The sequence below is a fragment of the Aquila chrysaetos genome, chromosome 4 (genome assembly GCF_900496995.4).
Source record: "Aquila chrysaetos chrysaetos chromosome 4, bAquChr1.4, whole genome shotgun sequence".
Classification (NCBI taxonomy): Eukaryota; Metazoa; Chordata; class Aves; order Accipitriformes; family Accipitridae; genus Aquila; species Aquila chrysaetos.
The window spans coordinates 60643761-60715849 of record NC_044007.1 but is presented as its reverse complement, the minus strand read 5'-3'; the positions used below and the strand labels follow the sequence as shown (position 1 = coordinate 60715849).

At 37.0% G+C, this 72089-nt stretch overlaps 1 long non-coding RNA gene across 1 annotated transcript; it reads right to left on the bottom strand.

Moving 5' to 3' along the window:
• Positions 1–45709: 45709 nt before the first annotated feature.
• On the bottom strand, positions 45710–60086 carry LOC115340448. The gene is made up of 3 exons (XR_003923060.2): positions 59948–60086; positions 55348–55352; positions 45710–45721 (listed from the first exon to the last, which is right to left on the bottom strand). It is a non-coding gene; the product is annotated as an uncharacterized LOC115340448 (long non-coding RNA).
• Between the last annotated feature and the right edge of the window lie 12003 nt (positions 60087–72089).

Genomic DNA, 72089 nt, shown 5'->3' with positions numbered 1-72089 from the left:
GATCAAATCAATGATTTGAACGCTGTTACGCCTTAACCTGTCCTTGCCACATAATTTGTAAAATGTGCTGCTGCTTAACATGAGTTCCTGTCACATTACCTAGCTTGAGTTTCCAGACAAAGACTAATAGTAAAAGTATCAATATGGATGACAAGGAGCCATTTAATGATGAATATTCCATATCAGGCATGACATATAGTTCATCTTACCGAAATATTTCTAGAAGTATTAAAGCTGACATATCCATAGCTCATACTAGAGGATGCTAATTTAGAACAAAGCTATCTCCATCTGAACCATGGTTTTAAATAATATTAATTAAAATGCCTTAGGAAAGTTGTACAACCTAAACGTAAAAATGCAACCTTTGTTTTAAAAAAATCTGGCACAGCAGCCATCCAGAGGCTATACACATTAAAATAAAAAATAAAAATCTTGTATTTCTCACATCTGTTTGTAAAAGTTATTAAAAAAATAGTTTGGATTTATGTGACACATTTATTCAATGTACTTCAAAATAACATACTTGATGTAAGTAAATACAGCAAATTTACAGAGAATAATCAAAATGTAACAGCCTTGTCCAAACAAGTCAATAAAAAATTTAGAAGCAGGGTAAAAAATTCTGTCATACTAGCAATAATTTGTTAATTGGGTCAAATGTGCATTGGTCCCTGACTATAAAGGGACATGAAAAGTTAACTATAACTGCAGCAAGAAATTAATTCTTGCTGCTATAGACTATTAATGCCTTTTTGTGGTAAATATTTTTTTGTATTATACTAGACAAGGAAGTATGCAGAGATTGCAAAAAAAGTAATAGGTTTTAGTTTTTTATTAAAATATATTCAGAATACTAATGATAAAGCTAATTCTAAAAGGTCACAGACAAAAAAATGAAATGTGAATGGTTAATTTAAAAAGAGATTTAGAGGTTAAACTTTTCATTAAACTGTGATTTTAGACAATTCAAACATCATGACAGTGTCCACTGGACTTTCTATGTTATGCTGTTTCTGATTCTTTATCTGTATGTAATTGCTTTTCAAATTATCAACAGAATAAGCTATGTTCCCACTCAGAGTTGGTCCCCATCTAAACCAGGATGAAATGTCCCCATTTTCTAAAATATCATTCTGCCCATATGATATTCTGGTCTTGAGTTTTTAAATTGTGGTATGGAACTTAACTTATCCTTACTAGTGTTGTACTGATGAGCAGTAAATGCTAATTACTACCCTGTTTCAATATAAAGAACAAAAGAACATTACTGCTTTAGATTTAAAAATTATTAGTAGGCCAACTTGACAGGATTCTGCAAAGTAGACTTTCCATTGCTAGTGAGAAAAATCTTTGCTCATGGGCTGATTTTTTTTAAAATTATGATCAAAAATACCAAACAAATTAAATCAAGATATTTTGAAGAAAAATCCATGATCCAGTTGCATAATCTGAAAGAAGGTAGCTAATCAGTAGGACAACCCTGAGTTTTCTCATAGAATAAGATTTGACTATAATAACCTAATTGGACTTGAATTAAATTCTGCTTAATTTCAGATGGAAAAATAAACTCTTGTAGCCAATATGAAATAGAGTAGTAATGTAATGATAAAAACCCTGTTCCCTCCGAAATGCACCAACTTCATTGTAGGTGCCGACAGCAGCTTCACCTCATTCTTGGCGGATTTTTTTCTCTTAAAAGAATGTAAATAAAACCATATACATATTATATATGTGGAAAAATACTATCCAATTGCATGCCCTAGGGAGATGTGACTTTTCTCCTCCAGTGTACTTTTTAAAAAAGAAAATAGGATAGAGGACTGTTGATAGACGATAATGGATAAAAAGAGGAATGACCAAAGGTCAGTGGCAAAATGAAGAAACTATAAGCAAAATAGTTAAGGAAAAAAACAAAGCACCCCAGAAAACCTATGGAAAGAGAAAACTGAAATGAAGAAAGGGAAGAGCTAAATCAGACAAGAAGAATGCATCCTAGGGAAAAGTGAAAACAGAAAAAAAAGATTTTTTGAATTTTAAAAATGAAAGAAATTATGGAGTATTTATTTTAATAGGTGCTGAATTTCAACACTTGCACAATATATTTTTCATTGAAGCAAATATCAAGAAAAAAAAAAAATGTCTGAAAAGAGGCTCTGTTCTGAAAATCCATTGCTGTTCCCTGATAAGAAGTTGTTTTGAATTTCAGTCATCATAATTTTCTCCCAGGTATGTGTATTTTGATATAACACTGGGTGGACTTCACATGTTGCCAGAAAGTATAAACTTCCAGTTCAATTGTATTTTAGGTCAAAGGAAATTTCAGTTTCAGATGATGAATTTTCAACAAAAAAGTTAAAAAGAAATCAACAAAAACTTATATTTTTTCAATTAGGAAATGTTCCGTTACAGAACACATTTAAAAAACAAAAGTAAACTTTATGTTTAAAAATTGAAGAATTTTAGTGTTATACTCAAATACAGAAAGTAATCGCACACAAGGAAAACTGTGTTATTTTTAAAGCAAGCATTACAGATATTTTCCAGTGATTGGCACTAGGCAGAGTGCAATCCTGTCAAATGACTTGGACTGAAAAAGCAACCTCCCCTTGTAAAATCAATGCATATCTAAAACTCTTCTTAGGCATAAAGGTAAAATGCACGTGAAGCTACACTGCTAAATTTCATACTAGCTGGTGTGGAATTACATAGCTACTTTTAGAACAGCACAATGTCCGTGACCTGCAAATTCACAGCCTCACTAAGTAAAAAAACATTACATAGACATTTAGTGAAAAGGTTTCATATTCAAAAAGTACATTGTAACACTTTTTACTTGATCTCTTAACCTCACTGTCTGCTGTTGAAACTGTAGCAGAAAGAAAAGCTGCAGTTCTGAAAGATCGACACTTAATGAGTGAAAGCGGTGCTGACCTCGCTGTTGTGATTCCTGACATTCAAATGGCCTCATGTTTTGCTTAAACCAAAAACTATTCCTCCGAGACTGAATTTCCTAACAGCCAGCCTTATGTCTGAAAATGGGGAAAGCCTATCAATTTTCAGAGCTGTTTTGAAAGGTGTGCTTTGAGGACCTCAAAAGAGCTGCAGTCTGCTTTCGTTCCAGAGCTGGGAACAAGCTGATGGGGCGAGCCCTGCATCTCAGCACCTCATCCCACACGCAGAAGGAGGACATGAATGCTTTGACACAGAAAATCTATTCTAAATGACAGCAATGAGCAAGCTACCTGGGAAATGATCACCCCCAAACCTTCTTCATCAGTATCTTTTTTCCAGAGTAAAAAAAAGGGCTCAATACCTGTAGATCAGAGTAAACAGCACCTGGCACTTAAGCTGCCAGCAGCAGTACAGCAAGTCTTGAGCTGAAAGGAAGTCAATTCCAGAAGATTTCTCAGAGACAGACTAGTTTCTTGAAACCCAGAGGTATGTATGTAAAAGAAGATGCAATTATTCAACACTTCAGGAGAATGAAGGTCCCCATGGCATTTTTTAGGAAGTATTACTGCCTGATAACCAGTGCAGAGAGAGACATACACCATTATTTAATCGATCTTGACCTGGAAACATGCAACATCCAATCTGTGAGTTTTCCTCTAGACATGTAAATTCCTAATTTGGGGGGCATAAAGCTCACTGAGGTCTCAGATATGGAGTTGAAGTAGTAAATCTAATGAATTATCATACTTTAGCAAAACATAAAAAACAGTTTCTGTGTACATGTTTTTCAGCACATAACAGTTTTGCCCAACTTCACCTGCTTCATTGTGACTTAAAATAAATATGAGCCGGCATTTTTTTCAATGGTCTGGTACACAAATAGACAATTTTGATTTTGTGTTTGTTTTTGATGGATACATTAGAAAGGTTGACACATCTTTGTTTTTTATAAAAGCAGAAGTTAGAAAATATTAAATACATGGCCAAAGAGAAGATAATAGCAAGTGTGATAATAAAAAAAATAATATTTATTTTCAGATAACAAATCGAGATGTTACAAATTCATCTTGCTTATTTTTCTTTTATGCAATATGAAAAACTACAATGCTTACCCAAAGTTCCCTTACCTCTTGAAGAACTTATCAGGGCCAAACTAGTTTTAGTTTGCCCTATTCAGTATCTTCTCCCTTCCATTGAGAACATACGGAAACCCTTTTCTCCTAGTGAACACGTAAAAATGAGAAGATTTGATTTCATCATCTCCTGGTATATATATATCTTAAATAACTGGTTCCTCTTTTTTTTTTTTTTTTTTTTTTTTTTTTTTTTTTAAGAAACAGGGTACCTGTTTAGTTGAAACAAACACAGAGGGGTTGGCAAAGAACTACTAAAAATGCCAAAATAAATGTTCAACTTAACGTTAGCAGGAAAAGTAAACATAACAGATCAGGAGAATAATAAGGTTGAAGCCTACTGAGTTGTATAAGTTTTCAAGTAATGTAAAATTCTGAGTGCTAACAAAGAATTCCCACATATGGCTCAGAATCAAGTTAAGGAATCAGTAAAGAATACAAGAAAATAAAGGATCATTTTAAGGATTAATTTAATTCCTCACACAAAATTTTCTATAAATTCAAGCTCATGTTACATAATCTCTATCTAAAATGTACACAAATAATTATTGTATGTCATGTCCTTGCAATATCTATTTACCACTCTGGAGTCAATGAGGTTATGTTAGGGACAAACCAGGTCTTGAAAGTATATCCAATATGTCAGTGCTAGGGTAAATTCCTGGTTTAGAGTATTTATATTAAGCTAAAATGTGTTCCATCACTCATAAACCAGTCTTGACTACACACCCGATTTATCAGTGCTAGGGCAAGTTCTAGGATTACAGCATTAAACCTAAAATGTACCTCATCGCTCAGACTAGACATATTCTCAAGGCAGAATTCATACCTCATAGAGCTTCCTCAGCTTCAGTGGGTTTACTGACCGTGAATGAATTTGGCCCAGTGCTCTTACTAATGCAAATTTTAATAATCAATTGTCTTTTAAGAGGTACAGCTGAGAAAGTGACCTGTTATTCTCTCAGACTGATGTTGAATGATGTCACTTAGTCAGGCAGAATCAACTATAGTGCTCATCCAAAATCAGAGTAACTTCTTGGATTAAAATAACTCCAATAGCTCTAATCCAATAACTCTGATTTAAATAGTCTTTCAGATTATTTTCCAGTACTTCATGATGAACTCCAGCTTAAGACAGGAAAATAACATGTGATTATTACTTTTAATTCCAAATAAATGTAAACATTTATTTTATTGGTATGCCTCTCAAAAAGAACAGTAACAATGAAAAAGCAACCACAATTCAAGCCATGTTCACTTGGGCTCTGCTATTTTCTTAGCAAAGAGCAAGGCAAGCAAACTAATGAATGAATTACCCCTTAAATAACTGGATTTTCTCAGCTTAAGCAGTATAGCAGTTTTCTTAGTTTAGAAACACAAGTCACCTTCTTGATAGGCTTTATATAGCAGAACCAACCTCAACATGGCAGCACCTTTTTTTCTTGGTTTGTTTTTTTCTCTCCTTTTCAGAACTTTATCAGTGTGACCTAGTAAATTGCCCCCCAGCATAGCATGTAGCATGCAAGGTACTCCCTTACTTGGGTTGTGCTACTTTTTCCTCATGGGTGGGAAGTGTTATTCCAGGAAAAATTGCCTCCCATAACAGCAACCACCACCCTTGACTCATTGAAGATCAGCTCAGAACAGCTTCTTCCCCTTCCTTCCTCTTCTTTCCCTGACTCTAACTCCCAGGCCCCCTCACCCCAAAACCAGCTTTTCTGGTCCCATTCAGCCCAGCCCCAACTCCCATCTTTCCTTCTCCCCTTCCCTACTGTTACCTGCTCAGGAGTCCCGTACCATGCAATTCCCACTTGTGTCGTACCAGCCATGGTAGTGGTTATTTGGCAACAATAGTTGAAGCTGCAGAAATAAAAATAGAGAGGTTGTTGCTCATCTGGCAGAGAAGGTAAAAGACAAAAAGGTGGAGGATGATCCAGCTCTGTTCCAGGAAGCTGGAGAAGGTAGCATACATCTGGATCTAAACTCCCAGAGGTGCTGAAGTTGAATCACTCCAAGTCCACTGTGAATATTGACAGTATTTTACCTGACTTCCCAGGGAAATAAGAAATGTGATTATTCTGGATTACTCTGCTCATAATTTTTAAATCTATTTTCCAATTTTATCCAAACTTGGAAATGGGCTAAAAGGTCAGAAATGTTATTTATTTCTTGTAAGAATTGTCAAGGAGAATGGCCAGCTACATAAACTCAGCTCATTTCTTGGAGTGGCTAAAGTTTGCATGTTAGCACACTGTTAGATATTAGAGAATCTATTCATAGGAGAGGGATTACATATTCTGGCACTGTGAAAAACTTCAGTCTTATGGTTTGTTGAAGGTCTGTCTTTAATTCTAGTTCTCATGAAAAAAAACAAAAAACTTTTCCTTTGGATATATAGCTAGTGATTTTGCAAGCAGCAAATAGCTATAATACAGAAAAGATATACCAACAAAGGCATGTAAGAGCTCGTTCTAGAGCAGGAATTTGGAAGAACCATAGCTACTACATTCAGAGGCTGCTTCTCCTTCCTCAAAGTGGACAAGAAAAATTGTAAGTTAAATGGAGGCAAGACCATTTACTAAGAAAGACTGCACTACAAACCTAAACCAGTTATCAATACATTTTCTTTCCAACACCTTAAATTACTATTAGGGACCAATAGAGTCTGCAGTATAAACAATGCCATATACACGACAAGTAATGTGACACTGTTGCGGAGTGACGCACTTCACTTGTAAAAGAGAAACAGCAGGTTCAGAGCGGAGCCCGGCCTGCAGCCCACTGCCATGCAGGAGACCTCAACTGGCCCTGGGCTGTCCACTGTTTATAAAGTAGGATAATTGACTATAGCCATATTTGCATGCCAGTAAGATGTCTGGCTCACTGTTCTAGACAGCCCTTGGCTACCACGTTGCCATCCGTCCCCAAAGTCCAGAGTAAGCTTGGTGCAGCCATCCCAAGCCCCACTGGTGGTTATGGCGTTATGGCTTAAGCGGGGCGGGGAGGGCGAGCACACCGCCACAGACACAACACAACTTTCACGGATAGGTGTTTCATTTGATCCTTTCTGTAGTAAATGTTGAGATTAATGTCCTTGGTTCTGGAAATCTTGCTGCTTTCCCATTTTTTTGTCTAAACAGGATTTCCTGGATCAGTCCTAGCTGGCTGAGTTCAGTAGGAAAAAAAGGATATATAATAATAATTTCTCTTACTTTATATTAATCACTATTTGTTAGACATAACATTATTAAGACAGGCTGTTTTTTTTATTTATTCCACCCACCCACCTCCAAGGTGAATGGAAAGGTAAGTAAAGAACATGAGAGGAGCTAGAATGCACCATGATGACAGAGAAAGGAAAACCCAGTATATTTCTGGGAGAGTTCAGTGGGTGTGCAAAAACTATATGACAGGAGGCAAACCTTACATGTTCAGAACTTAGGGGCATAACTCAAGGATATTTTTTTCTTATAAACTATGATTATGTTTATTTAATTTTCATTCATACCATAAGTACACAGAATGTGTCATAGTAGATAAGAATATTTCAAGAATGCAAGCTTGAAGATAATTAAAGGTATATCTTGAAGCCACAAATATCAGAAATTGAGTTCCCATGGATTTCTCCAAAAGTAGGACTGGAGATGCATAACAAACAAGCTTTGCTTGCAATGAATAAGTAAATAGTTGTAATTAAAGCTCAAGACACTGTAATTGTTTTGATGTATGAAAGCAGGGAGCAAAATAACGTAGAGAATCAAAATATGGCTGAGCAGATTTAATGAGAAACTTCCTAGTCATCTAAGAAACTATTATGTAAAGGCAGGGATAAGTCAGTGAAGAATCACAGACTCATTTATAGATTGTTTATAAGAAATCAAGTCTGGAACAAAAGGAAAAGGAAAAAAATAGAAACAAAAAAAAGAGGAATGCTAATTGGGGAGAGTCAAAGAGGTGTGTAGGCACAGAGAATATTTTTTATTTGGCAGATTATCTAGCTTTTTGGTTTACAAATCTGTGAGCTCACAAGTCCAAAGTTGAAATGAAGCAACAAACTACAACCTCCATGCAACCTGGAGAAATTTCTCTGGGTTTTAAGTTAGTTGTGTCAATCAATCCAGCAGTATAAGTGGGTTACTCGGATAACCTACTACACTGTGAATAATAAAACACATTATGTCTTCCCATCCAACTTATTTCTTGTATCCTAGACCTTGAGAACCAGGATAACCGTACTGGGTCTAACTGAGATGGAGTTAACTTTCCTTGGAGAAGCCCATATGGTGCTGTGCTTTGCATTTGTGGCTAGATCAGTGTTGATAACACACCAGTGTCGTGGTTATTGCTGAGCAGTGCCTGCGCAGCATCCAGGCTGTCTCTCCAACCCCCATCCCCCTGCCAAAGACCCGTAGGCTGAGGGTGGGCAAGAGGTTGGGATAGGACAGAGCCAGGACAGCTGACCCCAACTGACCAAAGAGATATCCCCTACCATATGACGTCGTGCTCAGCAATAGAAGCTGAAGGACAGGAGGAAGATGCGGGGCTGTTTGTAGTTATGGCATTTGTCTTCCCACACAACCGCTACGCTAAGGCCCTGCTTTCCAAGAAGTGGCTGGACATCTGCCTGCCAGTGGGAAGTAGCTTTTGCTTTGCTTCTGCATGCGGCTTTTGCTTTTCTAATTAAACTGCCTGTATCTCAACCCACAAGTTTTTTCCATCTTATTTTCTCCCACTGCCCTGTTGAGGAGGGGGAGTGAGAGAACAATTGGGTGGGGGTCTGGCAGCCAGCCAGCCAAGGTCGACCCACCACCACAACATTCCCAGTTTGAGTCATGGAGAGAATAAAATAGGCGTATATAACAAGAAAATAAATACTGACCAGCAACTATTTTAATTAAGAAGTAAGAAAAGGATCAAAATTATTACTTGCAAATGCCTGAGAAAGTCTGTGACATAAATTAAACCATGAAGTATAAAAGTATATGTACAACAAGTTAGGGGAGATGAAGAAATATTTGCAAAACCTGAATAGACAAAAATATATTCTAGAAAACAGATGGAATTAGAGTAATTAACGTACCACCAAGAATTACTGTCGATTACTATAAATTAAAGGAATATCAAAATGAAAGACAGACATAATAAGTAAATCAGTAAAAGAAAATTACTGTTTCTGGTAAACATTACATAAAACAAGAATTGTTCAGGGTCAGTAAAAAATGTAATAAGTACTTTATTAAGTGCTTGTGTGTTAAAAATATAAGTAATATAGTAACATATAATTACACTCCATTTTGAGAATCCCTTTCCTGCAGGAGTTTCAAAGTTATTTATTAGAAATAAAAGTGTTCCACTATAGTAAAAAAAGAAACTACTGGCTACAGTGAAAGTTTACAATTATCACCACTTTGCATTAAAGGTGGCATTTCTGCTCATGATTTGATGTTCAATGAGTTATTTACTCATGATGCAGTCATGAAAACAGTATATATCAACAATAATTGATTTGGGGTTTCCCCCCCAAAAATCCCAGTCATGATATTTTCCTCTATATTTTGCAAAGTACTAGAGATGATAATACTTACCAATATGTACAGTGAAATGAAAATCACTTGTAAAAAGAAAAGGACTCCTTATAAAAACTCATGAGATTCAATGTTTGTGAATTAACGTGGAAGCCAGCAGCTAACATTTTATCCTGCTGGAAAACTCCGGGAGCAAAAGGAGTATAGTCATCATTCTTCATTTTAAGTTATATATATAACCTCAGGGTAACAAGCGGGGATTACTGCTTGCCTGAGGAAAAAAACCCAAACAACCAACATGTTAAATGCTATCTCACCAATCACAAGACAGTACTGAAAATATCACTGCAAGCTGGAGAAGAAGTTGTGGTTCTAGCTGTGGAATTTTAAGGGGGAAAAAAAAAGCAAGTTCTTGTCCTGTTCTGTAAGTGCATCAGGAGAAGTAGAAATAAAGCCCCATAAGTGTAAGTTAGTACACACAAGGAATCTGATTTCCACAGAAAGATGTGAGAAATTGAGTCTGAAAAAATCTTAGTGGAAAATGACAAGAGAAGAGGGAAACTGTATTGTCAAAGAATTCAGAGTTATTGAGTACAACTGATTTTTTCTTTATGCCTGTATAGCCTCCAATGAAAACCACTAAAGGAGGGAAAGGTTTTAAAAAAAAAAAAAAAAAAAAAAAAGCCTTCAGCCTTGTTAAAACATTTGCATTCAAAATATTTAGCATTTACAGAAAACGTGAAACTTTCTCTGTTGCCATTAAGGCAACATGTAAATAAACCAGTTTAAATTTAGTCTCGCTTTCTAACGTATGGTAATTTGCATGAAATAACTTGGAAAACAGTGTACTCGGAAGTCTTCTCAATAAGATAGTCGGAAGTCTTCTCAATAAGATAGAAGCAAATTTTCACTGTGAAATGGAAGCATTGCAACTGAATAAAAGGATTGAAATTTCTCAGCCCTGCCACTTCCATCCACAAAGTGCAGTGTGTATGTCTACACATATGTATATATGTATGTATATATTACTGTCTCTGGAAGGTTTTCTATCACATTCAATAGTTTTCTGGGCATATAAACATGAAGGTGGGTGTTTTTTTGGCTTTGACTTTGGCTTTCCATGGAAGCTTTTCCCTTTCTGGTTTAGACTTATTTAGGTACATTATTAAAGGGAATTATCAACTCAAAACCACTGCAATGCACCCAACTGGACACTAGGGCTATTGTGTCTGGAAGCTTTAATGGATTCCTGACTTAATGCACTGAGTCTAGCAAACCATTGAACACAAGTGAGTCAGCATCATTGCCGTTCTCAATGTCACCAAACAAAAGTACTTAATCTTAACAGAATCTTCCATGATTTTAAAAAATAATACATAACTGTAGATACAACAGGTTTTAGGTACACAACTGTTCTATTAAAAGCACATTATTCTTATTACATATAAAACTGCAAACAAAAATATAAGGTATTATACACTCTATATTATATATTATATCCTATATCCTTTGTAATGTATTTCTATACCTGGAAAGATGTACTATGGATAAAGACAGTGAGTTTTCAGCAGAGCTCCAAGGGTTAATTTCCTACAAGATTTATTAACAGAGCCATTAAAACATTTTTAAAAATAAACCACTTTTTTTTTTCCCCTGCTGAAGTAAGTTGTTCAAACTAAGGTGTTTCTTCAAGGTCACAGAAGTAAAAGCTTGCTTTTTTTGTGCCTTCATATATCTAAAGAGAAAATTCTAAGAAATTCCCTAAAGGAAATAATTACTTTGATAAACAACCTTTATTGAATATAGTCAGAGGAGTATTTCTTCAGGGTACATTGCATGTGAGGTATATTTCAATGGAATTAATTAAAGTCCTGTTCAAATCACCTTTCTTTATTTTCTAACCAAGTCATTTGCTGTCCAGCAGAAAATCAAATTGAGTGTAAAACAGAATCAATTTGTCTGACAGTGAAATCATGAAAACTCATAATTAATTGAGAAACTTTTTATTTATCTTAAGTAAAGGACACCATGGGCATGATGTACTAAATTGGATAGGTAGCACACTTCTGGAAACCTTGGCTCATAGTTGAGCTAAATCATAATGAAAATGTTTTCTTAATATCCTTGGACACTGTTCAGAAATATTTGTGCCTTGTCTTAGCATCCAGGGATAGAGCTATCACCACTTTGAGGCACAGAGAGTCAGATCTGTGTGCCCACATTAGGTGTAGCTTAACTACAAACACTTGAAGGCCACTGCCATGGTAGACAAGACAATTCACATAATTCTGTGAAGAATCTGTCTCTGAATAATGGAGCTTTTCCAGCCTGGGCAGCTTGGGACTTTGTAGTCAGTGTAGTTCACTGTATGTGTGTGTATATACATGTATATATGTCCATATGTATATATATGTATATATGCGACATAGAATTTTAATTTAAATTAATATAAATGTAATTTAAATTCATGTGGACAGATATTAACAAAATATTAAGCATTATTTAAATATAATTATGTATTTTTAATTTAAATATAGGCAAACAGGATGAGATATAGTGATTAATATAGCAATTAATAGATTAATTTTTTGCAATTTTAAAGACAGTCATTTCAAAATAGAGAAATTATTGACCTCCCTAAACATGTTGAAAGAATAAATTATTTTGACATCCAATGTAGTTTGTATGTACTAACTTTGTATATAAATACAGTCAATTGTATATAAGTGTGTGTACTAACATTGTATATAAGTACAGTCAATACATGAACAAATCCTTACAAATTCTTTCCTGAAAATAGGGTATTAACAAATGTGGACCAAATCTGGCTGCATCATAGCAGTCTTACTGTGATTTGGTTTGTGCCGACATGAAACCAATATGACAGTCTCATACAATTTGAGATTTTCCTCTTGTGCACCAGAAATCAGGAAGGATTGGCTAAAAGACTTTTTGGTCTGTGCCTAAAAGACAGGATATACACAGTTAACACTTGCAGTTAAATTGTAAAGATAAGTAAATACTAAAAATCATAGTGGTAAGAAAGAGAAGAAAAAAGTTTTCAAGAAATGAAAAATGTGCTGGATAAAAAACATTCAGTGAAAACTGTTACAGTCTTGAGACTAAACACTAAACCCCACTTTGCTAAAGTAAGAAGTAGGACTGAAATAAATCTTGATCACTTTTGTTGCGTTGTGCAACAAATGCTCTAATCTCGTGCTCTAAAGTTTTTGTTAGTTATATGCAGAAATTATTTCTCCTTCCAGCATGAAAGCATTTGACATCTAGTTTTGGAAAATGTTTCTAGTCTCTGAATTGCAGGATTTTGGTCAGGGTTTGAAGCAAGCTGATGAGGAAGGAATATTGGTGTGGCCAGTCATGATAAAAATGTGTTGCTCTTCTGGTTACCGTATCTCATTTGCACATTTAAGGTCAAAAAGCTGAGCCAGATGTGGGATAAGGAAAGAATTTCCCCCAGTTTAAGTTGTGAAGGCCCCCATTTTTTCCTCTGGAGCATGACATTGACCTTTCTTGTAAGAGAGTTCGTATTTCCCCAAGGGTCTTCTAGCAAGGAGATGAAGGCCTTTCCCACAATATGTAAATAATTAATAGGTATTAAAGCTTGGACAAGAAATTTAGAATCAAGAAAGAATCCCTTTGTGACAATAGCATATTTTGTCATTTTTTGTCTTGGGGAATTCTGCCAAAATTTAGCTAATTTAAATGCCTTTGAAAAATCCCTGCTTATCAGATGTGCTGAGAATTGACATTTTCCATTTCAGCAACTGTAACCTCTTAAGAGTTACATATTTCACTCCAGGTAAAAAAAGAGAATGGGATCTATTCAGGGCTTCTAGGGCTGTTTCAAACATGTGGATTATAAACAGGGAGCTTGTATTGTGGAGGGAGAGAGCTGCCGAAGGAATGAATCTGTTTCATTATCATAGGATAAGGAGACTGGGCAGGATATAGAAGACAAATTGAATAAGGAGCCTCAGGAAGGATATGGGAACCATGGGGCAATATTGGCAAGCTTTACGGGGCAAAAGGGGTAAGAGGGACAGGTAAATACAGTGTGGACTTTGGGAAAAGAAACAAGGACTTGAAAGATATGAGAAAATCCTGGTTGCCAGAGAACACAGGCTGGGAATGGGAATACCATTCCAGCATGGTAAAATGGTGTTTTCAGACAATCCTGGGATGAACAGCCTGAAGTTGGAAGTGTTCAGAGTCAGGTTGGATGGGTCTTTGAGTAACCTGGTCTAGGGGAAGGTGTCCCTGCCCATGGCAGGGGGGTTGGACTAGATGATCTTTAAAGGTCCCTTCCAACCCAAACCATTCTGTGGTTCTATGATTCTATGAAGTGAGAGGTCTAGAACCGCTGAGGTAGGAAGAATGAACAGGGTGAGAGAAACTAAGAGGAAACGCAGCTAAACAGCATCAGCCTGGAGAAGACTGACAGGGGAAAAAAATGTGAGTGAAGTTGGTTTCTGCTTTTTTAAAAGTAAAATCCATAGTTCTGAGTCTGGTCCTTTTTTGTGTATAATAGGAAACTCTCTAACACATGTGCCTCAGGAATGTGTGTTGGATGTCATTAGTTCTTATCACATCATTCATTGGATACGGTATGGAGTTGTGTGATATTGTTTAATCCATTAGCTTCAGGGATCTAGAAGATCTAGAGACTGTGGTGATAGTTTTGAAAACTTAAATGATAGAATTTCAGTCTTTCCTTTTTTAAAATTTTTCCCTAGCTAGGGGAATTACAGCCACAGAAGCATGTACAACTGCATTTACATCTATTAAAAATATTTGTAAAGAAGAACATTTTTAAGGTTAAAACATTAAGCACTTGAAAGTCAGAAAATGTCTGACTGAGTTGCCTATGCTTCGTATGACCTGACCTCCCTTCCACCTTTTTGGCAGTATGGTTTCCAATTAATCACAGTGGCAGCCCCAGCTCTTGTGCTTTCAAAGAAAGCTTGGGAGATATAAAAAATAAAAGCAACTATAACCTCAGTTCCAGAGCACATACACTGTATATCAAAAGCATTAAAGTTAGTGCTATGTAGAGCAACGCAAAATACTACAGTTGAAACAAGGGAGAAGAATTACAGATGTACAAAATGCAGTTCTTTTGATTAACCACGCACAACAGTCAGTAAACTCTCTCTCCTCTGCAATGCTGCTACCAGCTTTGCATACCTGACTCCAGTATGAGAACAGCTACCACAGCTTGGAGGGCAAGGAAAGTGGCTACGGTGGTAATGACAGAGGTTGCATTCAGTCTTTAGCGCTAATTGAGGGCTGTGTTCAGTAATGGATTTGCTGTATTTCCATACCCAGAGCTTTTGTTTCATTAAGACAGCCAGAGTATAAACCTTTTGTAACCTGATGACAGAAAAATGTTGGCTCTCATTTCAAGAAAATGCTTAATCATGCACTAATTTTGAGTATGTGGTAGAGTTCTCTGAATTAAAATGCCTGCCCTGTGGAACTGAGTCTTAATAAAAGGACAACTGAGAATGGAGGTACTTTTCCACACGTTTCAAGGGCAATCAGACAGCATGCATAGGTTATATATAGGCAGGCTTGACAATCATTCAAAGTAATAACATTTACCAACACTTTCACACACAAAAAATATTTCTCCATTCCTTACTTGTAGTGGAATTAACCTCTTTTCATTTTAGACGTATAAAACCTAGGCATTTCGTGCACATGATTCAAAAATACCTTTCTAGTCAGCAGAGTAAGATACCTCCAGCGAGAAACTGATCTGAAAAAATGTATAAATGACATCTTTATCCCTCTGGTGATGAAAAAGGAGCCCAGATGTTTGGCCTTGATAAGACACCTAGACACCAGATGGCTAAAATGGGGTGACATGAACCCCATCTTTGATGTCCAAAAAGAAACAGTCACCAAGGGTGGACCTATACTCTACATATAGAGTCTGTAAGCTGACATCAAATCTGTCAAGTCTAGACCTGTAAATCTGGTACATTGATGATCAAATTGTCTGGCATAAATTCAGTTCAGCTCAAGATTATAAACAGGGTATGTAGGATCACACAACCCTGAATTTTTACCTAATAAACACTATCTGTGTGGTAAGACTTGCTGTCCGACTGATAGTGAAATACAGATAAGATAATCCCAATTGCTGCAAGAGTTACTGACTTTGGTCAACACATGCAGTGATGTGTGGGTTTGCAATTCCTCCTGGCCACAGCTCAATGATTTGTAGCACTGCACATAGCGACATGCTGAAAGTCTGTCCACCTCTCCCTTCAGTTTTGTTGAATCAGAGAGAAATATACACAAGGTATATAACCGTCTACAAAAAAATGGTTTCAGCTCCTTGCAGCTTCCCTACTTGTTATCTTTTTTCTTCATTTCTTTTATTTCCTACACTACCTCATTATTGCATCAGTGTGGCTCCCTGCCACCACTGAGCCATACGTTACACCTTTAAAAGAACCTGATAGTAACTGCTTTGGTTGCATGAAGCTAATATCAGCGGACAATAGCACTAAAGAAACTGTGAAAATGGCTCCCTAACTAGAACCCAAAGTGAGCAGAGGGAGAAAAGGGGCATTTACAGGTAAAAATTGGTAGTACAGAAATGCATGGGGGGGTATTATTTTTTTGTTACGTAGCTATGAGGAAAAAAAAAAAAGGAAATATATATGCCTACCATATAAATAAATCAGTCACTGAAGACAGTGGCACATAGATGGTCTGAAAGACCCAGATGTTCAAATCAGCCCTTTCTGCCTGTTGTGTTTCTTGTAATAACTTGAATTCATCAGTCATAATTAAGTTTCAGCATCTTTTATGTGAGTAGCACCGTGAAACACACAAAGAGGGAAAACTTAATTCAAGCCAACAGGTATGTGTTTAATATAGCTTTTAGATTTATTGCACTTATTCTCTCACTTTGCCATTAAATGGCTATTAGAAAAAGAACAGAGTAAACACCCGTATTCATAGAAAAGCAAACAAAACCAACAAATGCGTATCTTTGTGGATATAAATACCTAATCATATTTATAACCCCTGGTTTATTAGAGACAGGATTGAATAAACATGCTGCACGAAGTGCTTTGTAATTTTGGATTAGTTTTCATAAGTCAGGACTGGCATATTAAACACTGTATAGAGAACTGTGAAGGCATAGTAGCTTCTATTTAAAACAGTTAATGACCTCAGTTTAATATGAGAGCTAACAGACAACATACAAAGTAAGGAGGCAAGTAGCATGGGATAATTGTTGTGGTAATAGCCACAGAGAGACAGAAAGAGTGGTTATCATCTACTACTACCCAGAAAACTATTCAGAAGACCTCATTCTTTCAAAAAATTTAGTTCAATATTGCCAGTCATGGGAGATGGAAAACATTAGTTTAGCGTGGTAGCTTTACACTAGCAAATATCAAAATCTTAAGAATACACACATATACCTGGTTGCATTTCTGAATCCATTACTTCTTGGGTATCTGAAAGAAATGTTGCAAGTCCAAAGCCATTTCCCCTGAAGTACCCATATTCAGTGAAGTTTCCTAATGAATTTCTCCTACCATTTTTTTTTTTATTTACCTGAGTTTACCTCTTCATAAGCAATAATCTAAATTTCTTTTGATATGCAACTCTACAAATTCATTCAAAAATCCAGAAGATATCTATGAATGGTCTTGTGAAGAAAAAGTCTTTTTTTCTGGAAACTTCTGTGAAGATAGTTTGCTTTAATTCTCTTTTGATTTATATGGAATTTTATGTTAAAAGATGTTCTTGGAGCTGCTTAGATGTTACAGCTCTCTCAAAAAAATGGAGTTTACAATCATAATTCTCTGAAACCCAGAAGTTTGGGACTGAGCAACAAAGGATGATAATTTCATGTTAATACAGAAAAGTGAAAATAACAACCTGAATATAAAAATTTCTAATAGCATATAGACAATTAGTATGTCTAATCTAATTTATTTTGTACTCCTTATTCTTTGGTTTAAACAAAAATATTTATATTCTTGTAATTCTGAAAGTCAGAGGCAAATGAGAAGACACTCATTTATCTTGTCATTGTTGTTTATCATAGTTATTTTTCTTTTAATACTATCAGTGCTTCATAGTTCATTGTCAATAGATTGTTGTTCTTAGCCTTTATTGGACTATTGTTATCCAAATTAGGAAGAGAATATTACGGTGAAGACCCTCCATTTCGAGAGACTGCAAAGTCATGAACTTTCAGGTCCTGATTGCAGTTCAAGCTTTCCATTTTCTGCCTTAAATAAATCTGAAATTGGAATTGTCTTATGGTTGATGTATATTTGCAGCAGTCAAACCCCTCCCAGCAGTTTTGATCCACCCACAAAATTTACATAAAACATGAGAAAAGGTCAACTGTCTTTTCTGTGCTTCAGCTATCCACTTTCAAAAACCACTTTTGTGCTACAAAAAAATTACTCGTTATGTCTTTTGTGTCCAGTTCTTTCCTGGTCCTTATATTCAAGGAACTGTTCCCAAAAGTAAAGAAAAGCTACACATTTGTCATCTGGGATATACTGTTGTACTGTATCTCTCTAAAAGTATGTAATTAACAGTAAGAAACTGGCATAAGAGTAAGTACATGAGTCAGGATAATTCATCATAACTGAAAAAAAAAAATTGTTCTGAAGAAAATCTGATTTTACTAAACTTATCCTGTGTCTTTTATTTTTTATCTGCGTAAAACCATATGAAATTGCTAATGAGACTGCAGAACTGGTTATCAATCAGCCTGCCCACAGCAATTATATTGCTGTCACCTGGTGTGCACACTTTTGACAGGTGTCTTAACTTCATTCTTTTTGACGGCTGTATTTTAAACTTGCATTTAGTTTGTTTGACATTTGAGTATTCTCCCAGTGCAAGAGGTGTTGAAAAATGGTGCATATGATCAAACAGTTTAGGGAGTCATTATAAAACTCAGATATGCATTTATTAAATTTGAAGAGAATGTGGTATCGGAGGCTTACAGTGTTGAAGTATCTAATCAATAGAAGAGGACAGACTCTAGGTAAAATGTGATAACAATATAAAAAACCCTAATCTTGGTAGTTTAAAAGAACAACGCTGTACAAAACATCTAACTTAGAAGGAAAATATTGTACACAGATTCTTATTTCCACAACAGATTGTTTTTTCACATTAAACATTAAAAATAATCCAAAAGTTTCCATTGCAACCCTGTATAATTTATTAAGCAAACTCCATCCCAATTGACTGGGGTGCCTTTGCAGCTCTGTAGCATCATCATCATCTAGATGATACAGGTAATAGGTTCTAATGAGGCAGAGAAGCAGGGAAACTTATTATTTTTCCTAAGAAACCAAAGCAACTGTCTAACGAGGAATTTAGACAAAGGATGGCTCACCATCAAGGAGGAACTCTTAGTACAGCTACATTTTAAGAGAAAACTGAGTGCATTTTTTTCCTCACATTTCCTTAACCAACAATACTAAACCTAAGAACGACACAGACTTATTGATAAATACAACAGAATATATAATACATGTGTGGGTTTTTAAAATCAGAACAAGTCAAGGGAAAGATATTTTAGTGTCTCAGAGTATGAGCATTGAGTGCTGTGTTAGGAATGTAGTTCGCATCCTTCCACTTCAGAGAAAAAAACAAATACAGGTCACTTGCTTTTCTTTTAAGATTATTTAAAATTGTTAGCAATTTAAAACATTGAAACTGATTATGCAATATGTCTTAATGAAACCATGAAACTTACCATTGGCTAATTGTATTTATAGAGTTTGAATTTATGGGGCAGGATTTGTTAAATGAGACAGAACAGTCATAGTAGCTGACTTTTATGAATGTTGTTACAGAATCATAGAATCATTAGGTTGGAAAAGACCTTTAAGATCATCCAGTCCACCACTAAACCATGTCCCTAAGCACCACATCTACATGTCTTTTAAATATCTCCAGGGATGGTGACTCAACCACTTCCTTGGGCAGCCTGTTCCAGTGCTTGATAACCCTTTCAGTGAAAAAGTTTTCCTAATATCCAATCTAAACCTCCCCTGGCACAACCTGAGGCCAGTTCCTTTTGTCCTATCTCCAGCCACCTGACAGAAGAGACCAGCACCTATCTCACTACAACCCCCTTTCAGGCAGTTGTAGAGAGTGATAAGGTCTCCCCTCAGCCTCCTTTTCTCCAGGCTAAACAGCCCCAGTTCCCTCAGCCTCTTCTCATAACACTTGTGTTCCAGGCCCCTCACCAACTTGGTTGCCCTTCTCTGGACGCGCTTCAGCACCTCAGTGTCTTTCTTGTAGTGAGGGGCCCAAAACTGAACACAGTACTCGAGGTGCGGCCTCACCAGTGCTGAGCACAGGGGGATGATCACTGACCTAGTCCTGCTGGCCACACTATTTCTGATACAAGCCAGGATACCATCAGCCTTCTTGGCCACTGTGATGGACCAAAAGCATTAACGCCTCAAACCCGGTGTTTGCCCGACCAGGCAGAACCTCTGGGGAGAGGTCACTCAGCAGCGACAGGGTGCCGGGGCCAGTGAAATCATCCTCTTTTCTCTGTTTTCTCCCTCTTTTTGCCCGTAGCCCCCACAGCTCGCCCCTTTCGAGACGGACCCGCTGACCGAGCCTGGGGCGGGGAGCGGGTCCAGCCGCCCCCGGGCTCCTCTCTGAGAAGGAGCCTGGAGCGCGGGGGGCTCCGCTCTGACCCTCCTGACGCGGCGGGAGGGATCTCCGGAGCTTCTCCCCTCAGCTGGTCCCCAGAGAAGCAGGGCTCGTGCGGCGTGCTTGGTGACGTGTGGTTAGCACGTGTGACATGGTTTACTGAGGTAGTTTCATGCCCATTCCTGTTGTGAGTGACTAAAAGTTGAGTTTTGTGAGTCAGAGGATCCCTGGTGTCGTTTCACCTTAACCCTGACCTGGGAATCTGTGAACCTGGGTCGTCATCCTGAGAAAAGGGGACGTGACAGCCACCTGGGCACATTGCTGGCTCACACTCAGCTGGGTACAGCAACATGGTGACTTGGATGCAGGTTCTGGAAGTTCTAAGAGTCTGAGTGAAGAAAACTAAGAGTGTCTCAGGGAAAGAATTGTTGCTTGTTTCACTAAATATTTGCTACCGGCTAGTATTGTCTGTTGAACTGGATAGACTCGGGCTGATCAAGGTGGGAAGAGGTTGTTTTGTTTTGAAGTGTAGCTTTTCTCTGATACAAACCACCCTTAGTCTTTCTGACACAGATACACAGTAGGCACTTGCTAACTATCCTATAGCCTAGAGGACTGGGCAGCTTGGTGCAGGCAATGGGTAATGAAAGTAGGTAACTTGGAATCTTCCTCATGGTACATCCATAAAGTTGGATCTTATTAGGATTATCAAAGTCATGGTTAAAAGAAGTCAAATATTATCTTGGAAAAACATAAGCAAAAAGAAATAAAAAAATCATGCAAACCTCTTGTCCAACTTGTCTTACAAATATGAGGATATTTACTTACTTTAGAAAAGTACAAAGTCTAGGCAGCTAATTTTTCTTGAAAAACCTTTCTAGTATCTCATGATTTTCAAATTTTGCTGTATTGAGACAAAGGTTCTTCTGCAGAAAACTGGCAATCTGAAAGCCTTTATGCCAAATTTAATAGGATTGGGAAAAAACAAAAAGACAGTTAAAGTTTAATGGATTAGCATAATATTAGACACTTGATATTAGTGTTAACATTAATATTGTTAATGAAACTGGCCTGCTACTGAAAACCATGCATACGTCTATGGTTTGAGACAAATGTTACTATTATAACAGTGTCCATTTAGTTCTGTATTTATTTTTTAAGTCCATAGCTAAACAGGGAAGACTGGGTTAATAATGGTTTTTTTTCCTTTTTTCTTTTTTATTTTTCCCTTCATCTCCTCTGTTGTTTTAATGAGAAGTACTTCAAATTAACATAGAATATTCTAACCATAGTGTATTTTGCTATGGGAGGTTAATGTTAGGAGAACATTGTGTCTTGCACAGTTAAGAAAATGTCACTTGGCATGAGACATTAGAAAATTTTCATCAACACAGTCTAAAGAAAAGGGCCACCGCATGTTGGTGATGGATTGCTCTTCCAATGCCAGGCAGAGTTCATTAGTTCTTGTGCCTTCAGGGCCTCATTCCAGGTTTGAGCTCTCACGTGACAATACAAATTAGGGATACACGAGGTTGTAATGACATATTCAGTCCTTGCTGTGCACAATAGCCATGCATCTGCAGCAAGTGGCAGAACGTTTGTCAGTTTGAGGAGGCTTTATGACGCACAGAAGGCATCCTGCAGCTAAGTCATTTGGCTGAACTGACAGCTACTGGTGACTGTATTACTCTAATGCATGTTTGATCCTTCCAAACACAATCTCCCATTAAGACACAAGGCAGTTTGAATTTTTCATCCAAGTGTTTATTAAATATACTTGGCCAAGTTCAGTGATGATTTACCTGTGCCTTTGCTGCTGCAGTTTGTTTCTTTGTTGTGTTTTTTCTTGTTTATGGTTTGTTGTTTCTCTTTTTGTTGGTTTTTTTTGTTTGTTTGTTTTTTTTTTCTTCTTGGATTAATTTGTGCTGTAAGAGAGTCCAGCTGTTTTTGTAGTTTCACTTAGGAAAATAAAAAAAGTCACTTGGAGGTTTAATGATATGTAATATTCCTGCCTTTGTTGTGCTTTTCAAGGTTTATGTATATGTTTATTTTTAAGGATTGATTGTAGAGTAATTTTTACGCAGCATTTTCATAGGGTATAGGAGGGATATTTTATATAAGCAATGCTGTTGATACCAGTAGTTCTTAAAATACAGGTTGAAGAAATCATTGTGTTCATTGTGTCTTTGTGATCTAGCTGTTAAAAACAAAAAGTTGTTCTCAAATTGGCTAGTTTAAACAACTGTGGATTTTATCCCCTTTGCAGAGAAATGCAATTTCATGTTCTTCAAGGATGATTCTTTTCAGCAATGTTCATTCTTACCCATTCACTTACTTAGAGAAAAAAAAATCTTAAAAAAAGACCAGTTACAATCCAAGACCACTTGCTTTTCAGCAGAAATACAGTTTTAAAGAGTTAGAAAATGTGGCTGACAGAGTTAACTAATAGATAAACTATTTTCTAAACCTTCAATGCAAATACGTTGTTTTTGAGGTGAGTATGATCCCTGTTGGCACCTGTATGAATGCATGCAAGGAAATTTATTTGGCTCAGAAATATTTAATCAAATAAATTTGCTGTTGCAAAAACCCATCAAAAACAAATACCAAAGGTAGTCATGAGAACTAAGTAATAAGAACTGACGTTTCTCTCCCATTGCTTTCCTCTATCTTGAAAATAACCAAAACATCTTTAAAAGATTCTTTGTAATTTAGATTCTATGCTTTCAGTCTTGAAGAAGAGTTACATTCCCATGACCTTCTTTGTAACTGTGAAAGCTAGAAATATTTATAAATGAAAATTGAGATTTGAAGTCCCAGGCACTGGAAATAAATATTTTAACTGAAAATTTTGAGATTATAGAACATGAAGGGTAAACTTTCTAACATAGACAAACTGGGCTGTACTGAAATTACTGTATAGAAAGGAATACATGAAATAATAAGAAGCTTGTAGTAAAAGAGTATATAGGAACTATAAAAAGGTGTTATTTTAGAAGAAAATTATATATTATGTACATATATTATTATGTCTGTCAGAGTATAAGGCATTTAGTTGCTTATAATGTCACATTCATACTGCTAATAATTGGTGCCTCATACTCAGTAGGAAAACATTTGTCAGTTTATTTGTGGTTTAAACAGTTCATTCTTTTTCCTGAATCCCACCCACTATTCTGTATAAAAATAAAATTTTCTAAAATCTAAATCACTTTTATGTTGCAATGACTTTCCATACATCTCTAGGAAAGCTCTTTCCAACATCAATAAAATACCAAATCTTTTGTTGTGAGAGTAAAATAATAATCCAAATAGAATACTCAGACCTTTATAAATAAAGTTCTATCAGGAATAGTCCTTCCCTATGATCTGCCTAGATCTATCTTGGTATCGTCCTAGCCTTTTTCCTTAAAACACTACCATTTTCACAGATAGACTTGTATCACTTTTCTTTCAGCCCTCAACCAAGCAAAAACAATCTACTACTTGAAAGTATTACATTCCTAAATTTAGCCCTTCAACGCAACTTCCCTTTCTTACTGTAATCCTTTCAATTTCTTTCTAAACCAACCTTTCCTAGTCACTGAAGCAAGGCCTGAAAATGGATATATGAATCTCTGGTTAATGCAGTAGCTGCCACCCATATAATCATTCCCAAATGTTAGCCAGATTAAAACCATCCCGGCAAAGAATAGTATGCAGGACAATGACCAAGGTATTTATTTGGTTTCTTAGCTATGTTTTCAATCTCATGACAGGTTTCATACTGGTATAGTTATAGTAAAAAGGCCACAGGCTGACTTGACAGTGCAGGGTCTCAGGAATTGTCTGGGCATGTTTTGGTGTGAGCTGGTTTCAAGGTTATTCAGCTGTGATAGCAGTTACCAAGTAGTCAGGTAGTATTGCCCAAATTTGTTTTGGTGTGGTTTTGGTTTATAGTAATAACAAGTACTTACTTTGCATGAAATTGAATTGTCTACTCTAGAGTGAAATGTGGTAGGGAAAAGTGCAGACACAGGATAATACCAGGAGGTTCCAGTCTGTAAACGCAAATTGTAGTGGTCAAGCAATGATCACCACTGGTGGGCAACCCTGTGAACCACGTAAAATTGATTTTAGAGATAAACAAGGGAAGAGAAAAATGGAGTAACTGGGAATCAATGAAAAGACAGATCACGAAAACAGAGTGTGCGAAGAAACATAAAAATTATTTTGAATGCCACAAAGACATTTTGAGCCAAAGATGTAACCAGCAAAGTGATTTGGGAGGGTCAGGAAAGACAGGCTTAGACCCAGCCTCTACTGGCTCCTGGACTGCTGTTATACATGGCAGCATTTTGAGCAGGTGTAAATCATCATATCTACATGCTTCTCTTTTATTTTCTCCTACTTTCATCAATGTAAGTTTGAAATTTAAATTGAAAATACAGAAGAAAGAAAGGAAGTCAAGGTGGGGTAAGAAAAGGTCAGCTTGGACCTGAAAAGTGTGGCAATGATTCTCTCAGAACAAACTCTCTGATGTCTCACAAGATAGCTATGGCAAAATATCCTAACTGCACAAGTTGCTAGTTTAACAATGCTTACTCACAGCTCATCTGGCAGGGCTTATACACAAGGGAACATTAGATTTTTCTCTGTGGTGCTACATCTGTGCTCCCCAACAGTTTTTTATTGAGTGGTAGAGAATTGTTAGTAGGATTGCAATCATTCCGGTTTTTTCTTCCTTAGCCTTTACCTTTCTCCTTGTTTCTTGCATTGTTCTGACGGGGCTTGCCATGACTCGTATTTGCTTGATTACAGCATCTGCGACATTCTTACTTCTCATGTGAAATACACTTTCCTTCCTCTCTAACACTTTTGGTGTCTTTTTAAAGATTTAATTTCATAGATATAAAGCGGTGGTGGACACAGTTCAGACCTCGATTTAAATTTTCTCAAAGATCAGTATTAAGTTTGGGTTCAACCCAGTTCTAATTAACTAAAATGTTGAACAATTTTTTTTTTAATTTTTTTTTTTCCCCAAAATGAAAAATTTAGGAGCTGATAAAAATTCTCAGGATCAGGATATTCATACAGATGAAAATGGTACTTACTTCTAATTGTCTGGTTTTTTATGCACAACCAGTCCAGGGAAAGATAGCCATGGTTTTAAAATCAGGAATATGTCACGATTTGTGCTTCAGTTGATGAAAGAAGCAAAATTTCTTAGATAACTGTCCTATATACACAAAGTTATATCCCCGCTCACACACACTTTAAAATAAATTAATTTTAGGTGTTTTAGTCACACATAAATCTATCAGTGTTTTGTGCATCACTTCTTGGCCCAGCATCTCTCAGTCTTTTATCGATTGTTACCATGATAGCATTTCTTTCAGCAATCTGTAGCTATAAATAGGCTTGCCCTGGGATATCCACTAGCTACATTGCTGGGAAGCAAGACAATCTGAACTTTATGTTGCTTCATCCAACAGTATCAAATCCCATACTACCAAGGTTATCTCTTGTGGAATAGTTTAGTTTCTGAAATAATGGAATTTAGTTCATTGCTCAGCTCCTGATTTAGCAGGTGTCTGAACTCTCCAGCTGCTGGAATTGCCTTGCCTGGGGGGATAGGCAGGAAACTTTCCAGGTGGTTTGGAGTTAGAGTGGGGACATCAATAAAGAACTATCTGGGACCCTTGACTGGAGGTTTCCTCCAGCTACTTGCTCTTCAAATCCTTGCCAGACAGAAACTAACAGAAAGCAAAAGATCAGCTTCAGTAGTTAGGAATACTGAGCAAGCTTTAAGACTGATTTTTGAGGGATACCTAACACAACATTTAGCCTTATACCCTTTTGTGCCCTTAGACATTCAGTGCAAAGTATAAATATCCCTAGAATAACCATTTTGCTAAGTAATTTCCTTTCCTTCCTTAAAAGTGAGGAGACAGAAACTGATGGCAGAAGATTTTTTTTAACTTTGTCTCTTAATCATTGTTTCTGTGTCATTGTCAGTAACATAAAGAAGAATCTGGGTTTCTATGATGTTCAGCATGCAAGTTTATGATAATTTCAAGAAAAGTCAGGTGCTAATTCCTTCGTGTTCTTAAAGCCAGTTGTATTATTCTTAAAAAGGAGCAATATTTATTTAAGAAAGCATCTCTCCATAGTAGTAGTATTTTCAAGAGGTGAAAAACATTATTCATCTTGCAAACAGGAGCAATATTTTCTTCTATGTAAACTGCTGTAAACATAGTGATGCTACTATGACTTAGCTACAGTAGTATTTCCATAGCATGTGACTTTCAGAAAACTTTCCTCCTTGCCAAGTTTTATGAGATATGGGAGACAGAGGGGGATCATGCACTGAAGAACTCCCCACCAAAGTACATGCATATATATGGAAGGAAAGGAAAGGAAAACCCATATAACATCAGAGTATGTATTTTGACAAAGGGACTAAAATATGATTGCTCTAGGGGAAAAAAGGAAAATAACATCTTTATCAAAACATGCATTTAGAATCCAGAATATGTGTGTATGTATTGAAGAGAAAAAAAAAATGGACTTCAGAGAAGAAAAATTGCTCTTTCACCTTAATGATATATTTCAACCTTCAAAATTTTTTCCTGTCTGATTTGGGAGAAAATTAAGGATTTTCCTTTTTTTTTTTTCCCACTGAAAAATGTGAGAAAGAAATATTTCTGCCACGGTGAAGTTGTATTTATCTGATAAGATACTCTATTATAAATTCAGAGAGCTCTTCAAGAAGCCCTAATACAATAGAAATTGAACTTTTATCTATGACAGCCCAAGTGAGTAACCAGCAAACTTGTATTATGAGCACCCAACCTTGCAATGCTGGAACATTTACAATTTGTACCAAATGATTAAACTATACATTGGACTAGATAGTCATTACAGGAGAGATAATTTAGTCTTCTAGTTCTGTTATTCAAGAGAATAGAAGAGAACGAGTGTTGAGTTGCTTAATAGACTGCAAGATTAAGACATAAATACTCTAGAAAAACTATTGACATTATGGTCAGAGCATACTGGAGACACCACTTCAAATTCCTATTCCAAACTGAGTTTCAAAGACAGTTTTTTAAGTTATGTATTCCCCTCTTCAGGTGAGGTTGTGGGTATCTAATGAATATTTGAACAGCATATTTTCACAAAAATTCATCTTGACCCTGCACCCAGCGTGCTAAGCAAAATGTTTTACAGTAAGTTAAACAAGTTCCTGACTGTCTCTACTTATTTTTAGATGTATATATGTACAATCAGTCCATGAGTGAGATATTGTCCTTAACATCACAGAAAAAGGACTGTCAGAATAATGCAGCATGAAAATGTATAAAGTACCATACATGTTCTGTTTAGAGTGTCTTTTGTCTCTAATGTTGCAAATGCAAGGACAGCAACCTCATTCCTCAGAATAAACTAGGGTATGCCTTCACCTTCTTTTGCTGAGACAAATAGCAGGAATTATTCCGGTGGCTTTCTGCCATTTCAGGATTCCCCCTTGTTTGGGGAAAAATCCCACAGGCAAGGGAAAGTACTTTTACAACAGCTTTGTGTCAACAGATAAGTACACCACTCCACAAATTTAAGGTTTGGGACACTGTATTATCTAGTGCTATTCTTTCTAGGTGGCTAGAAGAAGCATTTATTTACAATTCTGGCATTGTGTCAAAGATAAATTTCTAAGTAAGTTTTGTGGGTTTCTTTGTTTAAACCCATTAAAAATCAAGAGATTTATCACTATAGTGTAAAAAGACAACAACTTTTAACCACTACTTTCTTGCCCTTTCATTTGGTTTTGATGATAGACATTAACAGAGGAAAATAATGTTCTGACCATAGGCATACAATTTCTTTTTATCACATTTTATAATAAAAATTCATTATTATTATTATTATATTATAATTATTATTATTATTATTGAAAGGAACAACATTGTATTTTCCTACCTGCTTATCCTATTATAAATCAAACTCCTGCTTTTTTAAACAAAATTACTGGTCTCTTGGTATTTGTATTCCTAGCAGACATGCTTCCAAGTCACTATAAAGCTATTGTTAGCTGTATGATTTAAAATGTAATAACAGGAAAACACTGGAACTCAGAGTGTTGTGCATGTGTTACGGAGAAGCAAATGACATTGGGTATAGCCCTCACAGTATCACCCTCACAGTAATGGAATTGACTGATTGCTTATTGTCATGCTCATAACTGCACATAGAATGCAATTATCTATACAAAGCTTTTGGGATTTGAAGGTGCAAGAGGAATAAATAATGTTTTTCATAGGAACAAGTCATAGAACTCACTGACAAAAAGTTTTAGTACCCAGACTTAAAATTCACTTTCTAAAAGAAAGGAGACCAAATAACTGTGCCTTGCTCTCTCACCTAAATAACAGCAGAAGAGGCAAGGAAAAGTTTCTTTAACAAAAGCCACAAACACATTTGTATTGTTCACTGGTTTTGGGGGGGGGGGGGGGGGGGAGGTTGAGAAAAAAGAAAGATACAAACAAACAAACAAACAAACCCCCACAAGCTTGTCTAGGGTTTCAGTTTATTCATTAAGTACGTGATATAAAGGACACTGAAATTACTGGGTGCATTTCCATTGGATTGAAGCAAGCAATGGAAAATAAATCCCAGTAGAGACTTGTAAACTGCTAACATCCTCCCATCAGAATACAGATAAGCAAAAATTAAATCTTTAAATCTCATATTTCCTGCAAGGAATTTAACCTGACCTGTAAGTAAAATTGATAAGAACTCTCTTCACGCTGAGAAATTTCAAACGAACAAATCCGATTTCTCATTCCATTACAGTTTAACGTAAATTGTATAAACAATGCTAGATACACAATTTTGAGTAGTGCATGGTAGGAACACTGAACCCAGTGGCTACAGGTACTGTTGCTGCTAAAAACAAACAAAAAAAAACCCCACCCCATCCTAAAAGTAAATTAATCGATATTTTGAGTATATTGATAATGAGAAAAGCCAGTAGATTTAGAGTATAGTAGAAAATACTTATTTTCCAATGAAAAATTTTTAATTGTCAAGTTTTAGTTTTGCTCTGTCTTGTTTTCCTCAGACATGACCTCTCCTTGTATAGAGACATATACTTAAAATATCTGTGCAGGGCTAGGTGTGGAGAGGGGTAGTGGTGTGTGTTTGAAGTGGTGCTTGGGGGTGGGAGTTGGTGGTGGTTTGTTTTTTAATACCAGTATAAAGGAGAGAGAAGAAACAAGAAAAAAAAAAAGGACCTAATCAAATGGATAGTTCCAGGGCTAAATTTCCAAGGACACAGTTGCTTATTGTTCTCTGAAGTCTGGCATGGAGAAATGGAACTTAAAATAACCAGACAAACTGTTTATATGCAGTTTATATGCATGGAATTTCCTTTTTTTTTTTTTTTTTTTTTCTTTCTCTGATGCATTCTCTTTCCATTTTAATAAATTAGCCAGGGTAAAATTTATTAGTTTGTATTTTATTTTCCCAAAACACAACTTTATGTCAACTGAAAAAATTAGTCTATTCATAGAATTATTATGACTAGGGGAAAACAAACATGCACGGAAATATACAAACAAAAAACCCAAACAAAAATCCTCGAGAAGGTGAAAAACATGAATCTGAATTTATGCATTTGGTAAACAGATGCATTTGGTGAATAGAAGCTATTGGGAAAACCATGCTATTTCAAATAACTTCGGAATACCTCTTTTCTCTTTGTTCAATTCTGAAAATAGCTCGTAGTGGTGAAGGGTCACGTGCGTAATCATGATGTCTCTCTAGATGTCCAACAATCTGACAAGAGTAATTCAGTTTTGGATTTTATTCTGACTTTGAATCTAAATCCTTGTTAAAACTGGGCCACATGTGAACAGGGCTTCTTTCTGTTCCTAGGTATAAGATATACCAGTAATGTCCACAAAGGCTACTTTGTAGCAGGGAGGAGGCAAGAATCTTTTTTATTCCTGTCTCTGGCTCTGGGTTACATTTCATCACGTAGAGTTTGGCCTTGTCACAGCAAGTGTAAGTATAGGACATGGTATAACATGACATGAAAAGGTGCAATAGAGGCACAGTGATACAACACAATTACAATGAAAACCAACAAAAGAACATTGCATGTTCTGCAAACACCAGTTTGCTTATATACAGCACCTAATCAGCTAAAAGCAGTTATTTCTAATTCTCCAGATCTCTTGACCATAGATAGCTGGAAGCCTCCTTAGTATTGCTCTGAAAGTGCCAACAGCTGAGAACAGCCAAATAGCTTGGACTTTTTCACACTTGCTAGTAGAATTTTAAATAACAGAGACCCTCAGAATTTTTTTTTCTTTTGTACTGTCTGTTTTATTTATTTAGTTAGTTACTTATTTTGATAAATGCAGAATATGGACACCTCACCCAGAGTATTAAGGACTCTTCTCGTGCATTTGGTTTGATTTGATTTTTCCTTTTGCCTCCTGTGTAACAATAACCACACTGTTTTGAACAGAGAAAAAAAATTATTTTTTTTTTTAAAGTAAGCTTCAATCTTGGCTTTCATATGAAGAAGATAGTTATAATCTTATGAGTACAATTTACAAATATTATTCCCTCATCAATGTAGTACATAAATAATCATTTTAATTGCATTATTTGTGTGTAACTATTTGATAATGCAAAGGTTTTGAAATGTTTTGTTACACTGGCAATAAGAAAACACAAAAAAAATCCCATGCTAGTTTGTTTCAATAACAAGTTGGTTTTTTTTCTTTAGAAATACAGATGTTTTTACAGGGAGTCTCAATAAAAAAAGTCTGTAAGTGGACAGTTTCATTTCTCATATTGTCCAGCAAAACACACTGGAAGACAGTACTGCTATGAAGACCATTAGAGTACTGCATTAGTAGCATACTGCAGGTGTTTAAGGAGGATTACTTATTTAAGTCTTGTTTGCTTTGAGGGTGGAGAGAATAATGAGAGCTGTTTGAATTTAGGCAAGGAAGAAAGATCACTGTGGCCCAATACCAGGCAAATTATTTGTCTTGAGAGTATCAGTTCAAATAAGTTATTTAAAGTGTCTTTCACATTCTGATTTTTTTTTTTTTTTTTTCTTTTTTCCCTTTAACATTCTAGTGAAAGCCAAAAGTTTCTTTACTGGAGAGAGTTTGTTTTCATGACATCTGTAGCCAGGCGGAAAAAAAAGGTACTAAAAATAAAAAGTCAATGAGTTTCTTTTTGTGTGAAATGTCATTTAATACTGCTGATTCAAGAAGTTCAGAAAAGCTTCGGGTGAATACAATTTTTGAGTATATATTCTGGGCGGCCTTTTTAGGCTTCTCAGATAAAGATTCTACTTTAAACTTTGCCAAATCTGGATATGCATTGATGTGGAAAAGTACAGCCAAACTGTAATGTGAAACATACTTTTCAGCTTTTCATATTCTTTTGTGGCTATCTGATATTAATTGGAGAAAAAACCTTTTTTAGAATACTGTTTTGGAGAAGGAGATATAAAAGTTATCATTCATCTACAGAGAAGTTTTACTGCTTATATATTGCATAGATATTGTCCAGTTTAACTATTCCAATGTAAGAACTACTGGAAAACTTCAATAGTAGGAATTATTTAATTGGATTCAGTTAAATACTTTGATGATGCCCTCCTGTTTACTTTACATCCAAAACTGGCATTAGAGATTTGCAACTGAGAATAGGTATAAAGGACTCCATCCAGCAACATCAGCCAATGTAGTGCTTAGCCATCTGTTTATGTTTACTACTTGACAAATGAGATCACCGTTGCCGGTTTCAGGGAGAATAATCATATTTTTCTATACCTCATGAATGCGTGCTAAGCAGTTTTGTACAGATTTGTTTTGTTTTGTATTAATCTGTCTAGATCTGGGTTCCCCAGTACTAGAAAGACTTTGACTAACTGGAGCAAGTTCAGCAGAGGAAAGCAAATCCAGTGGAGGGCCACCAAGATAATTAGGGGCAGAAACATAAGGCGTAGAGGGAGAGGCTGACAGCTGGGTTTGTTCAGTTTGGAGAAGGCTAAGAGGGGATTTCACTGCTCTCATCGGCAATCAAGTGGGATGTTATAGAGAAGGCCAAGCTAAATTCATCTTGGAGGTACACAATGAAAGGGTGAAAAGCAAGGACTCAAGTACACCAAGAAAAAACCTAGTTGGATCATTTATAAAAACCCCCAAATTTAATGACTAATGATCTTACATTGAAGTTAGCTAAGATTTGGTCAGGAGGTTGGACCAGATGACTTCCAAGGGCCCTTATAACCAAAATTATTCTATGAAATCTGTTTTAAAAATTTGAAAAATAACAGTGCATGAAGTACAAAGGCATCTTACTGTTTGGGAAGTGTTCATGTCTGTTTAATAAATCACACTTACTTTCCCCTTGTACTGTTGAGACCATCAAATAATCCAAAATGGGCATTTCTGAGTGGTTTTTTTTGTACATAGGTGATACCTATATAATTACTTTTGAACATCACACTTTGAAAACGGAGAAACCACAACACTAACATAATTCTTTTTCAGTTTCTGATTCTCCAAGAGGTTGCAAAATTCACTTCTGTAAGCACTATTCATTGTGAGCCTTCCTTTTAGAGCTAGATGATTTGATGTGTATATTGCAATATCTGATTGTGCTTAAACTGCTAATTCGAAAACTTTCTACTGGCAATGAGTTCTGGGCCTAGAAGTATACAGATTGTGGAAACATTCTATTTTAGGCTGTTGTACAGATTATCTTGAAATTACCTCTACCATGGTACAATATAATTCAAATATACACTCTGAATTTCATAAATTTGTTAAAAAAGTTTTTGATACAATCTTCAAAAACAAGTTTGAGGATGATTCTTGGGGAAATCTGTAAATAGAGCAACCCCACATTCCAGACATCTCTGGAAGACCTTGAATATTCTGAAATTATGAATATTTATTGAGAAAGCCAACAATGGCCTTCTTTTAGTATTCTACAATAACTTTTGTTTTGATAGATGACTGTTCAGTTTCAGTCTTATATCTAAGCAACTTAAAGTCCAAGACATATGTTAAACCACCCATTCTTAATAGTGTTTAATAAGATATTCCAAGTAATGAGTACTACAATTTAATAGGTATATATTCATTTCCATGTACACAGTGTGGCTGAGACAACTTGCTCAGTTCTATGAAGTTTTGAAAACCATTTTTAAAGGAAAATTTAATTAAAAAATAAATACATGATATAGACATACCAAAAATATGTATATCAGCCAATAATCACCATGCAAAGAAAACAAACCCTCCCACTTTTTTCAATACTCATGAAAAATATATGGGTTTTGCAAAATGCCCTAAAGATGCACAAATTGAGGAGGCTAATGACTAAGGAAAAGTATCTCTGAAAAGGAGATCCTCTCATGAACTCCATTAAATGAAACAAGCAACACACCAAGAATAGTGATAATTTTAATGCTGTATCTTGTGAAAGAATAATTGCTTTTAAAAAATCATGTTAAATTATTGAGGAAGAGATTTCAAAAGGGTCAAAGGACAGACACTTAGTTTCTGTTGAAAGGCCACAGGTTCTTTAACTCTTTTTTTTTTTATTCAAAAATCAACACTTCTGGGAGAACTGGGTCAAAAACAATTAACTTGTAAAAGCTGTGTAGAAACTAAGTTAAATAAGTGTGGATGAAAGATTATGAGTATAATCCCCTTCATAAATTACAGCAGCTAATAACCAACCTTTCTGAATTTGAGCAGCTGTATTTCCTAAAAAGGTTTGCGATCCATTCTGTGTAGATCATTAACCTAGAAATAAAGTAGGCAAACGTGACTGTAGCAAGATCTGTATCATAAAGGAATTCTACTAATTGGCAGGCAGGTAAATTAAAGGAAAAGGAGAAGGAAAAGGAAAACAAATAGGAAAAAATAACACTTGACCAGTACTTCTATACAGTTTCCCAAACACTAGATGGAAATTTAACCAGATGTCCTACATTTCATTTTTAAGTAAATTTGCACAGTCTCATTCACCAATGAGGCAAATTTATTCATTCCTTTGCAGTTCTTTCCTTTCTACCATTAGATAACTCTCAAAGAGCTCTAGCTACCAGCTATGAATCAACTCCTACTAGTCAATGGGTGAGAAGGTGAACACCACCAGGTAAGCCTGATGAGAGACATTCAGTGTGAAGGTCCCTGTCTTTGGAATGTCTTTGGTCCCTGTAGTGAATGTATCAGTCACTGATGTGACCAAGAGCCCTGACAAAGGGGAAGGAAGACGAGAAGGATTTTGTGGGTGGCCATGCAGGAGGTCCCTGAGCGAAGAACATCAGTCACCAACTTATGTGTCATGAAAACTTCTGTCTTTGAAAATGAATGAGTGCACAACCAAGCTTCTGAGTATCTCTTTATGCAGAAATTAAATTAATAAAGACTATTTCTACTCTAATAGGCACTTCTGAATCATCCTGATTGTCAGTTGTTATCCACATGAAAAAGGTTTTTCTCCATTGGCCCAAGCTTCTGACATCTGAGGAGTCATCTGCCATGAATTGTACCTATTACTGATGTCAAAGGACCAAAATTCAAATAATCATTTAATGTTGTCTGACATGAGAGAAAAACATAATTGAATTCTAAACAAGTAATGTCACATTCTGTGAAATGATTGCTGCCTGGATGGCAGCAATAACCCCCCAAAGAGATGCTGCACTTCACATAGAAAAAAGAGCTGGCAAATAAATCAAATGCACTTTTGTTTAAATATTACATAAAAAACCACCTAACCAAACCTTCTTTCTTTTTTGCCTTTTTTGCTCCTTTTTTCCCTGAGCAAACAATTTTTTAAAAGTATGGACTGGGCAATAGGCAAGAACATGTCTGTAGCCTTCCTGAAATATTTAAAAATGAAGAACAAATCAAGAGATCAGGAGGACTCTTCTTTTACATGGGAGGCCTCTCTAAGATAATAGTAAGATCTTGGCTCACATGGCAGTATTATTAAAAAGTCTTTGGGTCAAATACATATGGAAAATGATGCCATACCAGTTGAGGACTTTGGTGTAAACTGAGTGTGGGCACCCTTCGCTGTGTGTTAGAGTACGATTATGCTGAACTCTCACTGCTAATGATCTGGTTGTTTATATGTAAGTCAGGCAACCAACAGTACACTAATTTTGAAACTGTTAATTTGTAGGTATCCAATATAACACAGGTTGGGCCATGTATTTAAATCCCTCAATAAGCAGCTCAAGAAAACCTGGAGGAAGAAGTAGGAAACCTTGATGGAAAAAACCGAAATATTCGAACATGCAGAATTTCTCAGGAATAGATTAATTTACATTAAATACAATATAAGTAAGATACTTGTTCCATTGGCTGAAAATGGCCCTATGAAATATTTTACTTGTTACCATTTTCCTTTTTTAATTAAACCTGCTCACTCCTTTGGTAACACTCCTTGATATTATTTTCATTATCATGGACAAAAAGTAATAATTCAGGGTTAATGTAATGGAATAATTTAAAGTTTAAACTTATGTTTTTAGAGGGTTTCAGTTATAACTGCTTGCATGACAGGATATCTTAAAACCAGAAATTTTTGTGTCATCATCATGACTTTTTGACCATTGTAGCTCTGCATCAGTATTTTAGCTCAATGCATCTTAGTGACAACTTCAATTAAAGTTAATATGTCCTTATTATGCTTAGAACAAAGCTGTCACAAACAGTTTCTTCTATACCAAGACTAAATTCAGTTAAGCATTTTGCTTTATCTGGAAACTAGTATCCACCTATGAAAAAAAAAAAAAGGATATGTACCTTTTATATAGCATTCTATTGGTTGGAATATGGTGGTGTCGTTTCCACAGAAAAACTGGAGAATATCCTCAGGAAGACTTTATGATGATCTATTCTCTCCTCTGCTGGTTTCTGTCAGGTAAGCAAAGGTCCAAGAACCACTTCTGGAAGACTTATCTACTTACCAAATTATTATATATATATATATAAAAAAAATAACATCACAATAGTTTTACTTATGAAAACAAGCAAACAAAAAAAACCACCTTCACCACATCTTTAAAACAAAGGCTGCAGTTGGTTGGGACACATTCAAGAAATTATTCAGGGGTATGGTGCATTATAGGTAAGTATTCCCCAGCCTAGAGCACTCATATATTGGTCCACATGGAGTACGCAGCGCTTTGCACAGAGGCTGCTCTAGATCCTGCTCTGGGGCTGGGTCAGGCCTGTAAGCACTGACATGCCCAGGGGTCTGACAGTCCTGGACCGCCCTCCAGGATGAAGCTTTGTGGACCTAATTCTGAGGCATTAGTATCTTCATTGACTAACATTAGGGAGATGGTTTTGTCCTGTATTGAATCCGGATGCTTTCCTAAACCAGGAAAATATTAATATATTATGGAAGAACATGAATATTGACTTATTAATGTCACAAGAAGCCTCCACAGATAAGCAAGGAAAATAATATGAACTTCAATACAACAGTTGTCTTCCTTGACTTATGCACGATTACTCACTTGCATAAAATTAATTACATTCATAAATGCCTTCAGAGTGGCATCTGTCTTTAATTGTGACAACACTTGCAATCAAAAAACAGTAGTTTAAGAGCATGGCTCAATGTAAAAATAGTTAGATTCTTTCTAAACAGATTATTAGTGAATATGCCATAGCTATGGAATGTATAACTCAAAGTAGAGTCTTCTCTTTGCACTTCACACTTTCTTGCCTTGAAATATCTATTGTCTTCAGAATTTATTAATTTCCCTCCAAGTACTTGCTTAGGATTCATTGCTTTGGAAGTTAATTTTGCACATATACATCTCAATGTATTTTAATCAGAAACCCAGTCTGATACGTAATAAGATGATCTGCTATGTCAAACTCTCTGTAAATCAAAACCCAACTAACTATACATTTTTATGGAAATTACCTATGCAAAAGAGCTATTTGATCCATAATAATAGTCACATGAGAAAGAAACAACAAAAAGGCCTGAGAACACATGGCAGGAACACAAATGTAATTACAATCAGCTTTTATTTGTCAGACTTAGAAATACAAAATGTGCCTTCACAAAAATAATCATAAAACAAAATGTCCCAGGGTTCCAGTCAATTTTATCCCTTTCCTTTCTGAGGAACACATAGATATGAAGAAAAAACTAATTCAAAAATTGAAAAAATGTGAAAAAAATGCATAAAATATAAATCATTTATTTGAAACATTGAATTGCTGACCCAGTCAAATTTATTTAAAGCAAAACACCACCTCCTGCATATCCAATTAATGGTTGCCATGGCAAATAAGAGTTCCCACTGTACTGCCTTATTGCAATATGCATGGCAATTGCAAGTATATCACTCAGAATATTTCCATAATGATATTAGCTGGTCTATCCAGCATCAGACAATTAATTCTGTGAAGCATCAGGTGCTCAATATTTATCCTCATAAAAATTAAATACAAACATTCACATATCACATGGAAATGGATTCCTTTATACATCACCATCTTACTTTCTCTCATTAAATATTTTCTTAGCAATTAGATTAGGATGGGAGATTTTGGTAAGTTTTCTGTACGAAATGGCCATGATCTCTACAGTATTTTAATTTTTGAGTAACAGCTAGTTTTAAAATGTGTTCAGATAAAGAATACATTTTGTAAAAAAATGTTTCATTAATGAGCCTATACTGGCTTGTAAATGTGATCCTCGGTGAAATACAAGTTCATTCTATCTGTTTTTTAAGGATTTTCTTGCAGGATAATGGCTGGATCAGGCAGACCATAGCACTGCCAGATTTAGTATGAAATAAGCAGGACAAGTTTGCTGCCCCCCCCCGCAATTGCATGTTAATAAGGAAAATCTAGAGGAAAAGTAAGGACTGGCCTGAACTTCTGCGTCTGCTTTGAACATGGATATCTTTAAACTGTTGTGATCCAGGGCTCAAACCTTTCCCTCAGAAACGTTTTAACAGTTTTCTTTTAAGCAACACGTTGTGGTCATTTCTATAATCACTATCTGACTCACTGTGCAGTCCAACTGGAGAGATAGCTGCCTCCAGGACACTCCGAAGAGACACAAAGAATAAGAGCAATCAAGAAACCCTCCGGCTCAGAGAGGATGGGATCAGGGAGTTCAAGGTTATGCCTGTAGAACGGTTTCTGGGTTTCTGGACAGTCATAGCTTAAATCCCTCAGTAATTCTGAGGCAAGGTACTGGATCTTTAGGCAATTTCTTCTCTTTGAAGTGAGAAGCTTACTTATTATGGAATCGTGGTCCTTCTTCAGCTTAACCTTTCAGTGAAAATGCCTTTTCATAAGAAACCTTCGTCTTTGAAATTACTTCAGTCTCCCAAAACTGAATAAGGAATCTAATTAAGGGGGAAAAAATAGTAGAGTGGTGTTGATAAAGAACCAAGTGTAGGAAAGAAGAACTCTTGCTGAAGGACCAATAATGAAGCTGAAGGACTGGTAAAGTTAGAAAAATTATTATTATTAATAGCACTACTAGTAGTAATAATAATCCTGCTATTTTGGCACTTCGCCTTTTGATAAATTTTAAGAAACAGCTGTCATGCATGTGTGTAGCAAACAGAAATCATGCAGTCTCTGAAGCCAAACTTCAGAGCTGCTCATTTTTACTCCTTTGAGTATGTGTTCTTATGTCTAGATTCTGGTTTGGTTTGGTTTGGTTTTTTCCTTGTTTGCTATTGTTGGCATTTAGGGTTTTTTGCGTGTCCCCCCCCCTTATCCACAGGATCACTTTGGTAGACAGCTTGAAGTGTAGTTGTACATAAGAAAATATGATTATAATCTTTTTTACATATCTAAGGACAAACCTATGGAAAAGTTGAAAATTACGACAGAAACCTTGGAATTATTCTCTTTGGTATGAAATACTTATTAATAGTAGCACAACAAACTCATTAAATAATCATAATCTATTTACAGGGAAGAAACAAAAAGCTAATTAAAGACAAAGTAATATGATTTGATTTTTAGATAGATTTTTGCTATACTTGGCATCTGTAAAAACAGAACAAGCCAGCAAGCAAAATTAAGGTTCACTGCACATACTCTTGATTCGTAGCACTGACCTTGAACGTAACAAAATCTGAAGGTGGCTTTAGGCAACCAAAGTCACTGAAAAATCTGGAGTCATTCTCAGCATTTTGAACACAAAATTTTGCAAGGCTTTTGTTTTAGTCTTTTGGCACATACTGTAAGCAATAGCTTCATTTAGCAATATCCAGCAGTTTGATGGATCAGATTATTTTTTAAATGAATGAAACTAATTTTGCTTGCAGTAACTTCTACCACACCAGCTGTTATTGTTATCACTGCTATCATCATTATCATTATCAGCATAACTATAATTACATTTTGAAAGATAAATCAAGGGAGTGCAGCAGTGGAAAGAAGGAGTGCCAGGACATGGGGCTGTCCTTTGTTTCTGAGTCTTAACAGTATTCCTTTATTGCAGTCTGCATTGTGGCAGTTCACTGCAGCAGGTTATTTAGTGTCCTTTCATTATATTTGCTAGAATTAAGGGTGATTTCTTGTGTTCCTCTCATGAAAGGTGTAAATAAACAACATTATATTATCTGTTGATATTTTCTACATAAAGTCAAGAATCAGTTTTGATTATATGATAAGTAGTCTCATTGGATTTGCTTCTTTCATTAAAAAGGGAACACCTGCAACTCAGCAAATCCTCCTATTATTTCCATGTAATTTATCTAGGTAAATACATCTTAAAAGCCAAATATAGAAATAGAAAAAGACAATCTCTTCCATGGAATACTAGTCGGGTACTTCTGAAGTACTAGATTCAGTAATATGGTCAAATACCCATTTCAGTCTAGCTATCCATACAACATGATGAAACTGCACTGGCTTGGGGTGAAACTGTGGAAAGGGAAAGGAAGGGAAAAATGTAGTTAGTAGCGCATTCTGCTGTTTATCTCACATCCACTAACTATGCATATAATCAGCTGTCCATTTATAGCTGGGTAATGTGAGAGTAGCTACAAAAGCAAAGCATCATTGAAATACACATCTCTGAACTCTCAGTTTTAAATGTCACTACAAATGTGAATTTAACAACACTTACAGTTTGACTCCCTGATTCTCATTATCTCCACAGGAAACACGAACATGAGTGTTTGCCACTAAAAAAAAAGCAAACAAAACATAAAACTCAGTCTCTTGACTAGGCTTCCCTGTCTGTGTTTTTTTATTCTGAGTTTAAATGATTGGCTGAGTCAAAAGTATTGCAATTCTGGAGGAATATTATTAGATCTCATATTAGTTTTGCAAACTTCAAAAAATTCAGGGAAGTTGCTATCTTTCCAATCATGCCAAGTTCTACATTAAAGAAAAATGTTTCTAAAGATTATACTTCAAATAATCTCCCTGCCATTTTATTAATAAAAAAATCAAATTTAATATTCAACTAATATTTCTTAAATACAGTGGCCATAGTAGTGTCCAGTCAAAGCACCGTAACACTATGAAAGTACAAGCTTGTTTCTAGAGACAGGACTAAATATCCATTTTATGACACATTAAGATTTAGTGTGCAGTCTTTCACAAGTCTGAAGATCTAATCACTTATTCACTCCTCATTTAGACCTCAGGGATAAGAAGGTTATAAAGAGGCAGGCTGTTTTCTAACACTGTGATCTTCCATTCCCAGATTCAGATAGCTAAGACAACAGGAAAATTTAAAGAGTAAGTTGTTCTGGGCCTGGAACAATGGTTACTTTTCTTCATGATCTCCAAGAGCAAGGCAGAACTTGAAGATAATTTTTTTCATAATAAGTGGAGGTCTTACTGAGTCAAAACATCTCTTATTACTCCTGTTAGGCTTCTTTTCATATTGTAACTTTGAGACCAAATATATTCCTTATCTAGCACTCTGCAGTTCTATAATGTAAACTTTAGATTTAAAGTTTTCAAGTTATTTATTTATTTTTACATTTTAATGACTGTTTAATACTTACCTACATTCCCCCTAAAAAAAGCTGAACTTAAAAAGACTTAATATTTGGATAAACTACAAACATTTCACTTCATTTAAAATGTAAAAGTAATTGTTGTGGGAATGAAACTTCAAGTTAACCACTGACAGCCATAAATATGCAGAAGAGTTGCCAAAAGTATAACATAAGAACATTAATTAGAAAACTGAATAGCTTTTAAGCTGGTGAAGTCTTTGGTTCTATAGATTGACAAAGTCACTGTTTGAACGTTGGACAGTACACATGCTGACAACCATGCACATCTGGTCTTCATTTGAGAAACAGAAAATGTTTCTTATTTAATACCTAGGCTTTTATTCAGTAATGCATTTAATATAAATTTCACATATAAAGTGCTCAAATGCTGAGGAGATTGAATTGTATGTTTACACGTTTTGTTCGAAAGGGATTAATTTATGTAAGTAACCATTGTTAAATGTTGCATTGTTGGCCCTAGTTCTCCAGAAAATACAGATAATGAATTACCTGGCACACCTCTTCTCTTACTCACCCATGAAGAAACAGCATTAAAAGATGTCTTAAGTCTGTTCACAGAAAGATGTTGAATACAGTGATACAGTATACTTGGATCATGAGCCATTGCAGTATGAAACCTAGAGCTATCTATTACTATCTGTAGAGTAATAAATGAAAAATGCTCAAGGTTTCTCTCATTGACTAGAAGAAAGTCCTCCTCCTGTTCTTTTTAATTTCTTCCTTGCCCTTTTTTTATTATCTCCTTACAGCCTTTAGGGCTTTTCCTGCTGTCAAAAATTAAAATATACCATTATTTATAGCACTGGGGGAAAAAAAAAAAGTGACAGGAACTCCTGGGCATACTAATGTATTTTTCTCTTTTTCGTTCAAGCCTTTTCAGATCATTCCCTAAAATCAAATTTAGCACATGAGTTAATGCATCACTAATATGAGGAATATCTTCTACATTGCTACAACCCCTTTGCTGTGTGAATTGTCTGGTCTTCAGAGAAGTCTTTTGAGGACCCCTTTTTATTCTGTTCTTAGTTAATGAACTTCTTGTTAATAGGCAGTTAAAAATAATTTAAATACGAATTACAAATAATGCTAGTAAATCTACTGAAAAGAACTACAAGGTTTTCTTTAAAAAGGAAAAAATAAAATTGATAGGAAGGTGACTGGCCTGAGTGGATCATCCATCTATTAACATCTGGATAATACCCCAAATGGGTTCACAAATTGATTTGCCAGCAATGACTTCCCAAAGTAATCTGATTGAATTCAAAGAGGGAAAAATTAAAATGAATGAAGGAAGAAGTGAACTATCTGTGTTTAATCTTCAGTTTCATCAGAAATCGATTAACTAGCTGACTTTGGGTCCAAAAGAATTAATTATACTCAGTCTCCGGTATAATTAACAACACTATGGCCATCTCCCAAAATATTCATTAAACAGTCAGGAACAATATGAAATTCAAATTAAAATTGGAAAAGATATTAAATAGAAGTAGTCATCTCTAAAAAGAATCATACTACATCTGAGATGAAATCATTTAAGCAATACAAAATATGGAAATACATTTTGTGTTACATTTAATTATCATTAATTCCAGCACTGCAAGCTGGCAGCTATTTTAGGCTCATTACAAAGACTAAAATGGGCTGGAATTTTAATAGAAATCAATCCTCATTGGAATAATGGGAATATGATGCAAACGTACAGGAAGTTTAGTTCTAAAATCCAAGTTTTCTTTTTAATTCTAAGCTTAACAGCAGAAATTTGCATTCTGCAGCACATCTACCATTAATGTTGTAAAAAACTAAGAAATGGGCACCTAGCTGGGAATGGAAGGAAGGAGAAGAGGGAGGAGAGAAGACACAGCTTAAATACATGTTTGGAATCCCTACATTCTAAATTTAGCAAACCTAGTGTCTGTACCCTGTGGAGCTGAACAATGCTGCCATTTGCCATATTGAATTTATTTACAGATTTCCGCATGTAAAGTTTTTTCACCCCCTGTAATTTTACCCTGCTATATTTGGTACGTTATTCTTCTGAATTTCAATACCATTTAGCCAGTAAAAGCCAAGCTTTTCTTGTCTTTTTTTAATTAAAAAATCTTAAACACTCTCATTTTATCCCTTTCGTAGAAAATAAATGCAGCCGAGCAAACGTAACATTACATTCAAAGTAAAAAATCTTTGTTATTTTTATGTCTTACACCAATGATTATATAGAAGAAAATACTCAAGAGCAGATCAGTTAGGAAACAAGAATCCATCTATGCATGTAATTAATTATCAAAATTAAGTCTTCTATTATTTTACAATTTTATTTTTAAATTACTTTTTTCCTGAATGCATAGAAGGCACCTGCTCTCAATTCTTGATTCCTTATGCAGATCTCATTTTTGCTTACTACTGACACCTTCAATAATGCTGTATCAAAAATAAATTTGCATTTAGAGTAAAAAAACTGTTGGTTTTTTTTATAGTTTGGTGGAATGTCATCCTGCATGTCAGCTTTTCTCTTCTTCAACCCTCTAGCTGGCTTGACTAAGGACTGATCCACTGGCAGAATTTTGACACTGCACGCAACACTGATCTTTAGTTCTATGGTGGATTGACCCTGGCTGGATGCCATGTGCCCCCCCAAAGCCGTTCTATCACTCGCCCCTCAGCTGAACAGGGGAGAGAAAATATAACAAAGGGTTTGTGGGTCGAGAGAATGACAGGGAGAGATCACTCACCAATTCCCATCACAGGCAAAACACACTCGACTTGAGGATATTAATTTATTACCAATCAAATCAGAGTAGGGTAGTGAGAAATAAAACCCAATCCTGAAACACCCTCCCTCAACCCTTCCCTTCTCCCCAGGGCTCAACTTCACTCCTAAATTCTCCACCTCCTCCTCCACAGCGGTGCAGGGGGATGGGGTTGAGGTCAGTTCATCACATATTCTCTGCCACTCCTTCCTGCTCACACTCTTCCCCTGCTCCTGCATGGGGTCCCTCCGATGGGAGACAGTCCTCCACGAACTTCTCCAACGTGGGTCCTTCCCACAGGCTGCAGTTCTTCACGAACTGCTCCCACGTGGGTCCCTTCCATGGGCTGCAGTCCTTCAGGCATAGACTTGTCCAGTGTGGGTCCCCCGCGGGGTCACAAGTCCCGCCAGAAAACCTGCTCCAGTGTGGGCTCCTCTCTCCACAGATCCACAGGTCCTGCCAGGAGCCTGCTCCAGCATGGGCTTCCCACGGGGTCACAGCCTCCTTCAGGCACCCACCTGCTCCAGCGTGGGGTCCTCCCTGGGCTCCAGGTGGATATCTGCTCCACCGTGGACCTCCCTGGGCTGCAGGGGGACAGCCTGCCTCACCATGGTCTTCCCCACGGGCTGCAGGGGAATCTCTGCTCCGGCGCATCTGGAGCACCTCCTCCCCCTCCTTCTTCACTGATCTGCAGGGCTGTTTCTCTCACATGTTCTCACTCCTCTCTCCTGGCTGCTGTTCCACAGCAGGTTTTTTTTTTTTTCTCCCCTTCTTAAATCTGTTCTCCCAGAGGTGCTACCACTGTTGCTGATGGGCTCGGCCTTGGCCAGTGGCGGGTCCATCTTGGAGCCAGCTGGCATTGGCTCTGTTGGACATGGGGGAAGCTTCTAGTGTCTTCTCAAAGAAGCCACCCTTGTAGCCCCCCCGCTACCATAACTTTGCCATGCAGGCCCAACGCAAGTTCAGAGGTCATTTTGAAAATACCCAACAATTTAAATTTGGCCTTGCACAAGTTCCTGAGCTTTCAGGAATTTTAAAAAGACAGATTATCTGCATATAAATTTAGAAAACAAATTTTAGAATGCTTCTTTTGAAAATGTTGCTCTTTTATAACTCTTTTCCTGTATCTTAACCCTACAATCTATGCATTGCAATCACAGAGTAGGGTAAAGGTGACAGTCTAGAAGAGATAAAGAATGGACAGGATATTTCTGCAAACTACTCTGCGTACAACATTCAGTTTTTTTCAAATAGGAGATGGCAACAGTTTGAAGGAACTAGGCAGATAGAGGACACTGTGTAGGCAAGCAAAGAAATTTGGTTAACTATAGGGCATGAGGGCAAAGCAGTTAATCAGTCTGCACTTCCTCAGTTCAGTATTGTATCTATTTAGGCAGAACTTTTGTTTTAGGAGAGGTCTTTTTTCTCATCGCAGGTCAGAAGCTCCAGAAAGAGAAGAAAGAAAAAAAGGACTGCACCAGGCATTTTCAAGCAAGCTTAGTTTATAAGGTATACTGAGACTGAGCACGATCAACAACAGGTAGGAAAAATGTCACCTGAAGACAGGTAAAAGCCAAAGGGCTGTCAGGGCAGGAGGCACTCCATTAGAAAGAAACAAAGATGCAACCAGGGCCACAGCCTTGAACTTTGTAAGAACTTTTCTCTCATTCTCCAATCTGCAGGTAAAAAGAAAAGGCCTGTCTAAATGTTTGAGTGAAGAAAATTAAGTATTTTCCTACACTCTGGTTCAGCTCACACTCATTCACACAGCTAGCCAAGCACGAATCAGTTCTGACTGTGTACTGGGCCTGACTGAGGGTCCCTCAGGCTTTTTGTAAGTGCAGCATCCCCATGCTAGGCAGAGTAAGCCATTCTGTACAATCATGACATGTGTGGGTGATTAGCTAATATTGCCTCCAGCTTGAAGCAGTTTATAAACAGACTAAAGGCTCTCTGCTGCTCACCTTTAAAGTCAGCTGTACTGAAGCTTATGAGGGTGCCAGCGGGGCTTAGCAACAGTGGTTGGCAAGTCAGGGGGTCTCACAGAGACACCCAGGGTCCTATTCTGTATCAGAACTCCTCCATGTTGCCTACATCTACAGGCCCTTAGAGTCGCTGTGAATTAACGATGAGGCTCATGGGCAGGTGCACAGACCACACAATAGGGCTTGAGGGTGGGTAGGGCTCATTTACTCATGCTAGTGGAAGTGCATTTTGGTGACTCATCTCCTTTTGCTTACTGCTAATGATGAACAATTATTTTCTGGTTGTAAATATGGTCCTCCAACTTTTTGGAATAAATCTAGTGTCAGGACATCAGGTCGTGCTTATAAACAGTAAAAATCACAGGTCAAGGTGTTGGGCAATTGCACTGTTTCCTTTTTAAATTTAATATACTATGGAATATTGAGAAGTTTGCTTTTTAAGGAAATGTCAATTTTACGTGCTGCAGAAAATGACTGAGCTTTGTCAATAACACTATAATTGCAGCTTGTACCAACCTGCTGAGGACAGCTTTAAATTAGGAACAATGGGGAGGGGAGCTAACACCCCACAGAAAGTGAGAAAATGATGGATGGGGTGGAAACCAAAGAACAAGAGAGACCTCAGAAATGACAGAGTAGGGGTGAAAGTGGCTCACCTTGAGTGTATGTACATGAGTGCCTGCAGCCTGGGAAACAAGTTGGAGAAACTAGAGCTGTATGGCCCCGCTGCAAGACACAGCTGAGCTCCTCAGCCAAGATGGTGGAGCCTCTGGAAAGCATATTTAAGAACAGGCAAAATGCCACATGGGGCAACAAGAAGAGCTTCCACCACTACCTCTGCAATGCAACACTAAACAAGAAAAATATAGGAGCATTGCCAGATGGGGCAGGTGCTTTAGTGACTGCACAGATAAGGCTGGGGTTGTCAGTTTCTTCTTTGCTCCAGTCTTCTCTTGCAAGGTGTTCCAGGCCTCTGTCATCAGTGAAGAGGTTCAAGGATGAGAACCAGCAGTAGACAAAGATTAAGTCAGGGATTAATGTAGAGAACTTGACCCATGTAAGTCCATGGGCATCTCCGCTGGAAATTTTCAAGACTTGGCTGGATAAAGTCCTGAGCAACCTGGTCTGACCTCAGAGCTGACTCTGCTGTGAGCAGGAGGCTGGACTAGAGTCATCCTGAACTCTGTTCCTGCCTGAATTATCCTATGAGCCTATTACCCTAAATGCAGGAGAACATACTTAGCCAAGTTACAGGAGGATGAAGTATGACTAAGAAAATAAATAGAAAAACTACCATCTTTCTGTACATCTGACTTATTCTTTCTGAGAGCGCCACAGCAATATGTTTACCACTTGCTGTTTCTGGGAATACAAATGCTCTGTCTCAGCAATTATCCTGGAATGTGAATAAGTTATGAGGTGATAAAGGGACACACACAAGAACTTTGTGAGATTCATCTGTGGTTCAGCACTGAGAGCAAAAGAACCTGAGATTCCCACACTGCATGTATAACAGAGACATTAGGTGTATGTTTGCTTGTATGCCAACTCTAAGACATGCTTAGAAGAGCTTTTTAGAGATGACTGCATTCATTCAGTAAACTACAAAAATTGTGATCAAGTGATCGTTGACAGTATTGTAACACACAAAGAGTAGCTCTCAGGTGAAACGGTGTTTTGGGATCCAGATAAAAGTTTTATACTTCTAAGAAACTGTCAAGGATGTAAATTACAGAAAAATGAGTGGTTACCAACCTCATACTGAATTGCAAGTTCAGACATTTATACTATAAAGACATTAGTGTAAATAGCAATTTCCTCCACTTTGCTTTCTCTTAGCATTAGGACTTCCTCTACCTGTGAAAATAATCTGCTGACATTTACAAGGATCCTGTAATTTAAGCACTTCAGACATTCAGAGGGCAGGAAATTACAGCATCAAGTCTGTCCTCAAAAGGAAAGTATGTTCTACTATGCTATTGCAGTGGTTTTGTGCAAGGATTTTTCCATTCAAATCTACTGCATAATTCATTGCAACATTTGAGAAACCTTCCCAGATTAAAGATAAAGTCTGTAACACTAAACAATAAACCAAACTTACTGGAGCCCCGGAAGACTTTTTAAAATGCTTATTTCACAGAAATTTAATTAGATTGATTAGGATTACTGAGCTCTGTGTGTGAGATTCCCTTAAAGGCCATTCCTTCTCACAAGAGATTTCTACAGTAATTAAAACTGTGGCAGGACACTCAACTGCAACTTTTAATGGTCACCCTTACCGACTAACTAGTGGGAGGGCAAAGCAGAAGATATACCTTCTGAAAACCACGCAAGCAGAAAAACACATTCTTTGAAACAAAGAGATGATCCAGGAAAAGATAAAAGGGACACTGATTTTTGAAATATTGAAAAGGTTTTTAAAATCTCCTGTAACGGGTAAGTAGGTTCTACATATATTAATTAATTAGCCAGACTCTCCTTCCTGGAAGACTTATTTGAATGTATTAATGGCAGTCACAAAACAAACAAAAAAGAACTAACCCTTTCCCCATTATGTTTATGAGTTTAACTAACTTAAAAAAAAAATATATTAAAATCAAATAAAATCATGCTCAGATCCAGAGGTCTATAAATGTAACAATAAATATTTCTGGGATGTCTCAAGCCTATCACAGACCACAGATTTTTGAAATTATTTCTGGTTTAGGATCTACAAAGACAGATGTTTTATTCATTCAGCATTCAATTTGCTCAGGTCTACATCACTTTGAGAATATACAACTATCTTCAGATATGGTGAGAAATTCAGTTTCATGTAGACTTTGTTTAACTAATCTTTTCTGAGGGTAATCTAGAGGTGCATGTGTTGTGTACAGAGTCATTAATGTGACTTAACTACCAGATGATTAATACATTCCTGCATTAGTAGTCCATATCTGAATTAATGCATGGCTTAGGCAGTAGGACCCTCCAATTTCCAAAGGGCATCTTTTCAAGGGAAGCCCAAATGGTGAAAACCTGGCCCCATTTAGTGTACTAGCAAAACTGATGACGTAGTTTGTCAGTCTACATTGAAAATTCCTACGTTGGAAAGATGAATCATACCATTGGAATTTTTTGCAAGTATTATTACTCAAGCATACTTACAATGCAATATACATCTTTCAATGATATATCCTTAACATATACCTTTGTCTTGGTCTGAAAAGATTTCACATTTTTTTGTAAGCATATATTAAAATTAAAATTATATACATTCTCTCATTATTCTAAATTTACTTTTATAAAAGAAAAAAATTATTTTCATTACATTAATATTAATCACATGAAATAAAACTACCAAAAGAATAAGAAAAATCTTTGTAATGCAGTCAACAGCCTAAAGCAGTAAGTGTAGATCAAGAATGCAATATTTTCACAGTATCATACATCCTACTTAAAGATACTTCAGCAGTGTACATCCCTTTTAATGCACAACTGTGAATATGTGCCACTTAATCCTTTCCATTCCAGGCTTCTTCCAACACTAGATAAAAGCAGCCACATTTTCATAGACCTGATTCTGAGTGAAGAGAAAATCAAGACATCTCAGATTTCCACTGTGGGGCAGATAGGCCAGTATCAGCCAGTATGGCCCACAAAGTTCTTTTCAAATATTAGTTATAATATCTTCCAAATCTTATTTAACCACAGAATGACTGCGTTGAAGAGTCTATATGGCAACACAACAGCTTTTTCAGTGAGGTGTCATTCTGATGTAGCAGAGGACTTATGAATGTAGTAGCATACTGCTCGGGGGTCTGAAGTAATCATAGCAAAAATGCTTTGTTGGCTTATTTTCTGTTCAGCTTGAACAGAAAAGCACAGCTATGAAATTTCTTTGCAATTTTGTTTCAGTACTAATAAATCATTTCAATGGTCGTGTTAAAAAGTACATCATCAGGTGGACTGAATTTAAAGAATAAATAGTCAACTTTGTACATTTCAAAGCATATATGACAATAAAGAAGCATGTGGAAAATATTTTCATGGTACCAGCTTTTTTTCTTTTTAGGAGATAGATGAATATTGGTTTAATTTCTTTTTTTTTAATGATGTATTTCTACATTTTAATAAATAATATGTTCACAAGTTCATACCAATATAGTGGCTATAATCCTCAACTAAGCCAGCCACATTTGTTACAAGCACAGTTGAGAGCCCAGGAAAATTCCAAATAGCCTAGATAGCAGGAGGCCAGAAGAGTGTTTCACAGTGGTATAGGCAGGCTGGTTAACCGTGCCAAGGTCTTCAACCTGCTGGTGAGGCTGGAAACTAAGAAAGCTCTAATAACCAAATCTCACATTGGTACAGAAAGAATCAGCAAAACAATACTCTGGAAGATTCTCAAGCTCTGGAGGCATTGTGTTTCAAGACAAATTCACTACTTTGATTTAATTAGCCCTGAACCTAGCTTAGCTGTAGTTGAACACACTCTCTTTTGTAGATCTGGTTTTGTTCCTCTTGTGTTATCTTGTGTTTGACAAACTTTGAAAATGAAATCAGGCCAGGATAACCTGAAAATGTACATATTTTGGTTTGACCTATCCTACATCAACCATGTACATGTAGAAGGTAGTGATGTTCAACATGTAGAGACCATAGAATGAACAACACAAAAACCGGTAGTCCCAGCCCCCAACACAAACACTCCAGAGAGAGAGAAAATTAATCTTTCAAGATCCCATCTTTGCCACTGAAGAGACATCACTGGATGTCTCTGAGTCTTTTATTATGAGAAAAAGTAGTTGTTTCCTAATCATTTTCATTAAGCTAGTTGAGATTTTTAGTTCTCTTTCACATCCTTCCTAAATTGTATCTTCTCTATCCTAAACAGAAACTATTCAGTCTCTTTACTATTCACTGACCAACAACTGGTTGATGGTTTGTTCAATTCAAATTACTCAACAAGCTGTGTATAAATGATCAGTGAGGTATTGCACTGCTTCTAAGTCATTATGGTTTGCCATACTTACATATAATATATTCACATTAATGAAGATTTCTGTTATCCTTGTTATTTTCCATTGTGATTATCTTGATCCCATAAAGCAACACCTCTTGTTGTAATGTGACAGTAATTCTCTCTACCTTCCTGCTTTATTCTGATGTTTAAAAGGCTGTTTCCTTCCCCTGCCATTCATACTCAGCAGAGGAAAGTACAACCTGTCCTTCTATCCAAAAAGTTCCACTTGATCTGCTCACTATCTTTTCAAATTAACACAGCACTTTTTTACAAAAAAAAAAAAAAACAATGAAAAAAAGCAAACACCTGGCATCCACAGGATCCTGTGGCAATGAGTTTCACGTGTAATTAAACAAAAATCCCTTCTGTTTGCTCTGAACCTGTAGTCTAACTTCACTAGATGTCTCTGAGTCTTTTATTATGAGAAGAAGTGAAGTAGTTGTTTCCTAATCATTTTCATTAAGCTAGTCAAGAATTTTAGATCTCTTTCACACCATTCCCACATCATAGCATGTCTAACCTAAAGAGAAACTACTTGTGTCTTTATTATCCATGTTGTCCTTGTCTGTACTTCGACATTAAGGGGGAGGATGTAAAAAGGAAAGAGATCAGAACCACATTTATATTCAAGGTGTGAAGGCACCGATTAAACACAGATGAAAGAGAAATAATTACAATGGTTGATGATTAGGCAGACAGTACGAGAAGAAAATTTACTTAGGTGACAAGTGTTAAGGAACATTTATGTTGTGGAAAACCCAAGCATTAAATGGTCTATCTTTAATGCTATGAAAAATCAAACACAGAAAAAGTTGGAGAATTTCAAGTATTTCTAAAATGATAAAAAAATTACTGCAGCAATCTTTCCTCTTTTTAAGACATGATTCCTAATTTCATTTAGATAGCTTTTTTTTTACCTGCTGTTTTGGATTAATTCTTTTTTCTTTCTGTCTTCTTTTTCTAAACTGAAAAAAAAAACCCCTAAACATGAAAATATAACAAAAATCCTACACTTTTACCAGAAACATCCCAGAATTTGCACTTAGCATTGTAATAGTTTATATCAACATCTGGTTATTATCAAAAAGTTGGCCTTAGGGATTCCCCCCCCCCCGGGTATATCTAAAATGAATGATATGGTTAAATGTTTGCTTATATCCATGAACAATATACATTTTTTTGAACCAGAGCACAGCCAGGTGCTATAAACTATAACCATGAGCTTGGTGATGTGGAATTTGTTATTCTACAGGGCTCAGAGCCAAAATTTTTCATTCAGTTGTTCTGCACCAACAAGGTTTTCAATAGAGCTCAGCATATTATCACTCCCACTGTGATACTTAAGGCCAAACTTAGAAAAAAGCCGAACAGCTACTGCAGTGAGGCCTTTCAAAAATCTGGCAAATAGTAACATCATGAAGAGCTGAAAATTACAGCTGATGACTTTGCAGTTGTTTTATTTTAGTTTATTGTTTGCAATGAAAAGAAAAATGTGATTTTCTCCTATATTCTCCTTTTGTTTAGCAAGAGAGGCACTTCTCTTATTGCCCCTCTGTTTCTAAAAGGGAGTGATAAGTAGAAGCATACATGTGTATACATATTAAGATCATCAAACCTAGAACTGCTCAGCCTATAAATTCAATTATAATAAATTCTAAATGTTCTTTATAAAATTGTTAATATTCTATAAATTACAATTAATTAAAAAGAATAAACTGTTACTTCTTCAGAGGAACAATAGAAACACTACTGTAATGGAAACTGTTGGCATCAAGACCATCTCAGTGAAGATTTCAAATAGTTAAAGGAAAGGTGTCAAGCAAACTGTTTTCCATGAAACATATTTCAGAAATATTACTGTTGGAAACTATTCTGAAGTGTTATTGTATTGGGTTTACACGGCAAGGTGTTGGTAGCAGAGGGGCTGTCCCGATCCAATGTCGGGGAAGGTTTCAATATGATCCCAAGAGCAAGATTAAGACACAAACGAGGTCAAATGCCGTATAGTCAAAAGAGTTTTTATTATCAAAAGTATCAAAAGTGGAAAATGGTGGCGATAGGATAGAATGGAAGAAAAGGTAGAAATTAAGCATGCAGTAGGGATAGAGTTGCAAGGATAGTCACCACCATGGATCCAGCGGCGTCCCGTTGGTCCTCAGGCAAGCAGTCGGTGGTGGGAGTTGCAAGGATGGTCACCACCATGGATCCAGCGGCGTCCCGTCGGTCCTCAATCTTCAATTCTTTGGTGAGGAAGAAAAGGCTCCCACAGCTTGTCTCTATGGGTTTTTATAGGGCATATTTCGATGATGTCATGCGCTGCAGGTTTCATTTATCACAGGACCTTCCTGTGATCAACACCAGAAACGAGTATCTTATCAGCTCCAGCCCAGTTTCCTCCCCTGGATGCCTCAATGGCCTGGTAATCGTCCTTATGGACAGAGGGGTGTCCTGCTTAAACAGGCCATATTAGAGACAAAGGGCTCAAGATAAGCAGTTCACAGTTCCTTGATGACAGCCCAGTCCCTCACACCTAACAATCTTTGAGGCAAATGATTCAAGATAACAATTCAGTCTCTTACAGGGGCTACAGGAGTGGCTTCTGTCAGAAGACGCTAGAAGCTCCCACCATGTTGGACAGAACCAGTGCTAGCTGGCTCCAAGGAGGACCTGCCACTGGCCAAGGCCGAGCCCATCAGCAACAGTGGTAGTGCCTCTGGGATAACATATTTAGGAAGGGGTAAAAAATGTTGCACTACAGCAGCCTGGAGAGAAGAGTGAGTGTATGTGAGAAACAGCCCTGCAGACCCCCAGGTCAGTGAAGGAGGGGAGGAGGTGCTCCAGGCACCGGAGCAGAGATTCCCCTGCAGCCCGTGGGGAAGACCATTGTGAGGCAGGCTGTCCCCCTGCAGCCCAGGGAGGTCCACAGTGGAGCAAGTATCCACGCTGCAGACCATGGAGGACCCCGTGTCAGAGCAGGTGGATGTGCCTTGAAGGAAGCTGTGATCCCATGGTGAGACCATGCTAGAGCAGCCTCCTGAAGGAACTTCAGCCCCATGAAGAGAAGCCCATGCTGGAGCAGGTTTTCTGACAGGACTTGTGACTCTGCAGGGGACCCACACTGGAGCAGTCTGTTCCTGAAGGACTGCAGCCCGTGTGGAAGGGACCCATACTGGAGCAGTTCCTGAAGAACTGAAGCCCACAGGAAGGACTCATGTTGGAGAAGTTCATGAAGGACTGTCTCCTGTGGGTGAGACCCCACACTGGAGTAGGGGAAGAGTGTGAGCAGGAAGGAGCAGCAGTGATGAAGCATGATGGACTGACTGCAACCTCCATTCCCCATCTCCTTGCACCACATGAGGAGAAGAGGTCAAGAATTCAGGAGTGAAGTCGAGCCCAGGAAGAAGGGAGGGGTGGGGAGGAGGCATTTTTAGATTTATTCTTATTTTTCATTATCCTAGTGTCTTATTGATTGACAATAAATTAATCTTTCCCAACTCAACTCTGTTTCAACCACGACAGTAATTGGTAAATGATCTCCCTGTCCTTATCGCAACCCATGAGCTTTTTATCATATTTTCTGCCCCTGTCCTGTTGAGGTCAGGGAGTGAGAGCAGCTTGGTGGGCACCTGGTGGCCAGCCAAGATCAACCCACCACAATTATTAACAAAGCACTATTTTGTAAGACTAGGTAACATTTTCACTTCAGAAGATAAAGTTCATTCTGTGTGAGGTTTTTCTTTTGAGATCCTTAGCCTGTTTTTTAAAGTAAACAAAGTACATAAAATTTCGCTGGCTCTCCATCTGTCTCTGCTATCCCATTCTAGATATCTTTAAAAGTAGCTGTCTATATTCAACTGATCTTGGCAGACAGCTGGAAATCTCAAAGACAAGAAGAACTCCTCTACCTGCAAGACAAAGTATTGTGGTTTAGGATCAAGTGGAGCTGTTCATTTCCATTGCAAACGCTTCCAAGAGCTCCTTTCTGAACAGTGTTTAGCATATGGAATGATTTGCTCAGATTTCATCTCTGAGAGTAAAATCCTGGAAGAAACAGACAGTGATAAGACACCCATACTTCTCTATCCATACTGCAGAAAAAAAGATGTGTCAGTGCTTGGGTTTATAGTGTTAAACTGATCTAGGTAACCCAGACTCAATTCTCTGCTGAGTTTTTCTCATGAGACCTTCAGGCCATACTTTCACAATCATAATTTCTCCATATCCTATTTGTAGACATGGGCTAATAACACCTCTATACCAAATAGTATGATGCCGGAGAAGAATATATTAAAGATTTCATAATGCTCAGATGCAGGTTAAATCACTGTCAGAGTTCTTCCATTTCAGGTGGTCACATATTAGACTATTTTATGTATGTAGGTACATGTATGTGTTTATTTATTTACACCTATATACAAAATAAATTAAATGTATCCAAGGTCAATACTAAGTATTAATGCTAACTGACACAGAAGGGCCCACATCTCTGCCAGGAAATTGTCTTAGGTTTCAATTTCAGGCAGCTGAAGGAAAACAGACTATTGGGACTGTTCTCATAGCTAAACTGAACCCAGGAGTTCTTTAGCAGAACAGGCCAAATGCTACAAAAAGGTAATATGCTACAAATGTGCTAGAGATTTGTTAGTATAGATGATCTCATTCTCATACTGATGTATCAGTATGACACAACCCAAAGTCCTGAGTAGTAACTTGAAGTCCACATGCTGAAGTAGACTTTACTGCACTTTAAAAAAAAAAACAAAACCAAACAAACAAAATTAATATGTGCATTCAAGAGACTTTAAGGATTCATCTGTATTCTATTATCTCTCCATCTGGTAAATGACCAGATTTTCCATGTTCCAGAAGAGAGGAGCATAACTTCATCCTTACAGGTCAGGTATGCCCCACAGATTGCATGATAGGAATTCCTCTTTCAGACTGGTAATATTCTCCATGTCAAAGAGGATCATGAAACACTGTTGAAGAACCTGGGACCTGAATTCAGATTTTTAATCTTTTATCAATTATCAGCCCAAGATCTGAGAAATGTCAATATTAGTGATTTCTTCACATCCAATGTCCAAGGCACAGGAATATCTTGAAGCATTTATTGGCAACTTTCAGAAACTGATACTGTTTTGAACAGACTTCATATCACATGGAACGTGGTAGTTCCAACATTATTCTAGAATGTTGTGTTTGTGCTTCACACGGAATAATTTTTAAAGATTATTTTCATTTCAATTTCCAGTTAACGAAATATAATAAAACTTGTGCAAATGTATAAGTACTCAAATATCTCAACAGACAAAACTTATACATTGTTATTCAAAGCTTGAAAGACAGAGATTCAAAATACAGTAAGTGCCTCAGTACTATCTAAACACAAGCTATTAAGTGTAAATAAGTTTTTAAAAGTCCAGAGATATATCAGAAAATTATACTGTCCTTATAAGTTCTCTAATGACAACAGAAATATTTGCAATGTTACAGGCTTCGCTTACAACTAAAGTGCTCTCACAGCATGTGTGCTCATGGAAAAGAATAAGTGAGATGGCCTGATCAAAGGATTCTTTGTCTGAAGAAAGGAACATTTACAGAAAGCATAAAGCCATAATATAAAAAGAGATGAGATCTTATTTGTGTCTTGAATTCTTAGCTGCCACTTAGAGCATAAACAAATTAAAATAGTCCAAAAGAAGCCTATTTATATATTATTCAGACATTGCTTTCATATCACATTCTTTCAGCTACAAAAATCAATTTATTGTCTTGTACTTCAGGCCCGACTCTCCAGAGATTTATACATGTTATGTAATATATATTCCCTGTTTTCAATGAGTGTGTTTCGAATGCATAATGTTAATGAATGACTATTGAAAAATTTTAATAAAATAGATATACATGAGGAAATGAAGGCTTAGTTAAAAACTGAAATGTGAATTTACATTCCCATTATATACATAGTATTTTTATTATACATATGTATTTTTCCTTCTTTTCTTTCAGTTAAAAATAGGTTTTAAATTTAAAAAAAAATACTTCTAATTTTCATTCTTTGGAATAAAAAAAAAATAAATCATAAATTTTCCAGTCACCACTCATGGCTTGAACTTTATTTCTCAGTACCATGCTATGATGTTTCTAAAGTTATTTCTGATACAAGTTTGTAGAGGATTTAAAATACCTGATTCTTCCATACTTGATCTTTATAGTACTAATGTAAATAACAATTAAAAAAACAAGAATTCTGAACTTTCCACAACAAACATTATGCTAAAAGTATAATTTCAAAGATTAAAGATTTGTTCTTCTTTCATATACAAATTTTTCTAAATATGGAATGGTAAATCATTTAGTCTGATCAGCATATTACCAGCTAATAATTACTTCTAGCTGTGTTTCAGACACTTGTTTGTTGATGTTATTTTTAAAAATAGTTTTTCTAGACCTTTTCCATTAAAAAAAAAAAGTAAAATAAGATTTTCCAATCTCTCCCTTTTCACCACAGAACAACCAGGCCTTCAAGCATTGCAGCCCCTTCTAATCTTCATAGGTAGCTGCTTAAGCAGATGCACTGAAAATATTTGTCTGCAAGGCGATTCCCTCCCCCATTTCCCATACCTTCATGTCCTACCATTCTCTAAAGCTTTTTAGCTGGCTTCAGCCCACTGAACTTCAAATGATCAGGAAATGGCTTAACCCTTCAGATGTTTTTAACATCAAATATTCTCTTTTCTTCATTAGAAAAAAGACATTTTGAAACTTACCACAAAAACTTAGAGAGGACCATTATCTCAAGGGTGTCTGTGTTCCTATCAAAAGTAGGACATCAGCTTCCAAATCTGCTCTTCAATATTTTTATACAAAATGGAAGCAAAGCATTCCAGCAGCAAACTTGAGAGAAAAACTTGTTTCAGGACAACCTGTTTGACAATGCAGAAGTGTGGTTTACCTTTCCTTCTAGTCCCTGCCCCCTGCCCTATATTAATGGCAGATTGACAATTTCTTTTTCTCATTCACAAATAGTTCTCAGCAGTCTAATTTATGAATATAGCTGTTATCTCCTCTGTGTTGGTTTTTTTTGGTTTTTTTTGTTTGTTTGTTTGTTTGTTTTTTACATTTCTGGCGTAAATGCAGTACTCTGATACATGCTGGTCACTGGGGGCACTAATTCACTCTCTTTTTAAAGAATCTAACTATATATAAAATCACAACTGGTTTTATGCAAAGCAGGACTCTGGCAGTAAGTGTCAAAGAAAATACTTTTGAATAGTCACATCTTATATGAATGGTTATTTTTCTAACAAATAATTGCTGCCAGGATCTACAAAGTTTTAGTCTTTGCCAACAGAGCTATACTCCTAAAATTATTATTAGATTATTTTTTTTTTTTCATGTGGGTAAGAGAACTCAGAAAGGACCAACTATTTGAGCTATACTTTTTGTCATCAATGTTGCTTCTAAATTGAAAAGCAAATCCGAATACATTTTGATTTTGATGAACAAAATATTTATCTGTGCTGACAGCCATTGCTATATTCCATGCATAAGCCAATGGAATTTACCTTACATAGGCTGAGATGTTAAATATAAATATGAAAACAATCAGAGTGTTCACAGCAGAAAGCTTGACTGATTGTTAAATACAGAGATTATCAGGCATCACCGTGAAGGAACGGTTCCTATTCTGAAGGATGTTTTTTCTCAGGATGTTTTTTCTTATATTAATGTTTCATTCACTGTCATTTTGGGACATCTTGGAAGTGATTCCATCAACATGATTTTCATGCATTTTTGATCAAAAAAAAGTATATCAAACCATGAAATTGCTGCTGACAAAAAAACCCTTCCATCATCTTGCTCAATATCTGATGAATAAAAGAAGACTGAAGAACAGCTGTGTTTGGATGATACAGGTTTCTTTTCCCAATTCTGCTTGTACAGTAAAAAACTACATAATTAAAATTCTGAAATAAGCTGTTCTTTCTCTGCATTAGCTCTAGTAATACAACATAAATGAACAAGCAAGGTACCAGTGAGCACAAACAAGTTCAAATCAAAGGTCTAAGATGCTTGGCAAGGTATCTTTCCAGGAAAAAAAAAGCTGCTCTGATTTGTTAAGAATGTAATGAACTATTCACAAGATCTGTGTCACTCGGGACACTAACATTAACAGTTGCTGAGTAAATGATTTTGAGCAATTTCAATTTCCTTTTACTTATTTTGTTTACTAAATTGGGAGTGTGAAATCATCATTGTGTTTATCTTTGGCAAACAAAGACAAAATCTGCACTACCTCAAGTGGGCTCCCTTTTGCTTTAAATTGTTTGCCAAGGCAAGAATGGAACTTGTGTTACAGAAACACTAAGAAGAAGAAATGTATAGTTCTTTTCTGAACATTGTTTACTAATCCACAGATTATCCAGTTATATTGAAAGAAATTATTAAAATTGTGAGTGTACTCTAACAGTACTCCTTATACTTAGCTGCATTTTACCTCTATAGGTTATGATAAGTTTACAGAGAAACTACATTTCCCTGTTTTTATTCTCAGTTTGGTATAACAATTCCTAGTGCAAAAATCTGCTGAAGTTCTGTATACTGACTGACCCATGAGGGTGCAAAACTGAAAGAAATGGCTATTTACAAGTCACATCATCATAACAGGGAATTCCAGACAACAAACTGTCAGCCTACCTATTAAGAATCAAGACTTTGCACATCCAAAGTATAGCTATCCCATGATGTGGTCAGAGGAGGCAGAAGAAATGTCAGAAGAGACAGAGGTGACTAGAGTAAGCAGCTATTCCAGCAGACTCCAGAACTGACAGTGATGTCCTTGAGCCACCTTAAAAAGGCCACAAAGGTCTTGTGAAACAGGATGCCTTTTGTATAAACAATACATGCCTTGCTAACAACTGTGCCCCTGAAGAAGAACTAAAAGACTGATAAGAAGGCAACATCCTACCCCAGGAGGCACTGAAAAGTTGAATAATTGCTAATAGGCATGAAGTCAGCAAAAATCTTCAATAAGTGGAGGAAAGGTAAAGGTGGCAGGGGGAGATCATGACCACTGACTCAATTCAAGACCAGAAAGACTTACCCCCCACCCCGCTCTCCTTGAGCATGCACTGTAGAATAAAAGAACACGCTACCTTTAATTCAAAGCAGGGAAAACTTTAGCCCAATAGAAACTGTGGTAGATAAGCGACTACCAATAATAGTTTTGGGGAAGAACTTTGGAAACTAAATACGTAAAACTAAACTGTATAAATTGCTTGCCCGTTCAGGTATAAGGTGTGCTAGCTTTGTGGATTACCACCTAGCCCCCATCTTTGCCCAAACATGAATTGGAATAAATTATCTCTGCTCAGTGTGTATATTAGCATCTTGAACACCAGGTAAACGACCCCACTTTTGGGACAACAATGGGAATGGCACTTGCAAGCAAAATTTATCTAGGGCACTTTCCTTCACCAAAGTTTAGCCCAACTCAAGTCTATCTTAGGAACTTCTACACATCTGAGATATAAGCGTAGCTAGATAATCCTTGGAACTGACTCAAAACATAGCCTACTGTCTCTTCTTTATTCCGGTCCTTATCTGTATGTATCAACTCTCATTGGACTGAATCTGAATTCCAGCCCTGCTCAGAACCAGAGCGTTAACATCAGCTTCTTCATAGGCACTGCTGCTTAAACCAAATCTGAACAGGGCCTCATGTTGTGTGCTGACACCAGACCTGTAATTAGGGAGATAGCATCTTTTGGACCCTAAAATTGGTTTGTATCACAGTATTTCTCATAGTCCGGCTTTACAATCATCTATAGTTCCAGAACTACCTGGCTAGTATAATCTTTAGTGTTAATCAAAAACTAATAAATCATATGTGCAGTCCATATTTTATGAAGGTAGAGATGTGATTATTAGCATATTCCTGCAAGTTACACACTAAGGTTCTAATTCTCCCATCCAGAAGGGGAAGTGTGAAAGCCTACATCCCCAAGGCATAACTAAAGTAGGACTTTATCTGGCTGTCATATTAGCATAAAACATTCTCATTTCTACTCATTGGATAGAAACCCAAAAACTTTTCAAATTAAATACTCTTGTTGTACAAGGTCATCCATAGAACATGGAGAATAAAAGCATAGTTTATCTGACAATTATTTTCCAAGAAAATTAATTTTATTTTTGTTCAAGCACAATCTGGTTGAGAATACGAACTAATTAAGAAGATCGAGAAGCAACTTCCTGCATGTGAAACCATCTTAGCAAAGAAAGATGACCCAATCTAGAACACATCTGAACCGCACGTACAGTCTACAGAAAAGTTTTCTTCAAGTATTAGGAAAGTATTTACTGAATAAAACTAATAGGGAATCATCTGTGGCACAAAAGGCAGACAAAGAAATAAACATTCATCTCAGTACCCAACCCTAGCCTGACCTAGAGTCATGCAGTCTAGCTAACCAGCTGAAATTTTTCCAAGAGTTCATGTTTGACTTGAAGTAAAGATTGAAGATGCAGCAGATGCTCACATAGGTTTTTCAAAGATCTCCTAAAGCTGCAAAAATTAAGCAATGCAGAAAGCTGGAACTGCTAAAGATGACCAAACACCAATAAAGACCAATGGGTAATATACATTAATAAACTGTGATTCTTATCCTGGAATCACACCAGAAGCTTCATCACCTAATTCAATAGGAAATAGCCATGCTGATAAGAAAGCACCTGTGCAAAAAACACAGTTCACCTTTTGAAAGAATGTGTCAACAAAATGCCAAGGAAAACTAAATGTTGTTTTTCTTACTGCAGTTTGGAAGACCTCTCTCTGTTCTATATATTCAGTCACAGTATTGTTTCAGATTGCAGAAAGTAGCTTCTCTATGAAAGCCTCAAATCCTCCCAGAGGTTTGGGCTTTTAGGTTCTCCAAAAACAGGACACAAGTTTTGAAAATTTGCCCTATATTACAAAGCTACATGAAATAAGAAAAACAAAAACGTGAAATATAGGGAAACATTCACATATATAGAAAGGATATAGAAAAACTTGCTTTAGGAAACCCACAGAAATTGCTCAGAGAAGCAGTTATTTTGGCTAAAGTAGTTAAAAATCTGATAGTCTAAACCTGCAAGAGCAGATGGTAGTGAGAAAGTTAAATTCTCAGTAGAGGTTTGGGAAAAAAGAGGAGGGAAATAATTTTGGTGTTTCCTATATCCACTCCTTATTCCTCAGTCCCAACAAGTCTAACCCTCAGAACAAGCCAGAGTTTGTCCCCAAGCATAGAAAAGATAACCTTGTGTCACAACCCGGGCTGGACAGACCAGGGAGTCGTGTTGAATTCGGAAGTCCCTCGGGCTAAATTAAGGTGAAAAATGATCAGTTAAACATTTTGTTCATGGCAGAAACAAACTGAACTCAGAAGGTGTAACAGTAGGTGGCAGGGTTTCTCACAACAGGAACTGGCATGAGACTACCTCAGTAAACCCTGTAACCCGCGGTAACCCTATACATCAATTCGGGGAAGGAGGAGATCCCTCCCGCCGCGTCAGGAGGGTCAGAGCGGAGCCCCCCGCGCTCCAGGCTCCTTCTCAGAGAGGAGCCCGGGGGCGGCTGGACCCGCTCCCCGTCCCAGGCTCGGTCAGCGGTTTTATGTCTTAAAGGGAGAAAAAGGGAAAGAGAAAGATCTCACCGGTGCTGGGTCCAGCGTTGAGGGGCCCAGCACTTCCAGTGGGGACGCGCACCTGGGGCTTCATTTCGTGCCCTTTTATCATCCTTGCCCCTCCTTCGGGCGGGCACTCGAACTCATTAGGCTGATTTCCTTTGGGAAATGGCTGAGCGGGCTCGGGGGTCGTTTGGGGAGTCACGGCCCCTTCCCTGCAGACCGATCTCTGCCCACGTAGGGTGAGCTCGGAGCAGCGTTATCGGAGCCGGGAGCTGTGCGCCCTCCGCCACGGCCTCCCCCTCCTGCTGCTGACTGATGGGCGCCGAAGGGTGCTGATTCACCTGGGGTCCTTGCTGGGCAGCGTCCCTTGTTATGCAGAGTTTGTCCTTAGGCAGAACTTGCCCTGCCACAACGTTTGAGACATTAACTCTTTCAGTCTCTCACAGCTTGCTAGGTACTGAAAACCTAAACGCCATACACTAGTACAAGATGAATTTAGATCACCAACTTTATTAATAGGTTGGGGAGCCAAAACCACATAGTACAATCTAACCAGAAAAATGACACAGTATGGAAGCCAAGGCTAACAAAAGGTTGAGGAAGTAATTTTTTTTAATCAGAAAAGAAATTAATTGAAAGAAAAGAATATACATAGGGATGCGGAAATCCTACAGCACATAATTGAGAGGTATTAAAGGAAGAAGGTGCAAGAAGCCAAATGAAAGTAGAAATAGTGAAAGTTAAATGGTGACAAGATGACTTTTTAACCGAAAACTTTGACAAACTGCTAAGTCAGCATAAACCACACACAGAGTATCAGCCACAGACCTGATGTGGTCACTGGCATCCCATCTAGAAGAGACACACAAAGGTGGGTATTGAGGAAACGGGACAGGAAGAGAGCAAAGCAGCAGTCCCACTGAAGGACACTGCTTATGGAGGTGCTCACATGGCCTGGGCTTCGCGAATAGCCTGAGCAACAGTACTGGTAAAGATAGGTATGTGAGCAGAAATCACGTGGGGTGGATAGAACAGTCTGGGAGAATATTTGCCAAAAAATTGTCATTTTTAAGAGTAAAATGACCAACAGCCAGATTAAAGAGTAATCAGAGAATTACAGGTCATTACAGAGACTTTTGGGACAAAGAAGAGGTCACAGTGAAAAGAAGTGTAAAAGAAACATGAAAGGAGAGGAACAGGACAAAGCAACAGAAGCAAAAGACCTTGGGGAGGGAAGGAAGAGCTGCAGCACACCAGGCTGGGCACTGCCAGCAGCCGCCCCACCAGCGTTACCACCTCTGCCGGGAACAGGCAGAGCCCTCTCTCGTGGGATGGGTGCTGGGGGCAGACTGCACCCCACTCATAGGGGTGTGGCATGGGGAGACCTGCATGAAGGGGTATGGATGTGATCTTACGGGGGGCTTTCTCACCAGCACACATGTTGGGGGGTCACAGGGAGCGGGATGGGTACAGGTAGAGAGCCACAGCAGCACATACCCTGCAGGAGAGTCTGCAAGCAGGGGGACGCAGCACTCCCCGGTGAGAAGGTGCACATCTGTAGCCCACATGGCCTGTTTCTGTGGAGGGGGAGTGCACATAACTGTGTACAGCATTAGACCTTCAGGGGATTAGTTATAAAAGAGTGCTTAGAAATTTGTAGCCATTTATTAACATCTCATAATGTCTGGTCTTGTGGTTTATCCGCTGTGCTACTGGTATCGATCCTGGATGTATAGTTCACTGTTTGCAAGTTAACTGCATGTCGTTAGCAAACCAATAAACCATTTCAGATCCGATTTGGTTTAAACTATATGAACTGAGCAGTTTTTCTGTGTAACAGCAGCTGTCTTCATTACCATAAGGCATTCTGAGATTATCTCAGAAAAGACTGTCTCACTAAAACACTGGAGTGTTTCTGCTGGAGTGGAGGAAATCCTCAAGGACAGAAGTGAGGTTTGTAAAGAAATGGCCTGTGGATGTCTTGGATAGATCCATAGGCACAGCAAATGGGCGCTTTACTGCTGAAGAGGGTGCTTATGAAAAGCTTTGCTAATAAAATATCCGCCACAAATATGCTGTGGCATCCTTCTTTTTGTTTCTACAAAACTGCTACTACTTAAGTTACTTTAGTGACAACTGTAAATGTGACAGTTCTTTAAATGAATTCCTTCTTGATTGCAAGAATATCTACAATTTACACTGTGATCTCTGCAGTTACTCACTCCAAACTGCACCATCTAATGACCTGTCTGGCTCAGTATGAAATGTTTTTAGCCTGTGGGTTGAGTTTTTGGGGGTCTGGGGTTTTTGTTTGTTTGTTTTTTAAATAGTAGTAGGAGGACAAAACCCCTTATATTCATTACAAACAAGGACCTTGGAGCTGGATCCTTTTCCCCCAGGAGGTAGTTTGCAGTATATAGCAACAAAGAGCTAAGGATACCTTCTATAATATGCATGTATTATATATGGATTTGTAGTTCATATTTTCTAAATTCAGCTAGGCTTTATAATTGCTTTAGAGAAGTAATTTTCTTCTGGTTGCACCCAAAACATCTCCTGATAACTTCCTTTGAGTGCTGAGGGCAGGGCAGGACACAGCTATGTTAAGTTAGTTATATTCAGAGCTACTGTTCCATATAAGTAGAAATGTTCCACACATGAAAAAACACAGCATCTGTAAAATAAAGGATTAGTCTGCCGTTAACTCTGAACCAGACAGTTTGTTTTTCTTCATAATTCACAGTGTTAGGTATTTTACTTCTTTTTGTACATTTTGCAAGAAATCTAAACCAAACACTTTTCTCTTTCTAATAGCCACAGAGAAAAAAACGAGTTTACTTACTAGCCTTATAATGAGCAATGTCTTTCTCAGCATGCTGTATCTTTAATCTTCTCATAAGACAAGCACAATTTTAAGTAATTTAAACTGAAAATAGGCAACCTGGAAATCACTACAGGTGCAAAACGAGTCCTTGCAGCAAGAGTTAGAGAAGTAAAATGGCAGTTAATAGATAAGTCAGTTTCTAATTCTCCCAAGATAGTTAAGACCTAAGGTAATAAAGACAACATGTTTTTATCACACAATCTGACACATGACAGTATCTTTGGCCAACCTGTGGAAATAACGGATTTTTCAGGATAGCAGCCAAAACCAAAAATAATTAAACACTGTTCCAAATCAGGTAGATGTTTTGACACACCCCACCCCCCCAAATATTTAAAAAACAGAAATCTGAAATTGAAGTCAAAAGTTAAATAAAAAAAGACAGATATTAAAGTGAAACCCTAATGATTGTTTTAATTTGCCCTCTCATTTGTCCCTTCTCAGTCTTTCAACATGTTCAAATTTGACACTTACAAACCTTTGCTCATTCTCAACTGCATTGTTTTCTGTGCACCAAAAATACTCCATTCAGCTCTGATTCTTTATGTTTGCATATTATATTATGGAAAAAGTCAGTAGGAGAATTCCCAAGAGTAGAGTCAATCAATTAGAATTGAGATTTTACCAATCAGACAATTCAGAAGGCTGAGTTGGGAAGCTAGGAACAATTTTTAGCTAACAAAGTACTATAAGCTGATGCGGAAACAAAGCAGGAGAAAAAAACCGCAACATACAAACTTTTAGTCATCTTTTATCTAACTTGACTCAAAAGGTAGTCTGTTAGGAGAAAAGCCCCATTTAGCAGTTGTACGTGGACAGAACTAAAAGTCCACCTAGGCCAGCATCCTGTCTCCAGCAATAGCTACAAACAGATACATAAAGAAAATATAAGGTATACAAGATAGATGACATTCTTCTTGAGAACTTGCCTGTCTTCCAAGATTTGTAGCTCTGAAAATTCTTAAGCCTGTCATAATTTCTATGCAACCTTCAATGGACTCTATTTCATGAATTCATTTAATCTTCCTTTGACAGCAGATGACATTTTAACAGGCATGGTCTCTGTGGGCAAAGGATTCAAGAAAGTGGTGAAACAGTCTCTTGCATAACAGATTGTGGTTCCTGACACTGCCAATGAAGTCACTAGCATTAAATTCAAATCAGATGACTCTATGATTTTTCAAGGACAAAAGTATTCAGAGGATAATTCACATTCACTTAGACCCACTGATTTAAGCTACATAAGCTATTACAGACAATCCCATTGACTATATTAATGCTACTTTGCTTTGCATTGAGTTGGTCTCTTGTTCAATTTAAACATACACAGTATTTGGGTGGGCAGATTTTATCCTTAAAATAACCCTACAGATTAGGAAAATGCAAATGGTGAACTAAAGCACAGAAAATTCTGGGGTTTGTCCAGATCCTCATAGAAAGCGCCGATTACAATAAATGATGGGTTTACTGAGGCTTACCTAATGTTCTTGTTATTAGAGTACTTTCCATGTAAAAGGACAACAAATGCTTCAATGTTTTTTTATTACCTCCAGCCTTTTGTTAGGCTCTCACTATGATGTAGAAATAATTTCTCTCTTTTTCCTTCAACTCGTAAGAGCTGTTAGATTTTTGTTGCCTTCATAGGTTTTGTGGCTGAGATTAGGGTAGGTGATGCCTTGAGAATGTCGTCTCTGATTGTACAGATGCATTCATTCTCAAGTCCTCATTATTTCAGTCATCATAAAAGAATTTTTCTTCCAGACATCTTGTTCCTTTCCTTTTCCTATTTTCTATTATTTTGCCCTTCCGAAGCATTCTCAAGAAAAGAATATTAGTTCAACCTTTTACCAAAGTCCTCCCAATCTTTCTTTGTATTTTCCAAGTCCATCTTCTTACTCCCCTTGCAGACAGACCTAGCATAAACCATTTGTCTCCTTTGACATTTATATTCTTTTTTAAATAAAAAAAAGTTGCTTCAGTATGGAAGAGAAAAAGTTACTTGCATGAATGAATAGGGTCCAAGTAACAATTTCACAACTAAGAAAGAAGTCACTTAACTAGGATTTCAATGCTTGTGGCTTTTCTTTAATACAGCTGTTTTTTGTAAGTCTTGCAGTATCTTGATTATCAGAGCTAAGTAAAAGGTACTGGTAGAGCTGATCTCACTATATCCTTCAAATAAATGGTTTGATGTCTGAGCTCCACCGTAGCAGATATTTCTCAAGAATGGAGTCCGCATCCTACTTTTGTCTTGCTCCCTATGCTTCACTGCACTGAGACAGCTCTTTTGATACGTAGGCTTCCTTTACTGTGCTATTCCTTTACACAGCACATGCAAATAAATGATTCACGATGACGTCCTGACAAGCTGTACTGGACACAGGGAACTACAGGGCATGACAAACTGCAGACAGAGGTCTGTTAATACTTTAGCATACAAATCCTTCACTGTAGTTTAGCATCATGGATCAACCTCCTAGGTGGAGCTGCCCGCCTGGTACAATGACTTGTAGCACTGTTTTGAAAGAGATATTTAAAATGTTCACGATAGACTCTACCATCATAAGAGATGGCTCAGAGGACGTAACATCACTGAGAAAAAAGAAGTTTCACGGAAGTGACAGACTCCCTGATCTTAAAGAGTAAGACAGGTAAAAAGTGAGTCATTGCTTTCTCCTGTTGCAAAACAAAATCTCAAGAAAAGATCTCAAGAAAAGATCTGAAGACCTGCAGTAAAGATCACAGATGTTCTATTTTATTTTCTAAGCAGGTTCAAAAAGAGCACAATGCTTTAGCAAATAATTTTAAAATTATGAGGCATGACAGTAAGCTCACTGCTGACTTTCAAGGTGAATAATACAATCAGTTGTATATAGGAATGAAAATTTCTGTCTTGGCATATTTCTGGGTTTATGTACAATATACAGAGGTTTTCAAGACTCATTATGGAGTCCAAAATTTTGATAAGGTTTCAGTTTTCTGAAGGTATTAGGCCTACTGAATTTGACCATAGCATAACTACTCATGTGAGACAATGTTATATATAATATCAACCTTGATAAAAGTAAGTCTCTTAGTATATGCAGTTGCAAAGATAATTTCTTGCCCTTCCACTCTCTCTGGGATCCAGTCAGGTTCTGAAGTGAGGTTATGATTTTGTTCTTTCCTTTTTTTTTTTTAAGACGGTAAGTGGGACAACTGAAGACACTCTGTTCACCCACAGTCTTTCAAAGATGCATGGGAGTTAACTTCTGAGTTTTCCTCATAAAAGGAATACCTCACTGTAGATTTATATGAGTTTGGCTTGATTCACTTTCAGAATAATTACATAAAGTTGATAGAGAGCTTTTAAATAGATTTTATCATAACGGTTTTCTATTTTCTGAAAACATACTATTTATCACTATTCATATTGGATACTTTTGAGGTCAAAATTAAGAAGCTGTAGGTAATCTAATTAAAATCATCTTGCATTGCCTTCTTTGCAAATTGGCAGCATTTTCCCTACTGGAAGGCCTGTTATTCTTGTATTGATTTAATAAAGTAGCATGCTTTATTTATACAACACATTACCTGAATGTGTGCTCATCTGTAATGGTAATTTGAGGTTAATAGAACCTGTATGTTAGTGCTGGTTCAACTCAGCCAGTTGCTATTACTGTTTTGAGGCAATAATTTATTCAGACAAGTAATACTCATCTCTCCCACTTGAGGAGCAGAAGCACCTCTTCAGACACTGATCCAGGGGAGTCACAATGATTTTGAATTCAGCTGTCATAATTCAGAGGGCAGAAAGAACAAATCAGAATTTGAAAGACTAGCATTGCAATTGTTAGTGGGAGTATAATTAGGATGAAAAACCAACCCAGGGCTAAACACAAATTAGGGGTTGGAGTTTAACTGGAACCAGGCAGCATCAGGGAGTGAAGGGAGGTCTTAGTACAGAGGACACAATCAGATGTGTGGCATATGCTTATCAGGACCAAAAAGGCAAAGCAAAGGGTAAAATGTCACTAGTAAAAAATGAAGGATAACAACAATTTACTCTGCAAGTGCATTCAGTGTAACAAGAGACTGAGGAAAGGATTACTCTGTTGCTCAACACAGGAAAAGAATTACAAACAAATGGTATCAGGAAGTAGTCTTTACTGCCTTTTCTGTTTCAGTCCTCAGGAACAGATAGCTGAGAGCAAACAACTGCTAGAAAGCTTGTAGCTTCAAGTAGTGAAGAAACAAAAATATACTTCCTTGTGACCTTGTTTTAGGATAGAATTGCAGCCTTATGAAAAGGAGATTCAACAAATGACTTACCTTGACTGTCCTAAAGCTTTCAATGAAAATGCATGATATTCTGATAATCAAACATGAAATAGATGAAACTACAATGGTGTGGGTGGAAAACTGGTTAGGAAAGCTGATTCCAAAGACTTATTATCAATAACCTGTTATTATAATGGAAGAATTTATTGATTGCAATTCCACATTACACACACGGAGGATAAAAGAGAATGTGTATCATTGAATTTGCTGATAAAAAGAAAATCTGGGAGGGACTGCAGGGACACTAGAGGACAGGATCCAAGTTTTAAATAAGCCCAAATTTGTGAAATACTAAAAAAAAATAAATAAATAAGGGCAATAAAAAGTGCTGTGCCTATGCAGGAACCAGCTACAGAAGTACAGGAAGAGGAATAATGGGTAGCAGAGTGGAAGAAGGAGTTTGGGGCTTTATAATGGATCACAAATTGAACAAGAGACAATAATTGCACATTCTTACTAAAGAAGGCATGTGCCGTATTGGGATGTATTAATACTGATATATCCAACTCTTCCCAAAATTAGGCAGGCATCAGCTTGATCACTCTTCTCAGTCTTGGCCATGGTACTTCAGAAAATGTGTAAGTCAGTGTGAGAAAGTCTGAAGAGAGCAATGAGGCTAATCACAAGGTTTCAAATTGTGATTGACCTAAGAGAAAAAACTGAAATAATTAGGTCTGGTTTGCCTTTCCTTTACAAGGAGCGTTAGCTGGCAATTCTTTGAAGAATGTCCTTGCTGATCAAATGATGATGACAAAAGGACCTAAACTGCAAGGTAGATGCAGGTTAGATTTTAAATATTCTTATGGCAAGGAACCTGAAGCACTTTATTATCTGTCTTGTTGATTACTTGTTTGTCAAGTTTTTGTTATGGTTGAATTTGATTTCTTTTGTTCTGGGAAAGAAATTACCTGATTTTTTAAATCCTTTCCAGATTATATTTCTGCTTTAGTGAAGTCCTAGAAATGTAGGTTTTTACTGAGAAGCTGGGATCAGCAACAAAGAAGAGGGGCTGGGAAGATGTGAGGACTTATATAAGGAGCAGCAGGCAAAAGTATCTTATCTGGTAGGATGCCACATGGGATGATGAGTTAAAATAAAAGCAGTGAAAATGTTTTAAGAGTTACAGTATTAGTGAAATAGGTATAAATACTCAGCAACAATGAAACAGCATGGAAGGGTGTAAGGAAAACAGGCATCTAGCAAGCAGTAATGGAAATCCAAGAACCGTTTCTTTTATTATTTTTTTTTTTATTTTCTTGACAGTGCTTTCCTTTTTCTGATTGGTTAGTTTTATTTTTTTGCTTCTTAATATTCTCTTGTTCTTTTACTAAGACCCAGTCTGTTTGGTTATCCTGCTATTAGAAATAGCTGATCCACAACATTAAAGTACAAGTGATCCAGGACAGAGTGGTGATCACAAACTGAGAGCAGCCAAGCCCCATGTTACACTGATGAGATTTCTCCCAGGATGGCAGATTTTAAATGCAAACCAATCTTTCCTTTTCTAATTTTAGTTTTAATATTCTCTTTTCCTCACAATCTCATTTCAGACAGCATATTGAAAAACAATGTAGTGGGTTTGCTACTCACAGTTCATTGAGTTTTGTACTACTGACATGTAAATTATGCCATAGAAATAACAACTGCAGTTAGGGGATATGAGACTAAAATACGACTTTACCGCTCACACAAATGACCGGTAAATGAAATGAAAGTCACTGTATACAAGGACACCTGCTTCATACTGTCATGTACAGCCAGAAGGTAGGCAGAAGCACAGAGCGATAATAAACAGCATGTATTGCTTCTTGTTTGTCCAAATGTCAGATTATCTTGAAAATTTTTAGCAGATCACAGCATAAACTGGGATCAGGTGGGATGTTCAAAATTGGTGTTGCAGGCTTGCATCAGACAAAATAGCATAAAGAATCTCTAACAATATTTCAGACTCTGCTTATTAAATGCCACAAAAAACCCCAATAACAACTTAATCAATTAACTTTCCTTTCACATTTTTTCAGTGTCAGTTCAAGGACTATGGAGATGACAGTTTAAGAAGTCTTTCTCTAACTCCACTTACAATGTTGAACAAACCCCA